Source organism: Camellia sinensis, chromosome 6 (assembly GCF_055761805.1).
Source record: "Camellia sinensis isolate YWXY chromosome 6, ASM5576180v1, whole genome shotgun sequence".
NCBI lineage: Eukaryota > Viridiplantae > Streptophyta > Magnoliopsida > Ericales > Theaceae > Camellia > Camellia sinensis.
The window spans coordinates 187,707,565-187,779,653 of NC_138966.1; the positions used below are offsets into that span (position 1 = coordinate 187,707,565).

Consider the following 72,089-nt stretch of genomic DNA (forward strand, 5'->3'; position numbering starts at 1 on the left):
GACCAAGCAGACACATGAGGGAACATACGATAACGATAATGAACAGTAATTTGATGAAAAGTACATTAGGCTTCAATTTGATGAAAGAAAAATAAAATTCTCGATTTGAGTTTGATTAAACTGTTTTGTTAGAGTAGGAAAATGAACTATTTTTCATCAAATTCAAATTTGATGGAAAGTTTGAATAATCACTTGAGATGATCTTACCAGTGCCATTGTTTTTGGTTGTTTTAAATATAAAAGTATAATTTACTGCAAATATGAATTTTTTTTAATATTATTTTCATACAATTTTATTTTTTGAAACTAAATTTAAAAAATTTTAAAATACCTTTCTAGTGTTCATTTTTGTCAAATTTGTTTGTCAAATAATTCAAAATAAGCTCTGAAGACTTAATGAAAATTAAACTTTCTTCTTTTTTTTATTATTATTTGATGTCTATTTTCATTTTCAAGAATATGATTATAAAAAATTACTTTATTTGTTTAGAAAAATAAAAAATAAAATTTGTTCTTTCCTCTTTCCATCATCTCTAGTTACTGCTCATTGCTTATCAACACCTCCAGCCATTGTTTCTCTCCGTCAACAACCACCTCTCTTTGCCTACAATTACCTTTGGCCACCACATCTTACTAGAAACTACTTCTAAACAGTATTCACAGTCAATACCTTCGTGTTCAGTGATAGATCTAAGGGGCGAAGGGGGCCAACTGCACCCCCAAAATTTTTAAAAATATCATCTATATTAGAGATTTTAAAATAATTTAAAACCATAAAGGGATATTTTAGAAAGTGAGTTAAAAATTACTTTTCAGCTTTTAACTTACTTCCTCTCTCACCAAAAAAAAAAAAAAAAGGTTAAACAAATTAAAAAGTCAATTTTTAACAATTTTCTCAAAACACCCCCCAAAGGTTTTCATTTCTAAATATACATTTTCACTATCATAATGATAATTCTGAATCCATTTCTACTCGTGCTGCCACTAACCATGGCTATAATTTTTTAGTGTAATTATGAAAATATTTTCTATGATTTTATAATTTTTTTTCTATATTATAATAACATTTTATAGTTACAAATGTTAATGAATAAATTACACTTATACCCCTTGAGATTTAGATTTAATACATATTACTCCTGACATTTAAAAAATTACACTAATCTCCCCGTCATTGTAATTATATAGATGAAATGAAAATATTGAACTCATACACTCTCTTTTTTTACTTTACTCTACTTCTTATATTTTTTTTGCCCTTTTACTTTGCTTTACATATTTAAAAAAAAAATATAATTTCCTTTGTTTTTCTATTAGAAGTTATTGCCTTTTATATAAGTAAGGAGTTTTTGAAATGAGACTATTAATTATAAAGAAAGAATGTAATTTTTTGAATATCAGAGAGTGGGGGCTTTTCCCATATTAAGCCTATTTTGTATCTTAATTCCCAAACTAGGCTTAGGGGTTGTTTGGGGTGTCATAAATAAGTGCACTTTTTGTCTTTTTGGACTAAAAAGTTGAGGGAAAAAATATGAATATTTGAGTTAACTTTTTGACTTTTTATGAAAAATGTGTAATAAAAAATATGAAAAATTGGTTTGTAGAGGAAAATTTGAATTGGGAGTTGTGCAGTCGTAATTATTGACTTTTGGTGAATAGTGTTAACTTTTTAACTTTTTGAGCAACTTTTTGACTTTTTGACTTTTTTGAGAATTTCCAAGCTTGGTCTTAGTTTGGACAGAATGCCCAAACTAAGTTAAAGCGCTATTACAAATCGCGCTTTCACTGTTTGGAGCTTAAAATGTGATGAATAATAGTGAAAGTGCTATTGCAAACCGCGCTTTTAATTAAGAAAGCGCCGTTAAAAATCACGTTTTTAACATAATTTTTTTTTTTGAAGAAAACGCTATTAGCGTTTTCACTCTGTGTTTGTTTCCTACAGAAAACGCTATTTGAAATCGTGCTTTTACTGTGCATATCTGTTTTCTTAAGAAAACGTTTAAAATATATTAAAATGTGACCAAAGTAAAACACAAATGCTTTGTATCACAAATGGTAGTGTGCTTGTCTTGCCACCACAGTGGCGTGGGTTTAATTCGTGGGAATTGCTACCTTCCAATTAAGTTCAACTCTTTTTTTTTTTTGTTTTCTTCCACTCACTCTACACTTTATATATTTATTATGTAATTTTTTTATCAAAAAAAAGTAAAATGTTTGTTTGGTTAACTACAATTTTTTTCTATAAAATACAATTTTTTTCAAAATGTCAACATGATTATTTAAAAAGTATTCAGTGTATTTGGTTTGAATTTTTTAGATTTAGTTATTTGAAAACTGAGTTTTTTTATTTTCGTATTTTTTTTGTTTTTAGTGAATATTTTTTAAATTTTAAATATTTTTTTTACTTTTTTAGATGCACCTTAGTTAGATGTATCTAAAAAGTAAAAAAATTGTAAAAAAATATTTTACAAAATTAATAAATACATAAAAATATAAAAAATGTACTGAAAAAATATTTTTGTATTTTTAGTATCTTTTCAGCAAATTATCATTTTTTTTAGCAAAATGTACTCAAAAAAATATGCACAGTGAAAGTGTATTCCAAAAATATTTTTTCGGCAAAATGTATGCTTTTAAAATGTACTAAAATATTTTAAAAGCGTACATTTTTTTTTTTGCATAAATATATAAAGTATAGAGTGAGTGAAAAAATACAAAAATACAAAAAAATGTACTAAAAAAATTAATACAAAATATTAATTTTTTCAGCAAAGTGTACTAAAAAAATGTACGCTTTTAAAATATTTTGGTACATTTTAAAAGCGTACATTTTGCTGAAAAAATATTTTTTGAGTACGCATTCATTGTGCATATTTTTTTGAGTACATTTTGCTGAAAAAAATGATAATTTGCTGAAAAGATACTAAAAATACAAAAATATTTTTTCAGTACATTTTTTGTATTTTTTATGTATTTATTAATTTTTTAAAATATTTTTTCACAATTTTTTTACTTTTTAGATACATCTAACTAAGGTGCATCTAAAAAAGTAAAAAAAAATATTTAAAATTTTAAAAATATTCACTAAAAACAAAAAAATACGAAAATAAAAAAACTCAGTTTTCAAATAACTAAATCCAAAAAATTCAAACCAAATACACTAAATACTTTTTAAATAATCATGTTGACATTTTGAAAAAAATTGTATTTTATAGAAAAAAAATTTAGTTAACCAAACAAACATTTTACTTTTTTTTTTGATAAAAAAATTACATAATAAATATATAAAGTGTAGAGTGAGTGGAAGAAAAAAAAAGAAAAAAAAAAGAAAAAGAGTTGAACTAAATTGAAAGGTAGCAATTCCTGTGGATTGAACCCACGCCACTGTGGTGCAAAACAAGCACACAAAGCATTTGTGTTTTATTTTGGTCACATTTTAATATATTTTAAACGTTTTCCTAAGAAAACACAGTGAAAGTGCTATTTCAAATAGCGTTTTTTTTCCGAATACGAATGCACAGTGAAAGCGCTATTTCGAATAGCGTTTTCTTCAAAAAAACAATTATGTTAAAAGCGTGATTTTCAACAGCGCTTTATTAATTAAAAGCGCGGTTTTTAATAGTCCTTTCACTATTCATCACATTTTGGACTCCAAACAGTGAAAACGCGATTTGTAATAGCGCTTTAGCTTAGTTTGAGAATTCCGTCCAAACTAGGCTTAGTTTGAGAATTAAGATGCAAAATAGACTTAATATGGAAAAAGCCTCCAGAGAGTGAGATGTAATTGAAGCAACTTACCATTAATTCTTCCTTTGCATGAATTTACCATAAATTAATAGAACCGTGAGCATGTTTGTGCATAAGAATTCTTCCTTTGCATGTTTGTGCAAAAGAATTGAAGCAACTGATCATCATAATTTCTTAGGGTGTAGCGTGTAGCGTAATTTATTCCTTTGCATGTTTGTGCAAAAAGAAATCTCAGGGTGTAGCATAATTTCTTAAATGTCAAGGGAAAATCTATAGGTATCGGTGTAATTTATTTTTTAAAATATTATGGGTTCAACTATTTTTTATTATTTCATGGCTGATATTTGGACAATTTTTATTGGTAGTGTCTACATTTTATCCTATGTCATTTTAGTATTTGTTATTTCAATTAGTTTAATTTTGAGTTTTAATTTTAGATTTTGTATCAATTTAGTATAATTATAACGCCGATTAAGGTTTTTGAAAAAAATAATCACTGAGTTGATTGATATTAACTTACTAAATTACACAAGTTTTTAATTTTATCTATAAAAACATGATCTATGGACTAAATTGAGACAATTACCCTTCTTTCTCTCATTCTGTCTTTCTCCCATGAGATTTCTTGTTTGAAGACGATTAATAGTTTTGAGTGTGTGTTTTTCAATTTGGAGAAGCAAAGATGGCTAATGCAAAAGTATTCCAATCGAAAATCATTGTATATGTGGTTGCTTGTTGAATTGTCGTAGCTTTTGGAGGCCTAATGTTTAGTTATGATATTGGAATTTCAGGTAATGCCCTCAACTATATTGATTTAATTCTTTGATTAGGAAATCATAGAGACATATATTTTTATTTTATTAAATGCTTTAAAATAGTAAGTCTAAAAGTTACGCACTAAATAATTGAAACGATTATTATTAAGTAATGATTCATAATGGTTTATTAATGTTTGTTGCAAAATTATTATTTGTATGTGAGTGTCAATGATCATTTTTCCTTTCTGTGTTTGGTTTCTAATTCATTCCAATAAATAATCGAATCTTATTATTTGGACTTTGACTTTGTAGATGGTATGATTGCGATGGATGATTTTTTTGATAAAATTGTTTCCAAAAGTTCACGAGAGGAAACTTCATGCAAAGGAAGGCAATTACTGCAAATATGATGATCAGTTGCTTCAATTCTTTTGCACAAACATGCAAAGGAAGAATTTATGGTAAGTTGAAATTTATGGTAAGTTGAAATCTCCGGGTGTATTAATAGAACCGTGAGCATGTTTGTGCTTGTGCAGAATCCGAAAAAACAAGCCTTTTCCCTCCGCTATCTCTCTCTCATCACTGTCAGTGTAGCTCACACGGCTGTCAGACACCAAATCTTTCTTCAATCTCTCTCGATCAAACCTATATCACTCGCAATACAATGCAAGATTTCATCGACTCAGTTCGTCGATCTCTGGTTTTCAAGCCCTCCGGCGTCTTCGGAGGCTTCTTTGGGATTTTCTCGAAGCCTCCAGTCCCTGCACTTCCACCGATTGCCAAGTCTGATGCGATCAAAGTCAAGAAAGACGACGCCCCGCCGATCCGGTGGATGAAAGGTGAGTTGCGGTGCATTTGCAAGGGTTTATATGGGACTCAATATCGATTCTGGAGTTCCTCTGGCCATCAAGCAGGTTAATTTTTATTTTTATTTTATTTTTTGTGAAATCTGTTTGGTTTTGATTTTGTTACTTTCTAATTTTTTAATATCTATGCAATGCAGGTTTCAATTGCAGCCAACAGTGCTTCAAAAGAGAAAACGCAGGTTTTGTTACTTTATTTATTGATTCTTAACCCTTGCAATGCATGAAAGAATAGATTATATATATTTTGTATGATAAATAAATCATGTTAATTTTAAATTATGTCTTAATAGCGACAAGTTATGATGTTAAATTATCTGGGTAGATGTTAACAATAATTAACTCATAAAATTTCACAATAAAGTTTGATATGCATAAAAAATTATTAATTATAAAAATTGTTGGAAATAGTAGTATCACAATCACTAAATAACATAAATAACTTGTATTAAACTAAACAAAACGTTAAAAGATAGAAATTCTATAAACTCGGAAAAATTATCATAAATTTACGTGGACTTTTAAATCAGTGGGATCAAATTTATTATTGTGGGATCAAATTATGAATAAATATCAACTTTTAATTATAATTTATAAGTAGTTTAAAAAAAATATAATTTAAGTTTGTTACGTTGCTCACAAAAAAGAACTTCTCAAACAAATCATTAATTGATCATGTTAGCAACTCTCTATCTTTGATCTCCTCTATTAATGACACATGTATATCATGTCAAAGTATAAATCCTACTCCATAGTTTAAATAATACTTGCATAGTTCCTACATCATTTTAAAAAAATTAATCAAGATAAGAATTTCGTAAGATTATAAAAATTATATAAGAAAATAGTTTTAATCCATTTTATTTGTAAAAAAAATGATGAATTTTTTTTTTAATTGTACTTGAAGAAATATAACAAATGATAGCTTTAATCATTATATACCAAAAAATTAAATTATGTTGGTTATTCAACGAAAAAATGGTTGTACTTTGAATTAAGTCATATGGGCTCTAATTGATAGTATAATCTAGCAAATCAACTAATGATAACATAGAGATATTGACAAATATTTAGTACTTCCCTATCATCTTTGTATTATATTCATTAATTTCATATATCATATGAAAGTTTTACTCGTCTCAATCCTTCAATAAAATAAAGACCAAGAAAACAATTTTGATAAGAAATTAGTTCTAAACTTTACTATTGAAAAACAATAATTTCAAAGAGAGAATTTAGAGATGGAAATTGAAGAAATACTATAACGAATGACAGCTTTAAAAAAAAAAAATAATAATAATAATAATAAAACATTACAATGATCTAATGCAAACTATTTTTAATAACTAATAGAAAGAATATCAAATTATTACCTTGGATATATAGTATTGCCTTCTCTCATGCGGCCTTCATTATTTCATTATTAATACTCTTCTCATTCAAAGTCAATAATTTTTTTTTTTTTTATAATCTTTATCACTTGGTAGATAACGAACAATAAAAATCATTAAGAGAAGGTTAAGAATTTAAGAGGAGATAAGAAGTTATAGATAAGGGCATTTCATAAAATAAAAAAGATAATATTTGATAGAAGAAGAAAAAAAATATGAGTAAACCAAAATAAAAATTTAGATATACATGTTTTTGATATATATATAGATTAACAAATCATATCTTTATCTAAATTTTATTATTTTAATTTTTTGTAAATCTATTATTTAATCTTTATCTTTATTTCTAGACCAAGAAATTAATTTTTATAAATTATTTATCAATTATATATGTTTATTTATCTATAAGTCATGAAATTAATTTTTTAAAATAATTTTTTTTAAATTTTTTTTTCTTTATCTATAGGTCATGAAATAATTTGTCATAAATTATTTATGAATTTTTATATGTTTATCTATGATGAAATTAATTAAAGCGCATAATGAAGGGGAAAAAAAAGGAATAATTTTTTTTTAAATCAATTATTTAATCTTTATCTTTATTGGTAGGCCATGAAATTAATTTTCATAAATTATTTATCAGCTTCTATATGTTTATTTATGGGAACAAATTTAAAATTATCTATAAGTTATGAAATTAATTTTTTTAAATTAATTGTTTAATTTTTTTAAATTGATTTTTTTAATTTTTATCCTTATCTGTAGACTATAAAATTAATTTTCAATTTTTATATGTTTATCTATATGGAGAAATTTTGAAATTCAAATATTTATCCATAAGCAATAAAATTAATTTTCATTTTGATTAATCAAACAAATAGAAAATGAAAAAAAATAGAAAACATGGAAGGCAATCAAAGAAAAAGATTATATGTGATAGAAAGAGGAAAAAAAAATGCGTAAATCAAGATAAAGATTTAACAAATCATATATATATATATATATATATATGTATTTGATTAGATATATAGATTAACAAATCATATCATTATCTAAATTTTATTATTTTAATTTTTTATAAATCAATTATTTAATATTTATCTTTATCTGTAGATCACGAAATTAATCTTTATAAATTATTTATCAATTTTTATATGTTTATATATCTATAAGTCATGAAATTAATTTTTTTTAAATATATATATATTTTAATTTTTATTTTTATCTTTATCTATAGGTCATGAAATAAATTTTCATAAATTATTTATGAATTTTTATATGTTTATCTATAATGAAATTAATTAAAGTACAAAATGAAGGGGAAAAAAAAAAGAGTAATTTCATTTTTTTTTAAGGAAAATTTACTCATAAATCCCATATGGGGAAATGTTATTCCATTTATTCCTAAATCTTTTTTTATGAACCATTTAGTCATGTTTATTTTTAGAAATATGAATTTATTTGATTTAGTGCCGTTTGAGTTTACGTGAATACCCTTTTTGTGATTCTTTTGTCAAAATCTTTGATTCTTTTTTGGGTAGGAATGGAAATGTAACGTGTGAAAGATACTTTGTGGGACGATGTTTGTCCTTTTATAATGTTTTGTGTGGCGACGTTTGTCCTTTTATAATGATTTGTCGATGTGTTTATTACGTTTATTGTGATTCGTCACACCAAGTTGGACAAATGTTGCGTTGTTTTTTTTTTTGGTGTGGTCTATTTTTATGTTGTTTTTCTCACGGGAACATTTGGGTCACCAGTGAAATATCACATGATGTTGATACGTCGATCACATACATTTTTTAAACGTATCATACGTGGTGTTGTGGGTTCAGTTTTTGTTATTTTGCCATGATGTTATGAATTGTGATGGCTACAAGTAGTCATAATATCTGAGAGAGAGAATTATGAGCCGGATATGGGCCGGGTTAGAGGCCGAACAAATTGGAGGCCGAATGGTACGTTGGGCCGCAATAACTTTGGATTTTCCCGGAGTTGAGGATGCTCAGAGATGGACCGAGCTACTTGGATCTGTGCATGTGATAACTGTGCAACTTGCGTTGCTCGGTCAAAGGCACGTACCATTAGCCCAGCCGAGAAGCTTGTGCCAGAATCCCGGCTGGAAGGCCTTGGGTTGACCGGTACGACCAATCTCAAGGTCGGCTTCGCCGGAATGCTGCCGAACATGGCTGGAAAGGATCTCAGTTCTTGGAGCAATTGGGCATGAAACGCAGCATGGCCTTTAACAGCCGAGAAGATTCAGCCCGGCTGCCGAGCTCCCAGTAGAGTGGGCTGGCAGTCGGGTTAGGTGATGTTCAGCAAGATCTGTGCTGACAGATGGGATAGCAGAACCACGTGTCGAGAGATCACTGGGAGTAGATTTGGGGCGCAGAAGGTATATAAGCAAGTCTGTGCCCCCCATGCTGGACACACGAACATTTGGTAAAAAAAATACTTACACTCAACTCAGTCCTCTCTCTCTCTCTCTATCCCTGTGTGTGTGTCTGACTTGATCATCGGAGGGGTTTTCCGGCCACACACCGCCGGGTAGCTCACTGCTGTTGTGCACGCAGGTGATCGGACAGAAACGGAGCTTGGAAGAAAGGAGTGCGGGCTTGCCTGAATATTTGCTCCCTGCATAATTGGCGCCGTCTGTGGGAAGCTTACAGACAAAACCTTGTCTTCCGGGCTCGTTTGATCATTGTCCATGGCGAACAACGAAGAGATTTCGCTGTCCGCTGTTGACGGAGTTATCCCGGAGTCGGGTAGACGGAGAGAAGGGCATCCCACCATCGTTCCTCCGATGGCGGACCTGGAGACTTCTCCAGGAGGACATTCAAGAGATGCGCGGGATAAGTGCGGAAGAAGTTATGGTCATTCACGGAGCCCAAACGGTCATCGGCGGCAGAGAGAATCACATGCCAGACGTCTAGAACACAAGTTAAGGGACCAGGACGCCGTTATCTGGTGAATGGCGGCGGAGATAGAGGAGTTGAAGCGTCATGTTAAAGGGAAGGGTGTAGCTGGAGTGGGCGACCACAGTGAGCGCACCCAACCACGTCGTTCAAGCAGTCAGAGCCAGTAGCGTACACCGTTCATCTTAATCACCAGAAGTTACAAGGTTGGAGATTCCGACGCGCACGAAGAGAAATCCAGCGCGCAAGATAGTACCTACTGACCCTCACGTCCGGCAACGACGTCGAGGTATTCTTATTCTGCTCATTTAGAGGATTTGCGGGCAGTTTTGAAGGAACGGGCTCGCCGGCAGGAGGCTCAAAGGGTGCCGGCGTTCTAGCGGCTATCCTATGGGGTTCATACAAGCGAGGAGGTTGGAATGCCTCTACCTCGCCCAGCCGCGCCTCTCCTTGTAGATACAGACTTGGAAAGGCTGAGTGCCACTCCATTCTCCGTGGATATTGAGACCGCACCGCTTCCGGCGGGCTTCCACCAGCCAAAGTTCACGCTCTATGACGGAAAAACTGACCCGTATATGCATGTAAGTCATTTCCGACAGGTCATGGCCGGACATAGGCGGAATGACGCTCTTATGTGCTTGATCTTCCCGTCGAGTTTGGGCGAGCTGGGTTTGAAATGGTTCGAGAGGTTGCCGGAGGGGAGCATTAAAAGGTGGCAGTAGTTGGCCGAAGCCTTTGTGACGCACTTCAAAACCAACACCAAAACACCAAAGGAAGTTGATCACCTCCTGAGTGTCAAGATGGAATCGAGCGGCACATTGAAGGCATACAACTCCAGATATTGGGAGACCTTCAACGAGATTTTGGATTGCCCGACCAACCTTGCAATCACACAATACAAGCGAGGTCTCCCGGTCGGACATAGATTGCGGGACTCGCTTACCATGCACCAGCCGATATCCATGGGCCAGCTAATGCAGCGCATCAATGAGCATATCCGAGTGGAGGATGATGCGTCAGCATCTACCGTAAAGGCAACTCCGGTTGCAACTGACAAGCGGTCAGCTGGCAAAGTGCACGCAGTTGGGCAGGAGTCCGGCCGATCCAGCGACCGCGCTGAGGAATCGGACCGTGGCACTAATCACAAGAACCGCGGTAGGGGACGTCGGAATGACCGGGATGACGTAGCCGATGCTAATAGAAGGTTGAAAGCAAGGACAGGCATCACCACGGTCTTTAAGATTCTAATCTATCGCATACTTAGTGAAATCCGTGACGAGGAGTATGTCCGGTTTCCTGCTAAGTTAGGCGACGGACAGAAGGGCTTCAACCCGCGATACCGTTGCACGTTTCACCAGGAGAGAGGCCATCGGACAGAGGATTGTTTGCCTTTGAGGCAACACTTGGAAGAGCTAGTCGCAGCCGGACACTTGGACCTTTACATTGATGGCAGCGTGAAGGCCAATTAAGCTCCGGTTGATCCGCGGGGACCGGATGACCGAGATGCACCTTCCCAAGGGGTTATTAATGTCATCCACGGCATAGTGGAACCGGCGAGTGTATGCGAGCTCCGAGGAATGATCAAGAAGGCAGAACACATGAGGAAAGTTTTGTCGGTTCAGCCTGCAATCAAAAGGGGGAAGACCGAAGAGAAAGACGTGATCAGTTTCTTCTCAAGAGACCTAGAGCACATTCAGACACCGCACAATGATGCCCTAGTAGTAACACTCTGCGTCAAAGAATTCGATGTCAAACGGATCTTGATCAATCAGGGAAGCTCGGTCGAGATCATGTACCACGACGCTTTCAAACAGCTCAAGCTCCGGGATACAGATTTGGCCTCGGCGACTTCGCCACTGGTTGGTTTCAACTCACAATCGGAGTGGCCTTTGGGAACGATTATCCTGCCGGTCAAAGTGGGATCCATTGTCAAACAAGTGGAGTTCTGGGTGTTGCAAGTGCCATCCATTTATAATTTGTTCCTTGGAAGGGGATGGTTTCACGTTTTGCAAGCTGTAGCGTCGACCTATCATCAGGTGATGAGATTCCCCTCGGATATGGGGCAATCGAGGAGATTTGGGGCGATCAAGTCATGTCAAAGCAATGCTTCATGGCGGTCAACGGGAGCCGAGCTGCCAAAGGCTTCGTTCAAATGATTGAGGGACCGGAAGACCGGGGAGTACTTGACGACGTGGGCACCAAGGCCGAGGACAAAGCTGTCGAGGAGTTAGTGGAAGTGCACATTGATATAGAGCATTCAGACAAGTTCTTCTTGCTCGGCTTAAGCCTTACAGCCTAAGAACGGACCGACATGGTTGAGTTTTTGATGGCCAACATCGAAGTTTTTGCATGGTCACCTTACGACATGCCCGGTCTCGATCCAAGTTTTATATGCCATCATCTCAATGTCTTCCCCGGCGCCAAGCCGGTCATTTAGCGAACAAGGAGATCGGCGCTGCATCATACGGAGGTGGTTACGAAGGAAGTGAAGAACCTGCTTGAGGCGCGAGCAATTCAGGAAGTGCATTACCCTAGGTGGATTTCAAACACGGTTGTGGTGCCCAAGAAGAATGGGAAGTGGCGAGTTTGCGTTGACTACAAGACCGTCAACCGAGCTTGTTCGAAAGACAGCTTCCCTCTGCCTAGAATAGACCAGCTTGTGGACTTAACGGCTGGACATAACAGGCTCAGTTTCTTGGACGCCTACCGCGGCTACCATCAGATTGCCATGCATGGGCCCGACCGAGAGATCACCTCGTTTACTACACCAAGGGGACTATTCTGCTACCGAGTCATGCCTTTTGGTTTGAAGAACACCAGGGTAACTTTTCAAAGGATATTGACTAAGATGTTCGCTCCTCTGCTAGGCCGGACAATGGAGGCCTATATTGACGATATGGTGGTTAAGAGCCAGCATCAAGCAGACCATTTGTCCGATTTGGCCGAAATGTTCACCATTCTCAAAAAGCACAGGCTACGCCTGAATGCGTCTAAGTGTGCCTTCGGCGTGGGATCTGGAAAATTTTTGGGTTTCCTTGTCACGAACCGAGGTATCGAAGCAGACCCTACACAAATCCGAGCTGTGCAAGAGTTAAAACAGCCTAGCTCGGCTAAGGATGTGCAGCATCTGGCCGGAATGGCCGCCGCGCTTAACCGATTTATAAGCCGATTATCAGATCGCTGTTGCCCTTTTTTTCAAGCCTTGAAATCGAAGTTCTCCTGGGATGAAGAGTCTGACCGGGCTTTGGCCGAGCTCAAGGAGTATTTGTCTTCAGCGTCGTTATTGGTTACACCGGAGCCCGGAGAAGAACTTTACCTTTATTGGGCCGTATCGCAGCATGCAGTCAATGTAGTGCTTGTTCGGTCAGAAGGAATCAAACATCTACCTATCTTCTACGTCAGCAAAACCTTGCTAGCGGCAGAGTCGAGATACTTGCCGCTGGAAAAACTTGCGTTAGCTTTGATGATGGCTTCAAGGAAGTTGGCATACTATTTCCGTGCCCATACCATCATCGTCTTGACCGAGTTCCTTCTCAAAGCTTTGTTCGAACGAGCAGACTTCTCCGGTCGGATTCTTAAGTGGGCGGTCGAATTGGGACAGTTTGATATGAAGTTCCAGTCGCGCACAGCCATAAAAGCCCAGACTCTGGCTGACTTCGTTGCTGAATTCTCACCTGGAACTCATCCGGTGTGCCCGGTCGATATTGCCGTGGAAGATGAAGAGGTGAATGCAAGCTCGACCGAAATACCACAGCTTGGCGGCATTGGCGACGCGGAACTTGCGCGCCCTGCCGAAGCCCCTTCAGTTAATACGGTATTACAACCTGGTGATGCGATGGTGGAGTTGGCTGTCACTGACCAACCCGCTTTGTCCGACACCATATCATCGAGGAGGGAAGAAATGGAACCGCTCAGCCCAGAGCCTGCGGCTGGCATAATACCGCAACCTGGCGATTCGCCTACGGACTTAAGCATTGTGGATCAACTTGCTGAGTTCGGCACCGAATTACCAAGGGGGGCTAAAGTGGAACCGCTTAGCCCGGGACCGGAAGCCGAACAGTCGAGCAACCGTGATCCCATCAACCTTCAAGCTTCTCAGGACCCCTCAGAGTGTTGGAAGCTCTTTGTCGGCAAAATGTGGAAACTTTTTGTTGATGGAGCCTTAAACCGTCACGGTGCCGGGCTGGGTACAGTCCTAATTTCGCCAGACGGACTGACTATTGAACATTCTATCACCCTTGGCTTCCCAGCATCCAACAATGAGGCCGAGTACGAGGCGCTATTGGCCGGTCTATCACGACCCCAAACCGCCCCTAGTAGTTTGGTGCCGTGATGGCCAGTAATCCGAGATTACCGAAGGCCAGCTTTTAAAAAAAATTTAACACAAACGGAGTATCGTATAGGGGGCTCACAGATGCGGAAGCGATAAATCAAAAATACAAGTGGTCCCTAAGAGGAGTGCATAGATCAAATGGAACGGCATACATCTTTACAAACTCGAATACAACAAAGTAAAATACGTATTACATCTTGATCAAAAGGCTTCTCAAGCCGACGTATACAAAATACAGTGAATACAAGCCAAGAAGCATAATTTTCAAGAATTGCCGACATAAAAATGACATCGCCGACGTGAATACAAAACAAAGCCGACAAAATCATGGATCCAAAACAAGCTTTCAAAAACACATCCAGGCGTTGCCGACGTCCTGCTCATCACCTACATATATATAGAGAGGGTGAGCTTGGATACTCAGTGAATGGTACTAGTAATAAAGGTTTTGCATGAATATAGCCGAAGTCTTTTCCAAACAAAACATGCCAAGACCATACGAATATTAGCCGAAATCCTTCCAGAGCAAAACACATCAAAACTTTATCAAAACAAGAGATGAACCGTATTCATATATCAAGTCTTACAAGTCTCAAAGGATGCTCACTGGCATCGGCAAAACACAAATCAAGCTTTCCGAACAAACAAGTCCACGCGGTAAACCGTCAGTGGCAAAACAAGGACTGCACGATCCGTAATCGATTAGCCAAAGGTACTGCGAAAGTTTATAGTCCTCCAGCACAAGGGACTTGTGTTACTTAAGCCCGTAGCTCTTTTTAACATGATGGTCTTGTGTTACTTAGGCCTGTAGCCCGCTTTAACATGATAGTCTTTCCAAGAAAGGACCGTATCCTTTTATACTTAGTGCTGCGAAAGTTTAGAGTCCTCCAGCACAAGTGACTTTTATACTTGGTACTGCGAAAGTTTAGAGTCCTCCAGTACAAGGGACTTCAAGAATGACATCAAAACAAAGCTTATACTTGATACATCAAAACAGAGCTATTCATTCATGCTTAACAAATACTTTCGTCAAAACAAAGCAAAGCAAGATTTATCAAAACAGTATAACATAGCTTTATTAAAAATACCACTCACATAGATCTCCTCGAGTGTAGGCTCAAAGCAAAGATCAAGGACCTACAATCACATGGCAATCACATTCTCAAACACAAGCTTTATATGCATACAAATGATCCCGGCATTCTCACCAGATCCAAGTCAATGACAAAGCAAAACATTCTGGGAGTTTAAACACTGCTACCGTCTCATGAAAACACACTGGGTACCAACCAGGTCTTTGCCGAGGTCCCACACCTCCTTGCCGAGGTGTGGTCCCGATGGCCTCATTCAAAAGCAAAGTCGGGAAAACCTGGGCTTCCCTTTGAAGAACATGAAGAACATGATGAACATGATCATGAGGAAGATGAATGGAAGATCATAACTTGTTACAAAAATCTGAGATTTCATGCCATGAGTTCAAAACATGGACCTGGGTACCCATACAAGAAGGTCATGCAAGAACAAACACAAAAACATGGTTTTTGCTCCAAACTTTCAGATCAAAACGAGACTTTCTTCAAGAACATGTGAATACTATCTTTCTCTTTCAAAACCAACTTCAGATCGATGCATGACATGCAAAACAGATTCGATCATGCAATGCAGCTAGGTGATCAATAAGAACAATAAGAGTAGGTTAAGATTCTAACCTCAAAACTCGAATCCAACGGTTCAAACCTCAAAGATCAAGCTTGGAAGATCTATTCTCACTCAAGAACCTCTCCTCCTTTCTCTAGAGCTTCTCTCTCTAAAGGCAAAGATTTGAGACAAAATGATTTGTCTCTAGGTCTGCCGGCTGTCTTAACAATCAGCTCGGACACGTGGCGCTACTGGGTTGATTCAACTCAAAAGGTGATTGATTGATAAGACAAGTCTATGACAAAGCGTATGCAGCAAGCTAAGGCAAGACACATCGGTAAGTAATGACATCGGCTAAAGTTAAAGCTTCGACAACAGAGTAACAAAGACATCGGCTAGGGAGGACGACACTTGACTAAGCTGTGCCACACCTTGGCCGGGGTGTGCCACACCTCGGTCTAGGCCATACCTGCCCAAGGACAAGGATCACTAAGTGCAAAACATCTCGGCAAACATGCCCGGGTGAAGATGGGGGTCGACCAAGTGGTTCCAAAACGGTTCTAAATACAAAGGTTCAGAGGTGAACTAAGCTCAAGATGACCTCGGCTACACACCAAGCAAGGAACAAAATCATGCAAGCAACACTTAAACAAAACAAGGCAAGGCAAAACTTGTAAAACAATATAACAAGGCAAGGCAAAACTTGCAAAACAACATAACAAGACAAGATCATGCATGAATGTATGCAAGTATGACAAGGGTAAGGTGAGGGTTGCTACACGGTCTCAAGAGCGCGCTTCAGATGCAAGCATCCGAACTAATGGTTTATAGTGATTCCCAGCTTGTGGTTAACCAAGTTTCTGGGGTTTACGAGGCAAAAGATGACAGAATGATGAAGTACCAAGCTCTGGTTAGAGACCACATCAAACGATTTCAAGCGATCAGGGTCCAACAGATTGGCCGAGAAGAAAACGGCCGAGCAGATGAGTTGGCCAGCCGTGCTTCTATGGTCGACAGCACATCTCCCAACCCTCTTTTGATTGAATTCCTTCCGAGGCCCAGCATTGAGGAAGCCGGGCAGACAGAAGTACTCTGCGCCGAGCTAGGTCCTTCCTGGATGGACCCCATAATCCTCTTTCTCAGAGAACGGACCCTTCCAGTCGACAAGAAGGACGCGCATAAAGTGCGGGTGAAGTCTGAGCGGTTTTGGCTCTCTCCATCAGGCGCTTTATACAAGAAGTCTTTCACCGGTCCCTACCTGAAGTGTGTGCACCCGAGCAGAGTGGAAGCCTTCCTTTACGAAATTCACGAAGGCATCTGTGGCAGTCATATAGGGGGCAGGTCCTTGGCCTACCGAGCTATTTCGCAAGGCTATTGGTGGCCATGCATGCAAAGCGTCGCCCAGAAATATGTTTGCAAGTGTGAGAAATGTCAGAAGTTTGCCTACCAGATCCACCAGCCGGCCAAGGAACTTCTTCCCCTCACCAGCCGTTGGCCCTTCGCGATGTGGGGGCTAGATATAGTGGGGCTGCTACCAACCGCACCAGGCAATCGGAAGTTCTTCATCGCGGCCACAGACTACTTCACCAAATGGGTTGAAGCGGAGCCTTTGGCATCAATCAAGGAGAAAGACGTGAAGCAGTTTGTCTGGTAGAATGTGGTCACGTGGTTTGGCGTCCCCAAAATTCTGATCTCTAATAACGGCCCCCAATTTGACAGCCGCCTGTTTAGGGGGTTCTGTGAAGATTTGAAGATCGAATTCTACAACTCTACTTCGGCTTACCCGCAGTCTAACAGTTAAGCCGAGGCTTCAAACAAGACCATTCTTGATGGACTGAAGAAGAGGCTTGAGAAAGCCAAAGAAAAGTGGGCTGAGGAACTCCCCAGTGTCCTTTGGGCATACCGAACAACCCCGTGGCGATCTACAGGGGAAACTTCTTTTGCTTTGGCATATGGCATGGAGGCAGTCATCCCTTTGGAAGTTGGTATGCCCACCCTCAGAAGTGAAAGTTTTGAGCCCAAGCTGAACGCTGAAGCCATGGCCTTGGAATTGGACCTAGTGGAAGAACGCCGGGAAAAGGCTCTTATCCATGTGGCCGCCTACCAACAAGAGCTTTCAAGGAAATACAACAAATCCATGCACCCCAGACCGTTCAAAGTGGGTGATTGGGTCTTGCGGAAGGTCATGGGTAATACCCTAGTGCCAGGCGAAGGCAAACTAGGGGCAAATTGGGAAGGACCCTACAAGATAATCGATCTAGCAGGCAAGGGGGCATATCACTTGGAAGACTTGGATGGTAGAGGAATACCCTGGCTATGGAATACAGCCAACCTCAAGTTGTATTTTTCTAGCTTTTGCCCTCTTTTTTGTGCAAAGAAATTTTTTGCCTTACACTTCATGTAATATTCATTTTTGTCAATATATAGAAGTGACTCATCTTTGCCTTGGCATTTTTTGTTGCTTTGAGTTTTGCGTATTCTCAACCGAGATGTTCACTCCGGTTGAAAGAGTTGATGTTTTGTTCAACTTAGGTACTCTTAACCGAGATGATTAGTCCAGTTGAAAAGTTGATGTTTTGTTCAACGCAGGTGTTCTCAACCGAGATGTTCACTCCGGTTGAAAAAGTTGATGTTTTGTTCAACTTAGGTACTCTCAACCGAATTGATTAGTCCGGTTGAAAAGTTGATGTTTTGTTCAACTTAGGTATTCCCAACCAAGATGTTCACTCCGGTTGAAAGAGTTGATGTTTTGTTCAACTTAGGTACTCTCAACCGAGATGATTAGTCCAGTTGAAAAGTTGATATTTTGTTCAACTTAGGTATTCTCAACCGAGATGTTCATCCGGTTGAAAGACTTGAAGTTTTGCTCGACTCTGGGTGTACTACCGAGATGATTTATTCTGGTTATATGAGTTAATTAATGAAATTTGTCTTACCAACATATTTTGTCCAGTTGAAGTTACTCAGCTCTAGGACCGTGCAAACACTTGGTAAAACTAGATCTTTTTCATTAATTAAAAAGAAAAGTACAAAAGGAGGGGCAGAGAGCCCGGTTACATGTGCAAAACAAAAAACAAAGAAAAAAAAAAAGAAGAGAAAACTACACAAGGGGGGAAAGATTAGTGAACTCGTCATCAGCTGCCTTCAGGTTGACCGTTGTTTGCTCTTGGACACCGGTCTCAGTTTCTCCAGGCTGCTCTTGGCTGCTTCCTTCCTCGGTATTGGCCTCGATTTCTTTGGCAAGCTCTTCCTCGGCCTTAGCTTGCAACGCGCTGAAGACGTCGTTGGCATAAGTCACGAGGTATACCGGCAGGAAGGCAGCCGGCGGAGAGGTAAATACGTCGGTCTCGGGACCTTGACTGAGCTGAGCACAGGCAGACTTCCAGCCCGCTTTGAAATAAATGTCTTAAGTTACGAAGACCTGCTTCTTGTAGCTGTCCTCGGCTTCCTTGAAGCCGGCGTTGTTGGCATCTTCGCACTCCTTCTCCCTTGACTTCTTAAGTGCGTCCAGCTCGGCCTGGAGCTCATCCCTCTTCTTCTCGGCTTCGTCAAGCTGGCCGAGCAACCTGTTGTTGTCAGCATTGGCGATTTGAAGTGAGGACTTTGCTCGACTGAGCTCGGTTTGAAGACTCTAGACTTGGTCGGCGGTGTCATTCGCCTTCTGCCGTAGTCGATGGATTCGCTCCATGACCAAGTGTTGCTTCTGGATGGCCTGCAAGTAGAAAGTCTGATCAGAAGAAGAAACCGTGCAAACACTTCGTAAAAATTTCAGTAAAAGATTGAGACTTACCCTGGCCATGGACTTAATAGACGATTTCACCAACCGGGTGTCAGGAACGTGGTCGCTGCCGACCACATCACTCGGTAGGAGAAGTGCTTTGGAAAGGTCAAAGGCGAGCAGGTGCTCTTTGTCGCCCTTGATGGAAGTGGTAGCCGGTATGTCCTTTCCCCGGTGCTTTAGCTGCGGTCGCCATGGTGGAGTTGGGTCGACAGTGACGGTGGGTTGCTCGGTGGTTAGCTCGGTAACCAGCTCGGCGGATGGGTCTGTGCGGGGCCTTTTGCCAGCCCGGCGAGCTTCTTGTCTGGGTTGCCCGGCACCTGGAGATGCCAAGGCGACCACGGGGCCGCTGGATTGTCCGGCAGCTTGAGAGTGGGTGGTGATGCTCGGCATCTCGGTTGAGGTTACTGTGAGGAGGTTCTTGATGCGGTTTTGTTTTGCCACCTCTTGTTCTTCGGTCAGCCGAATTATCAGCACGTCCGGTAAAGTTAGATTCGGAGGAGGTGTTGGAGCACGGAGAAAGTCTGTAACTTTGCTCCGGCGTGGAGTTGAGTATCTATAGGTTGGAGTGTAGCCGAGCAACTGGTTACAATCCCAGTGGCTGTAACGGAGCACGGTCCGGATGGCTTCTACGTTGGGATATTGGTAGTTGGATTGCAAGGCTTGAATTGCTACAAAAGAAACAAGAAAAATGGTTAAGTACAGAATGTTGAAGGCAGGAATTTAACCGAGCAAATTAGCGCGGTTTACATGTGGAACCGAAGTTCTTGCTGATGAACCAGAGTGGTACGTCGGCTGTTTCATAATTGCCGGACACCTAGAAGAAGTCGTTATCATGTAAGTCCTTATCCGGGGTGCCGGTAACTATTTTCTCTTTGCCCGGTCTTATTTTTAAATAATAGGCCAGGCCGTCGCCGGTATGCCCAAGGGTGTATTGTCGTAGTATCTCGGTTAAACCTAAGTTTGTTCCTAGCCGGTTGTTTAGCTCGTGCATGCCATTGATTATCCGGTAAGTATTGGTCGAAACTTGGGTGGGTGCTAGCCCGGTGCGGTGCAGAAATTTGGTCATCAAAGGGATGACCGGGAAGCGGGGGCCTCCTTCAATTACTAACAGCATAGTGAAGGGGCATTGGTCAAGCATGCCTCAAAGGGTTGTTTCCATCTCGGTGAGTTCCAAATGGACATCTGCAGGGATACCGTATTCTTCCCTGAAGGTGGCCAATGCAGCAGGTGTGTCCACAAGGAAGCAGAATTTCCCCATGTGTGGCCGACTAATTTAGCTCGACTGAGGAGGTTTGGCACAGGCTGGGAATTAATGGTTGCTCGGTCCTTGAGAGCCTCAGAATTGGTCTTTGGTTCCCTTGGACTTTGCAGGAAAACAGAGGGTAATTGTAAGTGGGAGTGCGGTCGCGCAAAACGAGCTAGACTTGAGCTCGCTCATAAATTGTGCCAAACCACCTCGGTCGTAAAGGCTAGCCAAGGAGCTCGATCGCTCGAGCGAACCAGAGATTAGTCCGGTCGAGCGGCCAAGTCCTTTTTGCTAGCTCGGTTTCTACTAAGGTTGGGACAAACAAAAGATTTGCTCAGTCTGAATGGTTTTGGGGATCGGATGAAGATCTGGAGCCCGATCCGCCCCAGATTTTCATTGTTCATCAGGGAAATTGAAGAACAACGAAGAAACTAAGGGGCATTGAAGGTTTTGGGTGGGGGAGGCCCTAAAACCTATGGATTTAGTGCCCTGATATGTGAAAATACCTACTGAAATAACAAAAACGAGGCTCGAAGAACTTACCAGGAGAGGGCAAAGTCTTTTTCTTTGAAGATGGACTCAGCAATGGCAAGCAAGCGAAGGCAGAAGCTCTGGATCGACAAGGAGGAGAGAGAGTCAGTAAGGTTGGAATAAAAGAAGGTTCAACATGTTTATAGAGATGAAGAAGACCGTCAAAAATTTGAATCTGAATGGACGTGATGTTTGGCTACTCGAGGCCAATCAACCCACGACACGCGTCCCTATTGACGGCGGCGTCAGTACTGAAAAGACAGGATGGTGAATCGAGGCATCGACTGGGCAAGTTTTGAAGACCGGTATGTCAAGTAGCCTGGTCACTGTATTGCAAACCGAGGAAGTGTTACCCCGGTCAGAATTGGTAATCCCAGTTACGCTTGCGCGGACGGAATTAAGGGGCAATTGAGAGGGAGAATTATGAGGCGGATATGGGCCCGGTTAGAGGCCGAGCAAATTGGAGGCCCAATGGTACGTTGGGCCGCGATAACTTTGAATTTGCCCGAAGTTGGGGCTGCTCAGAGATGGACCGAGGTACTTGGATCTGCGCAGGTGACAACCGTGCAACTTACGTTGCTCGGTCAAAGGCACGCACCGTTAGCCCGGCCGAGAAGCTTGCGCCAGAATCCCGGCTGGAAGGCCTTGGGTTGACCGGTACGACCAATCTCAAGGTCGGCTTCGCCGGAATGCTGCCGAGAATGGCTGGAAAGGATCTTAGTTCTTGGAGCAATTGGGCATGAAACGCAACATGGCCTTTAACAGCCGAGAAGATTCAGCCCGACTGCCGAGCTCCTAGTAGAGTGGGTTGGCAGTCGGGTTAGGTGATGTTCAGCAAGATCTGTGCTGACAGATGGGATAGCAGAACCACTTGTCGAGAGATCACTGGGAGTAGATTTGGGGCGCAGAAGGTATATAAACAAGTCTGCGCCCCCCATGCTGGACACACGAACATTTGGTAAGAAAAATACTTACACTCAACTCAGTCCTCTCTCTCTCTTTCTATCCCTGTGTGTGTGTCTAACTTGATCGTCGGAGGGGTTTTCCGGCCACACACCGCCGGGTAGCTTACTGCTGTTGTGCACGCAGGTGATCGGACAGAAACGGAGCTTGGAAGAAAGGAGTGCGGGCTTGCCTGAATATTTGCTCCCCGCACAATTGGCGCCGTCTGTGGGAATGTTAGGTTTGATGTTACGTTACATATGGAAAAAATTTTAGGATGCTTAGTCGTAATGCTTTGATGTTAAACAAATGCACATCAATCAATATAGGTTATTACATTTACTAAGTACACAATGGTGAATCTCATAACTGCCGTCAACAACAAATAACATCATGTACACATTGTATCAATGTCAACGTAACACGAATAACTATGTGCATCATTAAGCACATAAACACAATAAAAATACGATGTCACCATACCTTCATCATAAACCAATGAGAAGCTCACAATTAAATTAAATTAAAATCCAACAAACTAAACTTCCAATCAACATCATCACAACACCTACATTTCAAGAAAACCAACATCATACACAATGAATAGGATCCGAATAAACATTGTGCCATATACCACACCCAATTACAATGTTTCCTAAATGCACGGCGATTCATTTGTTCAAAATATGCAGTAAATTCCAGTAAAACCACATTTTTTTAAGCGACATCCCACCTCCCCTAATAACCAACTCATGATTATAAATTCCATGTTAACAAACCAACTCATGACTTGACAAATCCAAGCCAAAACTGGGTAATGTAATACCACGGTTGCGTTGTCAACAATGGAATAATTGAAACCCTATGATGTTAGTCGTCACATTAACACTAACATGATGACAATCATGCATGCCCCAAATCCGGCATAACATTCAAACATGGGGCACTACCAACGTACGTCAAACCCCTCAACATCGACCACGTGGACGACAACTATGTACATATACGAACAATTAAACCGTTACAACAAACATTAAACACTAGCAAACAGCGTTACAATAACATTTTCATTACCCGTATGCGAATCCTAAAGATAAATTCCATATTAAGCATCAAAACTCACACACTACGTATCTTCACGTTTCTTTGTCATGAATCTTTTACAAAAAAACCCGATGGGCACTGCTATCTAATGTAGGGTTCGGACCCCCAATTTCGTTTTTGAAATCGTCGGCACGATCAACAATCTCACGTTTGCACAGATGTTCGAAGACTGTTCAAATCACAGTCTCAGTTGATTTGAGAAGGTAGGGTTTCGACGAGGTACTGTTTTTGACCCGAATTTTGGATGCGAAATCGGCAATTTGGTGAGGTAAACACTCATTACCATTTGCAATGTTCCTGAATCCATGAAGGAAAATCAATGTTACAGAAGGGTTTCGAATCTTTTCATGTTTGTAATGTTGGATTGGTTCGTGAGGGAAGGAAAAACACAAAAAAAAAAAAAAAAAAAAAAACACTATAGTATGGATTGTCCATATGAGTAATTTCACCAAAAGGGAAAATCTATTTTTCTCCCTCACCAAAAACACACACCTATGACACTGACTGTCCTTTTAGGTAATTCTCACTTGAATAGGACCTTTTGGTTCATAAGAAAAAAGATAGGACTAAACAATTCATTAAACTACGATTTAGGATTTATTGGTGCTTCTCCCTTTTTTTAAATCAATTATTTAATATTTATCTTTATTTGTAGGCCATGAAATTAATTTTTGTAAGTTATTTATCAACTTTTATATGTTTATTTAAGGGAAGAAATTTAAAATTATCTATAAGTTATGAAATTAATTGTTTAATTTTTATCTTTATTTGTAGACTATAAAATTAATTTTCATAAATTAATTTTCAATATTTATATGTTTATCTATATGGAGGAATTTTGAGATTTAAATCTTTATCTATAAGCAATGAAATTAATTTTCAGTTTAATTAATCAAACAAATAGAAAATAAAGAAAAATAGAAAACATGAAAGGCAATCAAAGAAGGTTGCCATGTAGAAAAGAGAGAGTTTTAAAATTATGAGAATTTAGGAATAAATATTTGAAAGCTTTTGACAACACAACTACATTTGGTTATATATATAGTATAGATAGATAGATAGATTGCGTTTGTGGTACTAAATTGGTAGTTTTCTATTTTAAAGTTTAAAATTTTTTGCTTTAATTGATTGGCAAGAGTATGGTATCTGAATTTGACCTTTTTTAAATTTTTGTTAGGCCCACATTAGAGAGCTTGAAGAAGTGAACCTTCTTAAGAATCTTTTACATCCAAACATTATTGTATGTATTTGATTTGCATTCTTACTGAAGCAATGGTTGTTCATTTTAATTGTCTTGTCTGTCTATCTTTATTTTTTTGGTTGGTTTTCTGACTGTACCCATCTCTTCTTTTTCTTGAAGAGATACTTGGAAACAACTAGAGAGGAGGAATCTTTTAATATTTTGCTAGAATTTGTTCCTGGTGGATCTATCTCTTCTCTCCTAGGAAAATTTAGTTCGTTCCCCGAGTCTGTAAGTTGATTACCACTTATTCAAATTATCAATTTTTTGTTTTTGAGTATTGAAGTTTATATCAAAATGCATTGCAAGGCCTACTTATTAACACTCTGTATGCCGAGCAGGTTATAAGAATGTACACAAAACAGTTGTTGTTGGGATTGGAATACCTTTACCGGAATGGAATAATGCACAGGGACATCAAGGTATCTTCATAAAACTTCTCTCTCTCTCTCTCTCTCTATATATATATATATATGTTTGTTAAAGGTCATGCTTTTGTCAGGGAGCGAATATCCTTGTTGATAATGAGGGGTGCATAAAACTTGTAGACTTTGGTGCATCAAAGAAAGTTGTTGAGTTGGTATGAACAATGTTTCCTCTATTTCATTTTTTATTTAATTTTTCTAGTTATTTATTTTGTTTTCTTTCCAAGGTAATATTATGTCAAATTATTGTATACCCAAGTTATGTATGTTGCTAGTACAGGCTACAATGACTGGTGCAAAGTCAATGAAAGGTACTCCATATTGGATGGCTCCTGAAGTTATCCTTCAAACCGGGCATAGCTTGTGAGTACAATCACACATTTCCATGCTTATAGCTGATCTATGATATGGATAAGACAAATGCGACCATGTGTTTTCTTGCTAGCTCAACCCATGTCACCTTAGTTACATCTTCAATGTGGACAAAGTTACTCTTACTCATTGGTGTAGTAAATGCTTGCAATATTTTCATTTAAACACGTGCATATACACCATGCTTGTTGCACTCCTCATTTTGTGTTTGTTTTAGCTCATTAGTTCAATATTAAACATTCCAGCTCTGCTGATATATGGAGTGTTGGATGTACTGTTATTGAGATGGCTACAGGAAAGCCTCCTTGGAGCCAGCAGTATGAGGAGGTATTTTGAAACCATCATCTTCTATTGCTTTCCTACTGAAGTATTTATTTGTTCTATTGACTACAACTTTGGGACTCAGTAAGATGTTAGTTCATTGTTTGTGAACTAACTAATTGGTGTTTCTTTCAGGTTGCTGCTATCTTCCATATTGGGACAATTAAATCTAATCCACCCATCCCTGAGCATCTCTCTATTGAAGCAATAGATTTTTTGTTAAAATGTTTGCAGAAGTATGTTCCTCATGCCTATTATTTTTGTTTCTTGCTTCTGCTGCCCTTTGTATCCATTGCCAATTATTTTTTTTTAGGCTGATATACAAATTTACAAGAAGATAATTTATGCTTCTATTTTTAAGTTTGTTTCATTCTCTTATCCTTCTATGGCAAGGAACCAAACTTAAGGCCTGCTGCATTAGATCTGCTGCAGGTACTATTACACTGCAAGCTAATTTAACTTATCGATTCCTAATAAATTAAGCTCTAACTCATATATATATATATATATATATCTAAATCCTGGTTATCTTGTAGCAGAACATTCCTTGGTTCTGATGGAAAACACAATGTTAGATAATAAAAGTTGTCACTTTTTTTAATAATTGTTATAAAAAATGTTTTTGGCTCATCATATGCAGCATCCATTTGTTACTAAGGAGTATCAGGAATCCTATCCTGTGTTATATGATTCAGTTATGGTCAGTATAACTGCATGAAGCCTTCTTTGTTTGCATTATGCAGCTTTTCTTTTTCCATTCTTATTTATTTTACAATCATTAGGAAAATTCTGGAAAAAAGATGGCAACACCTGAGATGGAGCTTGAGAACTCGTAAGGATTTTTGTTAAATAACTTTGGGTGCTTTCAAGATATAATATTGTCTGTTATTTGTAATTATGACTCTTTGAGGTTGCATTCCTGCTTTAGCATGGACCCCACGCGATTGAAGGATGTTCATAATCGTGTGAGGTACTCAACTATATATGCCGAGAAGTTCCCAGGAAGTGTCCCATATTGGGGATCAGGCAATTGTGATGATGACATTTGTTAGCTAGATGATGAAGATGATCTTGTGATTGGAGCATCGACAAAGTTTTATTCTGCTTTACTTTCTGACGATTTTAATAAGGTAACATATTGCTTTTACATCCTCCAACAGATATAATATTTGCCAGCATAGTAACCCCTAACAACCAATGGTTTGTTGTTTTTGTTAATCTAGAGTTTTAATCCTATGTCCGAGCCCAACGATAATTGGCCATGGAAGTCTGATGACACTCCAGAGTTGGATAGTAGAGCGAACTTATTTTCTGGTCAAACAGTTAACGAGGCTGCTGACATCCCTCGAGCATTTGGTAAGGGGAAACAAAGGGCAAACAGACGCAAGGGAATTTCATGCAAATGCCTCTTTATGAGGAATCATCTCAATTCATAATATTTAATACCGACCTTTATGAAGAACTCTTTGGCAGAGGCAGGAATTGTCTTTAATCCGATGCCATTTGTAGTCAGGAAGTGCCATCTGACTTGACAAGAATGCAGAACCTTTAGTACTTCCTCAAGTTTGACACGTCTTGAATTTTTTTTTTTTTTTTTTGGTGCTATATGATATGTCTTGTAGTTTATTTCTTTAGATAGCATAACCAACTGTTATAAAATGGTAGTGTAGTATGATTTCATTCTCCCTTCATTCGTTGTTTTATTCTTATCATATAATTGATTCCCATAGATTTCTGATCATTGATATCACTAATAAATCTTCTCAACATCGAGTGAAATTTATTGAGACTTGGGAGCATATTTTCTCATCTTATATTCTTATCATACATTGTAGACACCCCATTTTTGACCGACCTTGAGACTCAGACGTCACCAGTTGAGCACTTGGTGATATTGCATAATGTGCTCGTTCAGAAGTTTCAGAGTCTTGGCTGCGAGCCCTGCCTCCGGACTTCCGAACCCTCTTCTGTGCCTTGCCTCGGTTTGCGAACCAGACTCGGTTTTCTCTGTTTCTTTTCCTGAGGGGAGGGAGAGGTCCCGTAGACCATCTCTCAGTGGCCGTGGGCTACATTTTGTGGCTGTAGGCCATTTTTCCCATTTCGGAGTCCGGTTTCCGGTTTTTCGGGATCGTTGGCCGTGTGCCTCGGTTCGGGACCGCCTAACCATCTCCGTTTGTTCTGATTTTTGGCATACCTCCTATTTACTCCCTTTTGAGGGACACTGGGGTCTGAGAAACCCACTTCGTGGCCGAATGCCACTTTCGGTGCTTAACAGCCCATTTTCGGGACCCCAAACTGCGCGTTTTGGCCCCCGAATATTTGTTTTGCAACGGTTTTCGTTCATTTTTGGCAGGTACCTCTGTTTTATCACTGGGAAGGTCGTAGAAGGGTGGGAGGCCAGTAATTGTTGCAGCAACCAGTTATATATCCTCCGACGCCCTCCGATGCCCGTTTTTCACACTTCCAGGCTAATATTGAACACCTTGGGGCCACTTTCTTGAACTTTGGACCACATATTTGTGATGTACACACTTGGGAGGATCCTAAAAGTTAGTGGCCGGCCAGTAATGTTGCTTGACCCTTTTGAACCCCTTCTTCCGGGCTAATGTTGAACAGCCTAGGCCCTTTTTCTTAAATTTTGAACCATAGGGTTGTGTTGTACACACATGGGAGGACCCTAAAAAGTGGTGGCCGGCCACTATTTCAACTTGACCCTTTTGACCCCTAGCCGGCCGGCTAGGGGAGGTGGCCGGCCGGCCACTTGAAGCTCCAAAAAGGGGCCGGCCATGTTCCTCTCAATATCCACTTTACAGCTGTATAGCTGTTTCCCCCAGAAAATATCCCAATCCGGGGGATATTTTGTGGGGGAAAACTTGCCTAATTTTCCCCCACCTTTGCCCCTCCTCTACTCCCCCTTTTTTGTCCATATAATCAGCAGGCAACATAGAGTTAAGGGGTTAGAAAATTTGCTCTTCAAGCTTGAATACAAGAATCCCTCTTCATCTCTCTCATTTCCTTGAAAAACTTCCAAGTCCTACACCACCATTCCTTCTACACCACCACTCCCCACCCTTCCATCCTCCATTCTAGAAGATTGAAGGTGTTCTCCAAGGCCTAAGGAGCCACAAACTCAAGCCAAGAGGCAACCAAAGTCAAGTCTTCAAGGGTAAGTTCATTTTCCCTCTTTTCTAGCTCATTTTTACAACATTTCTTAGCCTCTCTTTCTTGTATATTTGAGCTCCGACCAAAACTGAAAAGGTCATTTTTTTGAGCTCATTTTCATGTTTCATTAAGGGCTCAACCCTGTTTGAGCCCTCCATCTTGCACTTGCTTCAATATCTTCCTTAAATGCTATTTTCTTGCATGCTTTGGCAGCCCATTATGCTTCCATTTTTGGGCGTTTTACAGAACTAAAGATAGGTTTATTTTGAGCCCCTATTCAACATTGAAGAAGGGCTCAATACTGTTTGGGACCTCCATGTGCCACTTCATGTTATATCCCCTCTTTGGTCCCCATTTTTGCATGTTTTGGAAGCCTATCATGCTTTGGTTTTTGGTCGTTTTACAGAGCTAGAAAAAGTCTTATTTTGACCTTCTTAACATGTTTTATTAAGGGTCTTTTCTTGTTTGGTGAATTCTTTGTATACCTCATGTTATAGCCACTTTTGAGCCTCATTTTGCATTGAATTTCTAGCATGTTTGTATACTGTTTTGGGGTTTTTACAGTTCTGTAAATATGTATATTTTTGGTCCCTCTTCAATGTTGTAGAAGGGAATTTTTCAGTTTGGGTTGTGCATATACCACTTGCCTCTTTGGCCACCTTTTGGCCCATTTTCTTGCATAAGAGCTTAGCCATATCTATATTTGTTTTTAGGGTTTTTACAGTTCTGTAAATGTGCCTATTTTTGGTCCCTCTTCAATGTTGTAGAGGGAATTTTTCAGTTTGGGCTTTGCATATACCACTTGTTTCATTGCCCTCTCTTGGCCCCTACTTTTGCATGCCATTGTTGCCCTATCCTTGTTTGCTGTTTGGCCATGATTTGTACTGGTAAAATGCTTATTTTGGGGCTGCCTTGCTTCTGTATTTTCATTCCATATACCAATTATGCATGCTTTGTATAGCTGTAGTTCATTCTATGCGCCTAATTTGCATTTCGGGAGAGATTCCATGCATCGGGTGTGTTTTCGCCTCATTTCGGGGCTGTTTTCCCCCACTTTTCATTTCTGAAAATCCATTAGCATGTTTGCATATCATTTTATCCATATTGTATTGCATATACCATTGCCTCGGTTTGCGTACCCGTGTGCACGCATTTCGAGGCATTTCATTTTCATCCATCGACCTCTTATGTGAGTGTGGCTGAGGCTCTCTCATGTGAGTATAAGTCCATGTTGCATTCTATATGCCATTTCCATGCCATTGCATTGCGTATGCCATCACCTCGGTTTACGTGCCCGTGTGCACGCATTTCGAGGCACTTCATTTTCATCTATCGGCCTCTTATGTGAGTGTGTCTGAGGCTCTCTCATGTGAGTATAAGTCCATGTTGCATTCTATATGCCATTTCCATGCCATTGCATTGCGTATGCCATCGCCTCGGTTTGCGTGCCCGTGTGCACGCATTTCGAGGCACTTCATTTTCATCTATCAGCCTCTTATGTGAGTGTGGCTGAGGCTCTCTCATGTGAGTATAAGTCCATGTTGCATTCTATATGCCATTTCCATGCCATTGCATTGCGTATGCCATCGCCTCGGTTTGCGTGTCCGTGTGCACGCATTTCGAGGCACTTCATTTTCATCTATCGGCCTCTTATGTTAGTGTGGCTGAGGCTCTCTCATGTTAGTATAAGTCCATGTTGCATTCTATATGCCATTTCCATGCCATTGCATTGCATATACCATTGCCTGGGTTTGCGTGCCCGTGTGCACGCATTTCGAGGCACTTCATTTTCATCTATCGGCCTCTTACGTGAGCGTGGATGAGGCTCTCTCATGTTAGTGTAAGCCCATATCGCATTTCATATCATTTGCATTATGTATGTCATTTTCTCGGTTTGCGTGCCCGCGTGTACGCATTTCGAGGCATCTCATTTCATAACATTGTGTATGTTAGAATTGTATCGTAGTTGCATTTCATGCATGTCATGCATATTGCATCATGTTCGGAATAGGAGTTAGCCCGGGCACGGGAAACGAGGTGCATTCCGTACTCCGAGTGACGGAATGTATCTCAATTCCCTAGTCACCGACACTCCGGATTATCCATGATGGAGTTAGGTTTTAGCTGTGTTTTCATGTGCATTCATCCTATATTGAATTGTGCATTTCGACTCCTCGGCCATCATGCCTCGGTATGTGTGATTGGTGGCACAAGGATCGAGGCATGCATATATTTGTGAAAATACATTGCTATGCCCCTTTCCTGCTCTCTGTTGCAGCAAAATGAAGAATCAGCAACTTTTCAGAGCTTGGCGCGTTTTCCAAGGATAACTGCTAAACAGAGGCTAATTGGGGCATCCCGGTGGATTTCCGCGCAAGACAGCCTAAATGTACATCATTCATCAGAAGCAAGGCAATCCCGGGCTTGCACGCCGGTTTTATTTACTTTCTTAGTTAATTTGTTAATTAATTAGGAATTTGTATATTATTCGGACTGTAATATTTGGACTGTAATATTCTTTTATTCGGGACTGTATATTTATTCGGACCCTCTACGCGAGGGCATAACTGTAATAAGTGTGCGTGTGTGTGTTGTATGTCTTCCAACCCCACGTCTTTCTCCCTTTTATTTATCCGTTTATGATGGTTAGATTAGGGCATATTTTAATTAGCATACAGTATGACAGCATGTTTGCATCATTCATCTGTTTTGCATGCACCGGGCTCAGCGCATCATACTAACTGCATTGTACTTTCAATTCCAAATTGAATACATGTTAGTTGTAGCATTTCATATGCCATGTTTAGAATAGCCGAGCCTGCTATAGTTGCATTTTTGCATGTGTTGCATTAGGCATTTTTGTATACTTAGGATCATGCATGATTTCTAATGTAGTTTCTATTTTGGCTTGGAGTACTCGGTAAGTTCTATACTTTAGCATCCTTGCATGCGTGTGAGTGATTGCCATGAATAGCATGCTTACCATGAGGCTAAATGCTTATGTGATATAACTGCTTGAATGCCTGTGGGTGAAGGTTGGGTTATTTGAATTGGAATAATTCATCAAATGTTTGTTTGAAGCCCACTAGATAGTGGCAAAACCATTTTTTTTACTAAGCCCACCGAGGGTGGCAAAATCTGCATTTTAAGCCTACTTGCGGGTAGCAAACCATCTTTCAAAAAATAAACATGAAATGTTTTATTCCAATTCAGGCGACTCAGTCTATACTTGTATGCTGTGCGCACCACATAGTAACCTAGGCTAATAACCGGAATAAGGACACACAAGGTTTTCAAAAGTAGATATCATAGTTAGTAGAGGCCGATCTTTGATCGGGCGAGCGGGGGTGCTCACGAAGTGACCTTCCCCAATCGTACCCAAGTTCCCGAGCCGAGGCAACTTTGGTGATGACGGACACGTGGCCTTTGGCACCGAGTCAGGGTTTCCTAAATTTCCCATTAAAAAAAAACATTTAGGTGGCGACTCTGTATCTGGCAAAGCAGTCCATGTTTGGCACTTCTTTTCAAAAATCTGTTTCTCAAAACGATTTGCCGGATTTGGACTCTTTGGTTCAGACTTAGAACCGTGACTACAAAGATTTGAGAGTCCTGAGCTGTAGTGACCCCAAAAAGAATGGAACGGGAGCTCGTTCCTCCCAAGGCATTCGGGGACGTCTACATACATTGACTGAAAAGTGCATGTGCTTTGTATGTGAGCTTAATTCTTAGAACTTTTATACTATAGAGTATATATACAAGATTTCAAAGAAGCAACTGAATTAACCATCTTTTTATTGATTACCTTTAAATAGAAGGCAACTAAGGCATTTCTTTTTTATTCTGCAAAATCATTTTATCTTATTTGTTTCTTCCCTTGAGTAGGATTGTAAATGAGCCGAGTAATAGGTTGTTCAATCTTGGTTCGAAAACTTTACGAACTTCAAAAATGTATTTAAGCTTTATTTGTTTATCTTTCAACCAATCTAAAAAGATTTTAATTGACCCAAGCTTGAGTAGTCTGGTCTTTTATAGTTCATACAAGTTTATTCATCCAAGCTTGAGCCAAGCTAAAAAAATTAACACTCCTCCAAATGTGTTCAAACTTGGCTTGTTTACATAACGAGTTAATCTTAAATAACTTTTTAGCGAGCCAAACATGAGTCGGCCTATTTGGTGCAACTAGCTAAAAGTTGACAATCACTAAGTAGAAGTTAAAAACATTTCTCTTCCCATCTTCCCGATAATCAGTAAATTGAAATAATTTTTGCCTCATAAGTTGTACTAAATATTCTGGAACAAATTCTCAAAATAAAAAATATATAAACAGTCTCAATAATTTGTACTAAAGTTCATCATACCAAAATTTGAGTAATTACTATTGCCTTCAAATCAGCTCCTTTGGATTTTTCACTAAATGAAAGGATCTTTCCTTTACCACCTATCTTCATCATACCAAAATCTGAAGCACGACTATAATGGAAATAGAAAGAACACTAAAAAAAAAATAATAATAATAATAAAAAAAACCCCTAAAATTGCATTTATTTAAGTGTGACAGTACTGAATACCATGGTTCAGTGAAAAAAAAAAGCATTTACTTCAACTGTGTAGTATATATTGTGCTAAAAAAGCAGTGTGCTATTTTCACTACAAGAAAAGGGGCCATATAACACGGAAGCAGTTGCGACGGCATCACTTACCGCTGTAAAAAGTGATTTTTTGAGATAATACCACTTGTCGTCGCCAATAAATCGAGTTTTAGCGATGGCACCACTTTTTGTCACAAAAAAGCAAGTTTGTGCGACGACAACAACTGCAGTCGCAAATAATGCGCCTTTTTTGTGACGGTAACTCCTGTTGTCACAAATAAATCTATTTTTTGCGACGGCATGAACTGCAGTCGCAAATAAGAGAGTTTTTGAGACGGTAATAGGTGTCGTCACCCAAAAAAAAAAAAACTGCTTTGATATAATATTTTTCTTTTTATTCATTTTTTCATCTCTCTGTCTCTCTCTTTCTCGCTCATCTCTCTTCTCTTTCTCTTTCTCTCTCTCTCACCCATCACTCTTTGTCTTTCTGTTTGTGTCTTTTTCTCTCTCTCCCCACTATGTTCGCGTTGTTCACTCTCTCCCTCCCCTCTTCTCGATTTACTGATCTCCCTCTCGATTTATCGATCTTTTTTTTTCTCTCTGTCTCTCTTCCTCTCTATCTTTTTCTCTCTCATCTTTCTTCTCTTTTAACCACTCATCTCTCATTTCTCTTAATCACTTGTCAAAAGAGGAAAAAAATCAAAAAATGAAATGGGTCTCTCTCTCTCATCTCTCTCTCTCTCTCTTTATCTTTCATCACTCTTCTCCCTGGATCTCTCATCTTTCTTCGCTCTGTATCTCTCTTGATCATCTTTCTCCTTTTTTCTCTCTCTCTCTCTCTCTATATCTCTCGTTCATCTCTTTTTGTTCTCTCTCTCTATCTATTTCTTTCTCTGTCTCTCTCTCTATCTCTCTCTCTATCTATTTCTTTCTTTGTCTCTCTCTCTATCTCTCTCTCTCTCTCTCACTCATCTCTTTTCTCTCTCAATCACTCATTTCTCTGAATCACACCCATCTCTTTCTTTTAGCCCATTGTAGTTAAAAGAGGAAAAAGTCAAAAAATGGAATGGGTCTCTCTTTCTCTCTCTCGCTCATCTCTCTGTAAGATTTCTGAATAGCTTTCTGTATCTCATATATTCAATGTATCAAAGATTACAATCAGACCTTAGATTATATAGCCCTAAATCCTAAAACAAAAAGGAAAATACAAATACAATTATAATTATGTCTCTAACAGGACTCTTAACACAATCATGTCTCTAATAGGACTATAATTTGTACACAACACACAATAATATATTCTATATTCTCACACCCTCGCTCAAACTCAAGGTGTTTTAGCAGAAAACACTGAGAGTTTGCTAAGAAGAAACTGAAACCGAGCGGTAGTGTGAGTTTTGGTAAAGAAATCTGCAAGTTGTAAAGTCGAAGGGATGAAATAAAGCGAGATAGAGGTAGACTGCAGATGCTGGCGAACAAAGTAACAATCAATCTCAATATGTTTCGTCCGTTCATGAAAGACAGTATTGTGGGCAATCTGAACAGCACTGCGGTTGTCACAATAGAGAGGTGTCGGAGAGGACTGAGAGACACCTAAGTCAGTCAAGAGATAGCGAAGCCAAACAATCTCAGCAGTGGCATGAGCCATAGCACGATACTCAGCTTCGGCAGTAGAGCGAGCAACGACTGATTGTTTCTTACTTTTCCAAGAGATCAAGGAATCTCTAAGAAACATACAAAAACTAGACGTAGACTTACGATCAGTAACATCACGGGCCCAATCAGAGTTAGCATAAGCCACCAAGTCCAAAGAGGAAGTAGAGGACAATAATATGCCCTGAAAGATGGTACCCCTGAGATAGCGAAGAATGCGAACCAAAGCAACCCAATGGGTAGAGCGAGGAGCAGAAACGAACTGACTAACCACATGAACAGCATAAGCAAGATCAGGGCGAGTGACAGTCAAATAAACTAAACAACCCACAAGCTCGCAATATAAAGTGAGATCATCCAGAGGGACACCATCAACAGAGTTAAGCTTCACATTAAGCTCAATAGGTGTATCAGAAACATTAGTATCAGTAAGACCAGAACGATGAATGACTTCATTAGCATACTTAGCCTGAGACAGAAAATAGCCTTTGGGAGAAGAAGCAACCTCAATACCAAGAAAATACCGTAATGGACCCAGATCCTTCATTTCGAAGATGCGGAAGAGATGCTGCTTGACCTCAGAGATAGCAGAAGAGTCCGAGCCAGTGATGATCATATCATCCACATAGAGTAAGAGAGCAACAAAACCAGCCGATGTATGTCGCAGAAATAAAGCAGAGTCGGAAGTAGAAGGATGAAACCTGAGCTCGGTAACAGCAGTCTGAAATCGATCATACCAAGCACGAGGAGACTGCTTTAGACCATACAGAGCACGCCGAAGATGACAAACCTGACCAGAGGGATGGTGAAGGCTAGGAAGAGGACGCATGTAAACCTCCTCAATGAGATAACCATTAATAAAAGCATTCTTAACATCCATTTGATAAAGAGCCCAAGAACGAATAGCAGCGACAGAGATCAAAGTACGGACAGCAGTCATCTTGGCAACAGGGGCAAATGTTTCCTCATAATCAATATCATACTCCTGAGAGAAACCTTTGGCAACCAGACGAGCTTTGTAGCGCTCAAGAGACCCATCAGAATGAGTCTTGACTTTGTAGACCCATTTACAACCAACCAAGTTCTTACTAGCAGGCAAAGGGACTAGCTCCCAAGTACTAGTTTTCTGTAGAGCAGACAACTCATCTTCCATAGTGTGAACCCAATGAGGGTCCTGACATGCCTCTTTGTAAGACTGAGGTTCTGAAAAAGAGTGAATAACAGACAAAAAAGTATGATAGGAGGCAGGAAAACATGTATTAGACCAACCTAACTTGTTTGGAGGATGACGCGCTCGAGTAGGATATCGGTGTGTAGCAGGATCAGAGTCGGCAGCAGCAGGATGATCAGCAGTAGAGGTAGAGACAACTGGTGGAGGAGGAGCCTTGCGACGAGAATAAACTAACAACGGAGAAGGAGAACAAACTGAAGGAGGAGAAGCAGCCAGAGGCGAAGCAGGAGGAGAAGATGAAACAAGCACAGGAGGAACTGTGGAGATGTACTCATTAGACGGTACCTCAGAAGGAAATGGGTCAATGTGAACCAAATCCTCTTTGGAAATCGGAGTAGTGACAAGAGGAAGCTGAAAGTAAGGCAGACGTTCGAGAAAAGAAACATGACGGGAGACATAAAGACGACGGGAAACAGGGTCGTAACACCGATAGCCTTTCTGAGTAGGATTATAACCCAAAAAGACACAGAGGACAGACCGGGCACTAAGTTTGGTCCTATCTTTGTGGGGAATAAGGACAAAACAGGTAGACCCCAACACACGAAGGAGGGAGTAGTTAGGAAATTGGGAGAACAAAGCCTCATAAGGAGACCGACCATAAAGAATGGGAGTAGGCATGCGATTGAGAAGAAAAGCAGCAGTAAGAACTGCCTCCCCCCAGAATGGAGCCAGAACTGAGACAGAGAGAAGAAGAGACCTAGCTGTCTCAAGGAGATGACGGTGTTTACGCTCAGCGCGACCATTTTGGGCAGGTGTATCTGTGCAGGAAGTTTGGTGAATGGTACCAAAATTGACCAAATACTCACAAAACTCAGTTTTAAAATATTCCCCACCCAAGTCAGACTGTAACACTTTAATAGCAGACCCAAACTGTGTAGTAATCATAGACTGAAAGGTACGGTATATTTGATAGAAATCGGACTTATGAGTCAGAAGATAAACCCAAGTGTAACGGGTGCAGTCATCAACAAATGACACATAGTATGCAGAACCCCCTTTGGTGAGAACAGGAGAAGGGCCCCAAACATCAGTATGAACTAAAGAAAATGGTGTATCAGATATAGAAGTGCTTTTACGAAAAGGTAAGACTGTCATCTCGGTGAGTTTACACCCTTAACATTCAGTAAGTTCACTAGGAGAAACTTTTCCCAAGATACCTAATTGAGCCAAAGACCACAAGCGGTCAGCAGGCAAATGCCCTAATCTAGAATGCCATAAGTAGAAAGGATTGGACAGAGAATCTAACTGAAAAGAGGAAAAGACAGTCGGAGAGGTTGTCAAAGGCAGATGCAAGCTCTCTACTACATAGAGGTCCCCAACTCTACGACCAGTCCTAATCTGCTGCTTAGACATCCGATCCTACACAGAACAGATAGAAGAGGAAAAGATAACATCAAAACCAGAGGCGTCAAGTTGACTGATAGATAATAAACTGACAGATAATTGAGGAGCATAAAGAATAGATGGAATAGAGACAGCAGACATAGCAGACGGTAGGACAGACCCAACAGATATAACAGACATACCAGAGCCATTAATAGTATTGACAGTAATAGGAAAATGAGGAGGAGTGCAATTTTGAAGTAAAGAGAGATGGGGAGTCATATGATGAGAGGCACCAGAGTCAAAAAGCCAAACAGACGAAGAAATACTTGAAGAAGACCCAAGCAAACCTGAATGAAGAGAGGAAACAATAGAGGTAGATGGGGATGGCTGCGAGTTAGACAATATATGCCGAAGCTGACTAATCTGAGCAGTCAAGGAAGTTAAGTTAGGATTAGGAGTCGGAGCAGATGCAGTAAAATCGACAGGAGACTGAACAGACAGACATCCATTCTTGGGACAATGGTACTTCCAATGACCCCTTTGATGGCAGTAGGAACACTCATCTGAAGCAAGGAGCCCTTTCTTGGGCTTTACAGAAGCAGAAACTGTCATTATCATAATAAACTAAAAGCTAATGGGGGCATCAAAACCAATATATCCAACATCACAGTATAACGACCAAAAGAGTACGAGGTCTAAATGTAATATCATAAAATAATATGACAATAATCCAATATTAGAGGATTTCAGATGCAAAAATCCAATGGGTCGAACCAGCCTCAAACATAACCCTTTGGAGTGAGAGAAGCTGAGAGGTAACTTCACTTCGATGCAACCAACAGATGCGACGAAGCAACCAAAGAACCATACACTAGGGACAATCGCGTGGCAGAGAGCAGCGAGAAGAAGTCGTGAGTCAAAGACTTGCGAATCAGCTAGGTCGCGAAATTTGTCCAGAGAGCTTCGAACCAGATAGAGAACTAGGGGTTTCGACAGACTGAACTAGAGATGGGTCGAAGTCTTGCAAAACCAAGATGGGTTGACCACGAAGGAGAGTCAGAGAGAGAAGACGAGCTGTGAGGAGGCGATGACTAGATGGGTCGAACCGTTGGATGGGTGCGACTACCAAGTAGCACAAACAGAGAAGAAATCTAGATGGGTTGTCTGAGACAAGGCACAATCATAAGCAGATGGGTCACGAACCAGAATGAGCAGATGAGTCGACTGAGATGAGGCACAATCACACACCAAAGTCGAACCAGAATGAGCCTAGGAGAAGTAAGCACGAACACGAACAAGAGAGTAATGGAGACGGCTCTAGGGTTTCGAATCAGAGAACGGCTCTGATACCATGTAAGATTTTTGAATAGCTTTCTGTATCTCATATATTCAATGTATCAAAGATTACAATCAAACCTTAGATTATATAGCCCTAAATCCTAAACCAAAAAGGAAAATACAAATACAATTATAATTATGTCTCTAACAGGACTCTAACACAATCATGTCTCTAATAGGACTCTAATTTGTACACAACACACAATAATATATTCTATATTCTCACTCTCTCATCTCTCTTCTCTATTCTCTCTCTGTCTCTCTTGCTCATCTCTCTTCTCTCTCTTTCTATGTCTCTCTCTCTCTATATATATCTCTCTCGTTCATCTCTTTTCGCTATTTTTCTCCCTCTTTCGTTGTTTATCTCTCGTTGATCATCTCTTGTTTGTCTCTCTTTTTCTGTTTCTCTCTCTTCCTAGCTCTCATTGCGCAGCAATATGAACACGAAGTTTTTTGGGCAAAAAATGAGTTTTTTGAATTTTTTTGTGACGGCAACCCCCCGTCGCAAAAAAAAAAAAGTTAAACAACATTATTTTGTTGTTTAAATTTTCATTTGTCACAGAAACTTGACGTCGCAAAAAAAAAACAAAAACGAAAACAAAATCGGAGTAGTGTGCGACGGCGGTGAACAACAAACGACGGCGGCGAGCAAGCGAGCGATGACAGGAATGGTTCTACGTTTCTTTTGTTTTGCTACTATGTTTTTTCTTCTTTTTCTTTATTATTTGGCATCTTTTCACATGAGTATTTCACAGCTTGTTTTGCAGCTAACATTCTTTTTCTCTATTATACTAATTTATGTTAAAGAGAACGCAGATCGATCGATCGATCGATTGATTTTTAGTATATTGATTGCGAATCATGATCGAACATTCTCTATCTAGATTTGATCAATTGATTGCTTTCGTTCAGATCTGTAAGTTTAGTCCCTATGCACATATTAACATCCTCAAACCGACTCTATTTCTGACTTGTTCGTCGCGACTTACTTTTATCCCCACCACCAACCACTGGAGGTGTGAAGAAGCCTCATAGATACTGCCCTAGAACTGTTGCTCTTCTGTGAGTGTTTGATTTTTACAACGAATGTTATATATTACTGTTAGAATACCTATTTTTTTGAATTGAATTTTTTTATCATCGTTTTGTTTTGTTTTTTGTTTTTGAACATGATTTCAAAGCATTGTTGACTATGACTTCTCTGTTTGACTTTTTATTTGCCAATTTTGTTTTGGTGAAAGTAGTTTGTGGGAATTATGTGATCATTTCCTTACCTTGATTATGTGATCATTGCGGTGAAAGTAGTTTGAATTCTCTGTTAATAGCAACTTAACAACAAGTTTTTTAATTAAATTCTCCATTTTTTTACATTTTCATCTATTAAATCCCACTTTTTGACTATTTGATTCCTATATTGTACGCGACTATGTATTGATTTTCAATTGCGATTAGAGCTCTTTATGTATATATGTGTTTCATTAATCTATGGTAAAATGTATTCAAATAAAAACTTGAATAATCGTGCCTTATCTTAAACAAATTAAAGTTGGTAATTGTTAATTTTTGTCAGTGTGATTATGGTTTCATTGTCTTGTGGAATTTGAGTAGATCCTTGATGTTCAATATTGGATTTTATTTTGCAAATTTACTTTTTTGTGTTGGGCTTTTAGGATTATTTTGACTATTACCTTGGTGATATCTATGGATCAAATTTAGGATCTCACAAGTTGATGTCACATTGCCACTTCAAACTTTTGCTCGGTTATTTTGATGGTAGTCATTATGTACAATGAATTAATCCCAGCGATAGGTTATTTATTACACAAGGTTTACATAGAAAGTATAACAATATTCATTTTGTGCGGGCCAGTGAAGAAAGAACCCTTTTGGTCTATTACTTCACATATTTCCTCATATGCTAAAATTACGTTTTTATTAAGAATTTTGAGTTTAGCGACTTGGTGAAATTTACAGGGTTCATAGTTTCTTCATTTTCTGGGTGGTGGAGGTGAAGTCAATTTTGTAGTTGAAATGTGTACCTTTCTATTAAAGCAGAGGATATTTGCTCCTCTTTTGCATTTTCATTGTCTGCATCCATATTCGTGCCGGTCTGTGTTGTAAAGCTTGTTAACACCAGCTGTTGTGAACCCTCTTTCGTCTTAGTATTTAACGTATGTCTCTGTGGATGCAAAGCTTTTTTCTTAATCTATTTGGTAATTTTTGACAGGCCCATCCTGTATTAATGGTGATTGGTCTAGTACTTCTAAACGGTGAAGGTAAATACTGGTTCTTTGCTCATGACTGAGTTGTATTTATCTCAATACCAGCAGGAAAGTTCTTGACCATAGTTTGGAGAGTGCAGTGATTTATTCATATGATAAATTTGAGTATGGACTTATTGACAATGTCCAATAAAGCATCTACCCAATTGTTCCTCTTTGGCACCTATCACTCTTGGTAGAAAATACCAAATATGATTTAAATAATTTATGGTTTTTAGTTGACAAGTTTGTCTTTGAGTTTTGCCATTTTAATCTACTTTGAAATTCCGTATTCTTAAAAGGAGTAGTGTGCATTAAAGCTATTCTCCATAATTTTCTCTCTAATTTATATGAATTATGTGCAAGTTTCTCATGTCCATCATGGTTTAAGATTTTTCTTATTGCTAGCTACTTGATTTCTTTATGAAATTACTGAGAATGTTGGTTTACTTGAAATATGCATGAAAAGCCATGGATATTTGGGTTATTATAGATGGGCACGATATCTACTAGAGATGAGCTCTTCTTTTGACTCTTGTGCAGCTAGATATTTGTAACACTATTTGATATGAATCTATTTCTTGGGTTTTCTTATTGCACTTGACTATTTTAGGTACTTGCACATATTCACTACCTGATAACATGAGGTAGCGATGTCTGAATCTAGTACTGGTTATGCTATTGCCATGTAGTTGGGACGAATGTTGGTGACATTAGCATTTGGGAAGTTGGATCTCGAGAAAGGTTAGCACATAAACCCGTTAAGGTATGGGATCTCTCAGCTTGTTCAATGCCATTGCAGGTAAAAATTTCATTGGTATTAGCTACCTTTGACATGTTATCTGTGGTATCTTACCATTTTTATGTAAAAAATTTCATAATTTCTAGACAGCTTTGGTGAAAGATGCCACCATATCTATTAATCGATGCATTTGGGGCCCAGATGGATCTATACTTGGTACATCTAAATGCTTTACTTTCAAGCACTGGAGTTTTTTTTCTTTTTCTTTAAATTCCTTTTTAGGAATTGTGTTTTATTGCTTATCTTACATATTCTCTTTCATAGGTGTTGTTTTCTCAAGAACCTTGTTCAGATATTTACTTACAACCCAGCAGGAGAATTAAGACAACATTTGGAAGTAAGCTCTGTTATATGTTCATTTTTTTTTTCTAATAACGAGACCAATGTTCAAGTACTTGATGACTTTTCCCCAGTTCCACATTGATGCTCATGTTGGTGGTGTTAATGATATTGCCTTTGCTCATCCTAATAAGCAACTTTGTATTGTCACATGTGGTGATGACAAGACAATTAAGGTATAATTGTAATAAGATTTTAGGGTGTTTTAAGTGGAGTTTTCTGTTAGAATTTCCCATCTTTACCTTCACCTACTCCACTACACACTCCACTTCACCTACCTCCACTTCACCACACACTCCACTTCACCTAACCCACTATCACCTCCACTACACCTACTACCACATTTTCTTCTATATATAGATTGTATAGGAATTGTAATTAATCAATCTTGTAATACAACAAACATAAATCAATCATTAATACAATTCTCTATTTCTCTTTATACATTAAATTTCTACATGGTATCAGAGCAAGGTTAACAACCTAGTCATTCTGCTTCACCGGCGGGCGGCAGTCTCGCCTTGACCGCCCGCCGGACCTCTACACATACCTTGATCACTCTGCATGTGCTTCCTCCCCAGCTGCCGTCCTTCTATCTCTCTTTCAAGTCCCAAGCTGAGAGAGAGAGAGACCTCTCCTCTCTGCTCTCACCTTCTTCTCTCAGCATTGTTCCATAGCCTAATGACAGATGATAGTAGCAGAAGTACCACTTTCATTTCTGCTGATAATCCTTTTGGGAAGCTTCCAGATCATCTACTGATAGAAATATTCATTCGTGTTCCCATATCGGAATGGTTGCAACTATCTTGTGTGAAGAAGCAGTGGGCTAACCTGTTTCGGGAAGAATGTTTGTGGCATGCTGCCCTTCTTAGGACTTTTCCTTTGGCTGGCCATGCTACAAGGTGGCCTGGACCTATCCCTCGAGGATTGAGCAAAAGGAGGTATACTGCTTTATACATCAGTAAGCACATATTCTCACTTGATGATGAATTGGATGAGATTGTGGGGCATACTTATTTGTTTTTGAAGGAGCAGGGAGAGTCATATCCTTTTCTGGGGTGATGAATTCACAGTCCATGATGGTCCCCACAAAAACAAACATTATATATATATAAATAAGCACCAGGCACCCTCCTTCATTTTATTATTCTTCTTAGAACACCATGTGACCCATGATTCTTTTCCTTACTCTTGTTCCACACTTTCTCTTATTTTACTATATCTCTCACTTTCCAGCCCACCGTTTTGATTCCCACTTTCCTTTTCTTTTTTATTTTATTTTTTGTAATCATTTTCAACTCTTATCCCCACTCATCCACACCCCCCTTTCCTTTTCTTTATCTTATTTTATTTTTTCGTCATAAAAAAAAAAAAACAAAAACAAAAAAAAAAACAAAAAAAAAACAACAACAACAATTTATAAATTTGCACAACACCCATATTTTATTCATCTCCGGGATCAACCCCGTTCACAATTTTACACACACACACACAAAAAAAAAAAAAAAAAAAAAAAAAAAAAAAAAAAAAAAAAAAAAACAACAACAAAACAACAAAACAAAACAAACCAACACATCCACAGGCGGAATTTTTCTTCTCTACTCTGCCGCCGGTCTCTTCTTCTTGCCTCCGTCCTGGGCGGTCCTTGACGGTGTTGCCTCCGTGTTTCCTAGTCCACCGAGCACGTTCACACCCCCATGCTCCTCCACTGCAGCATATGGCGGACCTCCAAATCGGAACATCACGGTGGCCTTCCGCTTCAGCTCCTTGTTTTCTGCCCTTAGCACGCTTATCTCTGCTCGCGCATCCTTATACATGCGTTGGAGCAGAGCCAGCTGGGAGTTTAAATGCTGCACCTCATTTGTCCTACTTTGCAGCCGGTTCGACAAATTTGTGACCGCCGTCATGCTTTCCACACATGCCTTCAGAGTATACTGATTGGCCTCCACATCCGAATGCACTGCCATTCTTTGCTCCACCGACCGCATCGGAAAGTTCAACGGAGCAAACTCCGGGGCGCTTGGTTGAGTTTCCAGTGCCACCGCACCAGTTCTCTCTCTTGTTGACTCGTTGAGGTCGGGAAAGAGAGTGAGCAGACTCCGGGAAGATGAAGCCATTTTCTAGGCACCAGAGTGTTACACAGTATCTCTCTCAGAACTCTCTCTCAGCAAACAGAGTGTTACAGAATCTCTCTCCAAAATCTCTCTCAGAATTTCTCTCGCAGGTTTTTTGCCTCAGCCTCAGCCTCTGTCTTATAGCCGAGGCAGCCACGCGCATCGCGCGCCTCTTCCCACTAGCCGACAACACGGGCGCGCAAGCCAAGGCGCCCACGTGCCTCGCCATCATGTCCGGCACGTTTTTTGATAAAATTGGGCACGCCTTTTGATGGCACGCCTTTTGATAACATTGGGCACGCCTTTTGAGGGTGCAACTTTTACAACGGTCCGACATGACCCTATAAACTGTCCCGACATTTGATTCCGGTTAGCATCTACAACGGTCCGACATGACCCTATAAACTGTCCCGACATTTGATTCCGGTTAGCATCTACAACGGTCCGACATGACCCCATAAACTGTCCCGACATTTGATTCCGGTTAGCATCTCCAACGGTCCGACATGACCCTATAAACTGTCCCGACATTTGATTCCGGTTAGCATACAGTGTCCTCTACAATGTTATGACACACCCCTCCAGTGTCCTCTACCCCGTTATGACACAACCATACAGTGTCCTCTACCACGTTATGGCACCACCTTTCAGTATCTTCACCAACGGTCTGACACGACCATACAGTGTTGGTTAGTTTCTCTCCTCCTTGAGTTTGCGGGGGGCTGTTAGAATTTCCCATCTTTACCTTCACCTACTCCACTACACACTCCACTTCACCTACCTCCACTTCACCACACACTCCACTTCACCTAACCCACTATCACCTCCACTACACCTACTACCACATTTTCTTCTATATATAGATTGTATAGGAATTGTAATTAATCAATCTTGTAATACAACAAACATAAATCAATCATTAATACAATTCTCTATTTCTCTTTATACATTAAATTTCTACATTTTCTTATGCATCTCTTTGTGTAATAGGTGTGGGATGCTGTAGCTGGACGCAGACAGTATATATTTGAAGGCCATGAAGCTCTTGTATATTCTGTCTGCCTCTATTATAAGGAGAATATTCAGGTGAATAATTCTGATACTTGAGAGCCAACTGCTTTCTGTTTCCTTATCAGTTGTTTGGTGTCACAAGAATGATTTTTGTTGATGTTTTGTTGGACAATTATCTTCCATTTTCTTAGAACATTGACATTGTTCACATGATACTAACTAATGCTATTTATTTATGAGTTCAGGTGGGGTGACATAGAGTTTCCTCTTCCCTTTGGAAGAGTTCTGAGTCCTACAAAAAGCTTCATTCACTCATTGGATGAAAAGGTAAGTGCATTACTTTTTATTTATGCATAGTATAAGAAATTTTATATTTTGAGTAATCACCAATTGTTAAGTTGTAGAAATTTTCTATTTTGGTTTTGTTTTTTTTTTTTTTTAATTTTTTTTTATATAGTTAGTTGAGCCACAAAGTGTGCCTGTATATTAAGGAAATGAGCTTTTTGATTGTAGATGCATTTTTGACTCGATATTAAGGAAAGTGTGCCTGTATATAAAGTGCCCCTAAATGAACTTTTGTGTTGCTTCGTGGCTGTGCTCACAACCCAGCTGGCATTGATCTAACCCCAGAACAATGGGAAAAAATTGCTAATGTCATTCAAGAAAAGAACCATATTCCATTTTTTGATGTTGCATACCAGGTATTGCTGACTTTTATCTACTTTTTTTATTTTTATAAGTATTTAGTAGTTTGGATTGCTTAATTTGAAGCTTTTAAATTTTAGTTTATGCATTGATTTCAGTCCCCTGAAATGAAACTTTATTTATTAATATTTTTGAAGTAAAGTCTCATCCTAATCAATATATGTACATATACATATTGATCAACATCAGGCACTGTTCTGTTTATCAAAAAAAAAAAAAATCAGGGACTGTTCTGACTAGTCAGGGAAAAAAAACAAGGGTTATTTACACTTTGCCCCTTCAACTATCACCGAATATCATTTTACCCCTCTTAACTTTAAAGCCATACACTTAGACCCCTCAATGATAAAAAAAACCCATCTCATCGTGGACAAAAAAAACCCCTCAACGCGAGACTTGTGAGAGAAGATGGAACTCAAATTGGGTTCCCGGTTTGGGAGTTAGAGCCAAATTTCGCTCTAGGCAAACTAGTTCCTTAAAAAACTTAGAATTTGAGTTGTTGATGCCCCAAAATCACCAAATGGCTTTGGATTAGCACGAAACTTGGCACACACGACCGCTTTGGCATGAGAGACTTGTGGGAGAAGACGGGACTCGAATTAGGGTCCTGGTTTGGGAGGAGTTAGAGCCGGATTTCGGTCTAGGCAAACTAGTTCCTTAATAAACTTAAAATTCGAGGTGTTGATCCCCCAATATCACCAAACGACGTCGGATTAGAATGCAACTTGGCACACATGACCATCTTGGCATGAGAGACTTGTAGGAGAAGACGGGACTCAAATCGGGTTCCCGGTTTAGGAGTTAGAGCCGGATTTCGGTCTAGGCAAACTAATTCCTTAAGAAACTTGGCATTCGAGGTGTTGATGCCCCAAAATCACCAAATGGCATCGGATAAACACGAAACTCAGCACACACGACCACCTTGGCACGAGAGACTTTTGAGAGAAAACGGAACTCGAATCGGGTTCCCGGTTTGAAAGTTAAAGCCGGCTTTCGGTTTAGGCAAACTAGTTCCTTAGTAAACATAGAATTCGAGGTGTTAACCCTCCAAAAACACAAAACGGTGTTGGATTAGCACAAAACTTGGCACACACGATCGACTTGGCACGAGAGACTTGTGGGAGAAAACGAGACTCAAATCGGGTTCCCAGTTTGGGAGTTAGAGCTGAATTTCGGTCTAGGCAAACTAGTTCCCTAAGAAACTTGGCATTCAAGGTGTTGATAATCCAAAATCACCAAATGGCGTCAGATTAGCACGAAACTTGGCACACAGGACCTGCCTTGACACGAGAGATTTATAGGAGAAGACGGGACTCGAATCAGGTTCTCGATTTGGGAGTTAGAGCCAAATTTCGGTCTATGCAAACTAGTTCCTTAAGAAACTTAGAATTCGAGGTGTTGACACCCCAAAATCACCAAACGACGTCAGATTAGGATGAAACTTGGCACACACGACCGTCTTGGCATGATAGACTCTTGGGAGAAGACGGGACTCAAATTAGGTTCCCGGTTTGGGAGTTAGAGGCGGATTTCGGTCTAGGCAAACTAGTTCTTTAAGAAACTTAGCATTCGAGGTGTTGACGGCCCAAAATCACCAAACAGAGTCGAATTAGCATGAAACTTGGCACACGACCGCCTTGGCATGAGAGACTTGTGGGAGAAGATGAGACTCCAATCGAGTTCCCGATTTAGGAGTTAGAGCTGGATTTCGGTCTAGGCAAACTAGTTCCTTAAGAAACTTAGAATTCGAGGTGTTGATGCCCAAAATCACCAAACGGCGTTGGATTAGCACAAAACTTAGCACACATGACTGCCTTGACACGAGCGACTTGTGGGAGAAGACAGGACTCGAATTGGGTTCTCGGTTTGGGAGTTAGAGCCGGATTTCGGTCTAGGCAAACTAGTTCTTTAAGAAACTTAGAATTCAAGGTGTTGATGCCCCAAAATCACTAGACAGCGTCAGATTAGCACGATACTTGGCACACAAGACCACATTGGCATGAGAGACTTGTGAGAGAAGATAGGACTCGAATCGAGTTCCCGGTTTGGGAGTTAGAGCCAGATTTTGGTCTAGGCAAACTAGTTCCTCAAGAGACTTAGAATTCGAGATGTTGACGTCCTAAAATCACCAAACAGCGTCAAATTAGCACGAAACTTGGCACACACGACCGCCTAAACACGAGAGACTTGTAGGAGAATACGGGACTCGAATCGGGTTCCCGATTTGAGAGTTAGAGTCGGATTTCAGTTTAGGCAAACTAGTTCCTTAAGAAACTTAGAATTCGAGGTGTTGGTGCCCGAAAATCGCCAAACAGCGTCGGATTAGCATGAAATTTGACACACATGACCACCTTGGCACGAGAGACTTGTGAAAGAAGATGATACTCAAATCGGGTTCCCGAGAGTTAGAGCCAGATTTCAGTCTAGGCAAAATTATTTATTTAATTATCTGTGCAATTGTATAGTAGTTAGATTTTTATGTTTTTTGTAATTAACATATTAACACATAATTATATTATCATTAATTACTTTTGTTTTTTGTTGTCAGATATTTCCCGAGTAGGAGTTTGCTTTTTGTGGAATGCATGCTTGTGAAGAATGCGACTAACTTTTGTTTTTGTTATCCACGGAGAATGATGAAGAAAACTTTTGTTTTTGGTTTATGTTATTTTGAATTATGAACAACATTATGTATTTAAACATTATATATATATATTATGCAACATTATGTAGTGGGGTAATTTTGCTGATGTGTAGTTATAAATACAAGAATATTTTTATTATGGAGAAATTGTTATTTCTATATAGGATTTTTATTATTATTATTATACAATTATTGGTTTCTTTTTCAATTTTTTCCGTTTAATACAGGTAATTTGAATTTTTTTTTTCAACATCAAGACACATACATCAAAAATATATTTATTGATTATCGACTTTTTTTTTTTTGTATACTTAATTCAGCTAGCAGTGATGATTGGTTATTTACTGGGCTATCTAGCTTATCCTTATTTTATTTTTTTCAAATTCTGAGGAGTAGAGTTGCGTGGGGTTTTTACTTGTAGGAGTAGGATGTTGAAATTTCTCCTAGAACCTGTTTGCCAAGTAGGTGAAGACATTAGGAGAAATTTCATTGTTAAGAATCATTTGCAAGAAGGTGAAGATACTAGGAGAAATTTCAACATCCAAAAATGAAATTTAAGTCAATAAGTTGGCCTTGCCTCTCGACAGAGTGTAAATTCAAGTGCATTCTTATAGCCAACTTGGCAAATGCATTTTGATATAAACTTCAATACTCAAAAACGGAAAATTGATAATTTAAATAATTGGTAATCAACTTACAGACTCGGGGAATGAACCAAATTTTTTTAGAAGTGAAGAGATAGATCCACCGGGGACAATTTCCAACAAAATATTCAAAGATTCCTCCTCTCTAGTTGTTCCCAAGTATCTCTTCAAATAAAAAAAGAAAAGATAAGTAAAGTCAGAAAACCAACCAAAAAAATAAAAATAGACAGACAAGATAATAAAAATGAACAACGATTGCTTCAGGAAGAATGCAAATCAAATACTTACAACAATGTTTGGATGTGAAAGATTCTTAAGAAGGTTCACTTCTTCTTCAAGCTCTCTAATGTGGGCCTAAGAAAAATTAAAGAAAGGTCAAATTCAGATAACATACTCTTGCCAACAACTAAAGCAAAAATCTTTAAAATTTAAAATAGAAAACTACCAATTTAGTATCACAAACGCAATACTTCATAAACAAATTGTAAGAATCAATAAATAAAGTGATTAAATTGGAAATCAACAAAACCTGTGTTTTCTCTTTTGAAGCACTGTTGACTAGTGCTTTATCTCTTCAAGAAAAAGAAGAGACGAGTAAAGTCAGAAAACCAACCAAAAAAATAAAAATAGACAGACAAGACAAACCAAACCAAACCAAGCCTTAAGTGTCATCAAATAGATAATTGAAACTTGTGGCGCAACAAAAACAAGCCCTTTATCATTAAGAAACCCTAGAATTCTTATGTGAACCCTAGGGGTTTGTTCATGATTATGATTCAACCTTTGACAGTTATCCCCGACCAATTCAAGACTCTCTTTGGTTGCCTTCTTTCTCGGATTAATATATTTGCTTTGGCTCATGCATGCATACTTACACACTCTAGTGGATTTGAACTACATGATTGGTTGCTTTAGCTCTCAACTTTGTTTTGTACTTGCAAATATCAATAATTGAGTTGCGTTGAGTTGCCTCGATTTATGTTTAGGTTTAACCTAGGGAGTTAGTTTTGCTTCAATAAGTTGCACAAATAGTCATGTTTTCGTTGCAAAATTTTGAGACTATTATGGTTGACCAAATGTGGTGTCATTAGCAAGTTGATTTGCTCGTTGAACATGGGGCTTTGATTGTAGATGATATATACAGTACCACAATCATATATGCTTACATGTTTTATAAAATGCTTTATTCTGTTTATTTACTTGTTTACTTTTTGTGGGAACAAATTTTTAATCTGAAATGGGACAATTAGTGAGTTGATTTCAACTCAGGTTCATTGAACTTGGGGCTTGTGACCGGAGTTGCAAGTTCCAATTTGATTCATTTAGGTTAGTGATGCACAGCTAGAGGTTGAACGTTAAGAGTGCATAGGCTCCACTCATTTTGTTAATATAGTTGGACCCTTAATATTGCTTAGTTTCATCTACGAGGAATATTGCTTGGTCAGATGATTAGTCGTGTATGGATTGATTTTTATTTTTTTCCCAAATCATGAACTTCAACTTTTACTTAAGAAGTTAAGCTGGACCTTTGGCTTCAATTCGTGCTTGTTGCAACAACGAGCTTGGTTCTACAGTGTTTGCCAGGCTTGTTGAGCCAATGCTGAGTTGGTGAGCAGTTCTGGATGAGCACTGTAGTAATTATTTTCTTTATGGTTTTTATTTTAAGCTGTACATCTTGCCTATAGTTTTATTTTCATTTGTGAGCCTAATTTTGTCGTGCTTGTTTATTTGATATCAATACTAGTTTCTAGCAAAGAGGAGGTGGATGCTTCCGACAGCTTTTGTATTCAGCCAGTTGACTTGAAACACTTTTTTGAAGATGGAAAAATTTACGGTTACCAAAGGTTGAAGGAAATACACCTTTTTGTTAAATTGGAAAATTTGGTTAAGACTCCATTGTTGATAATTTAATGCTCTTGAAACTGTATCTTCCCATTTTGGCGTTTGTGCCCAAATTTTATTGGTGATTATTGAACTTCTGTTTTTGTTTCTATCTCCTTTTCAGTAGTTGCTTGCTCTTGTCGAGGCCTTGTGCATTCATGTCCTCAGTGTGAAGGCTATGAAAGTTGCATTCATGGATATGCATGCTTTTTATCAAGCTAAAAAAAGTTCTTTTTGTTCATAACATATAATAATATACTTTCCTCCTGCACAACCCAGATCATCATGCACAATCTCTTGCATGAAAATATGTTAAACATTAAGGCCATATTTGGGATTGTTTTCATTTTTGTTGTTTTTGGTTTTGGTGAAAATAAAAATAATGAAAAACATTGAAAGCACCTATGATTTTTATATGGTTTTCATTTTTGTCTTAATTTATTTTGAAAGATTTACAAAGCAATTCCTAAAAAAGAGGTGTATGCAGAATTTTTTTTTTTCAAAAATAGTCTACCAAACAAGCTTTTTTGTGTCAGTTTCCATTTTTTCTATTTTCTAGAATATAAAATGAAAACAATAAATGTGCCCTAGTTGTTTATTTGGAACCGTTCTTTTTTAGCTTGCAAATGTTAATTTATTTATTTGTAATTTATATTTTATCACAAATCATGCAGATCACCATCTGGGTCAACAACATATCTTTTCATGCATATGCTGAGATGTAGCACATCTGATGTAAGTATTTACACTTATCTTTAGCCTGATTCTAGCTTTGTCTTCTGATGGTTTGCTAATGATTTATATCCCTTAACTGTTATAAGGGAGGCAAAGGGATTACAGATCTGAAATCTGCTCTCCAGGTAATCATGGACCACCCATCTTAAGCTATTCCCTTGATATCCAATATCCATTTACTCATTGAGTTCTGATCTTTAAGTCATTCCTTACAGAATATTTTTGCTGAGAATATTGTTGAGAAAAAGGAGGATTTCCTTCAAACATTTTCAACTGACTGTGATTATGTTAAGTATGTTTGGTCAATGACTTACCTTTACATTTGATGCTTTCTCATTTTGTCTTATGAAATTGTGTTATCTTGGTTGTTAGATTATTGTTAAATTTGATATTGTGATTTTTGTTCTTTGTCACAGATCCATTATCTTGAAAGGGGAGATATTACAGCATAACACCACCAATGGGCACAACAGTGATTCTAACAGTTATTTGAAGACAGATTGTCCTAATTTGAAGGTGCTCTTTTAACACCTTTGATGTATTATTGTTAGTGAATACAGTGCTTGCCTGTTTTGCATTTCATGGATTTGATATAAAGACTTGCTATGATTAATGGTATTGAATGTTGGGTAGTTAATAAAAGAAATGTTTGTAAAACGACTAACTGAAATGAGAATATTGAGATAGATAGTCTTTCATACAATGGTTAAGCTTTCTTGGCATGCTATCTACTAAAGATAGGATCAAGGATTGGGGTGTGGTAGATGATATATCTTGTGTGCTTTGTAATGTTTTTTTTTTTTTTTTTTTGGATAAATAAATGGACTTTATTAGAAAAGCATCAAATGATGCAAGGAATACAAAAATCACCCACAAAGGGCCAAACCAAACTATCTAAGTAAATCCTTCACAAAATCTACAAAAACCAACACACTTGGATCAGCTGAACCCGTAATCCAACTATGCAAAACCAGCAACTATCTTGTGTGCTTTGTAATGTGGAGATGGAATCACATAATCATTTGTTTTTTGAATGTTGCTTTTCCCACTATGTTTGGAAAGAGATTTTGTTGAGTAAGCATGTGAGTAGAAAGAAACCCTATGTCCTTTGTAGCTGAGATTGATTGGGTAGTTCACAATATAGATGGAAAGTTTTTTGGCCATTCAGTACACAAAGAGATCAAGTCGATTGCACAGAAGGTATGTCCTCGAAGTTCATGAAGACTTGCAAGGCCATTCCATTGCTGTTTGGTGTCCATGAATCTGCCAAGAAAGTGAAAGCTCTGGAAGAGGTTGGAATGCATTGAGGGCTTGCCTGTAAATGAATGAGCTGTTTTCCTTAGTTCTAGAATGACCTTTAATTTGCAGTCATGTTATTTGGATTATTAGCTAGAACTCCTTCATGATTTATGAAGTGAAATCTGAAATCATGCTATTATTCTATATTTTGAGCAGGCTGTAGGTAGGTGCTATTATTAACACATACATGGAAAACAACCAACTTTTATGTTCAATTTGTTTTGGCATATTTTATTATGCTCAATTTGTTTTGGCATATTTTGTGGCGTTTAGTACGATGACATGAGACAAATGTTAACAGAAAATGTGTTTTTGTGATCAACGAACAAGTTTATTTGGGTGTGAAAAATATTTTCTACTTTTGAATTGTGAAAAACATTTTCGAATTGAAGTTTGACCAATGTCACCATACTATCACCGCCACCACCCCACCACCACTGTTGACACCACACTACCACCTCTGCATCCCAATACTACTAATACAATCTCTAGTATGTTAGTTTCAAAGTTGAACATAACTTGAAGCTCAAAGCCTTGCTCGGATCAAAGGTACGTACCAGTTAGATCCCTGGAATCCTAGTAGCACTTGACAATTCCATGAACTTTAACAGATAACTAGCTCAATCATAAATGCACATAGTAAAACCCCTAGATCTGCTTCTTGGCACAAACAGTAATTTTCTATGGAATCACTTCATTACAATACCATAAATTGTAGCCAAAAAAAGTGTTCTCTGAATATCTAAACTCTACAACTAGTTAATTCCAAGCACACATCCTCGCACAACCATCTCAAAATTGCATACATTTTGGACTACTCTTTAGACTCTACTACGCCTCACCTGTCTTTGGTTTGTTCAGGTATACAAAATAAGACATCGGTAAGATTGTAAGATGTTATAACTCATAAGGCAACGGTAATCATTGATGAGAAGGTCTGGAATGATCCGGAAAAAACAAGCACGATGCTGACAGTCTCATGATATTCACACAAGTTGCCTTAAATCTTGTGGACGCTATAACCTGCATCCTCCGCCTTCAAGTCCTCCCTCCAGTTCTGGAATTCAGATCCACCAAACACCACTTGCTTACTTCCAATGTAGCTGTCAAATGAAAAGGCAATTGGGTGAGTTTCCTTTGGCAACAACCATTTTTTTTTAAAAAATTATCTCTTTTTTTAGTTTATCTAGACTAGATGACTCTGAAAATTGAAAATAAAAAATAAAAAATTCAAGAAAAAAGCTTAGTAAAAACGGAAATAAGTCAAATTTTATCAAAAAAGCCTATAAAAATTGACCCCCTTTTTCCCTTCTATTTCTTTTTTTTTTTTTAAAAAAAAAAGGACAAAAAACAAAATATTTAGAATTGTCTAGTCTAGATGAACTTAAAAAGTATCATATTTTGACTCAAAAGTTAAAAAAAAGTTCACTAAAGCCAAAATAAAGCCTCAAACATTTGTCAACTTATCTGAAACAAGAGGCTTAACGGCAAATTCAATTGGAGATGAGGGTGTGAAAACAGCAAAAGTTGAACCAAAAATAGAAAAAGGTGATCGACCAACAAATGAGCAGAGAGCAGCATGATAGAAGGAAGCATAGCCTAGCAATTTCATATCACATTCGTATACACAAGTATACAGGAATCATGCTGCAAGAAAAATTGTGCAATCATGCTCCAGAAAACCATTAAAGTTCGTCATGAACTTTTTTCTTGGTTTTTTTGTCTTTTTTGTCTTTTTTTTTTTTTTTTTTTTTTTGGGTCTCCCTTTTCTTATACAACCGCTCAAGATTCACTTTTTGCTTTCTAGCAGGCTCAAGGCTATGTGCATGAAAACAAATGATTTTGAACTGATGAAAAAGTTAAAGAAAATATTTCCACTGAGAGAGAGAGAGAGATGGGAGCTTACTCAGAGCTTATCTGTGTTAAAGCATTTATCAAAATATCCAAGAGTAATGGCTCACCGGTACCAATATCCACCCTGTTGAAAATTTGACCAAATGCATAAGTGGAGAAAATCATTTCTTCGGTCCACAAGAATACTGCGTTAAGATAATCAACTGATATTTTGAACCAGAAGCATACCATATGCGTGCTAAGTTGTCTTGAATCTCAAGATCCCCAATGTTATAAGAATTATATTAAGCATCACAAAGTCGGAGTTATTTACTGGAACTTCAGATATATTCAGTAAACCGTTGGTAATCCTAGCACTAAACTTGGCATCCATTTATTAGCACTTTTCTATGGATTGTAGATTGAAAAACAAAATTTGGTTGAGTTTTAAAAATAAGTTTTCTGTTTAGTTTGGTTTAAAAATAAATAAATAAATAAATAAAAATTAAAAAAACACTCATCATTTTCATATGATCCTCTTTTTTGGGGCACATATAATTTTTGAAAATTTAAAAATATGTTTTTGGTGCTTACTTTTGTCAAATTAGTTTCTATTTTTTGAACACAGAAACAGAAAATAGATTCTAAAAACTCAACCAAAGATGGTGGTATATATATGCTATTATTAAGTGAAGGCTTAAATTAATTTAGTAAAGCATTATTTTTCTCATGTCACGTGGCAACTTTATATATACTAAAATAAAAAAAAATATATATTATATAGAGCATAAAGCAAGTTTTGAATCCAAGACCTTGGATTTCATTGAGAACATGCTTATTACTTAAGTAGCATACATATTATAATATTAAATTCTTTATTATTTATTTTTATTATTAATTATCTGAATTGCATACACATCATGTATGTCACTCGTCAGTGGACTATAAAAGCAACTTACTTGCATATTCATTGAATTGCATCCAACTAGACGTCCAACAATGTGCTATGACCGAATTGTCTACATATAAGCACGATCAACCGAGTAATGGAGAATCACTTGCAAATAAAGTTAGGATGAAAGAGAAGTTTTTACTTACATTGCAAATTAAGGTAACATCTTTCTCCAGTGGAATGTGTAGAATTCAAACCATATATACGAGTTTGAAAACTCAAAACTGATAATGTCAAACATGGATAATAAGTAAAGAAAAATAGATACATATTATAAACTTTTAAATAAAAGGAAATGAAGCACACTACAACAAAATGTACCTTTGACTATCAAAATTGGCGACTAAAAAAAATTTAGTCGCCAACAGCAACCAAAAAATTTTTTAATCGGCAACAATATTTAACTACTAATTTTTTTTAGTTGAGGTATGTTGATTATTGGCGACTTAAAAAAAAATTAGTCACTAAAAATACTAGAATTGGTGACCAAAAAAAAATTTAGTCGCCTAACATTGAGTTTTGGCTACTAAAACCATTTAGTTGCCGAATAGAAAATAAAAAATTATTTTTTATCTTTGGCGACCAAACATTTGGTCAAAAACATATGTTCAACGACAAAAAATATTGAGTTTTGGCGACTAAACCATTTAGTCGCCGAATGAAAAATAATAATTATTATTTTTTTTAATCTTTGGTAACCAATCTTCAGCGACTAAAATTTAGTTGGCAAATGTGTTCAAAATTTTAGTGGGAAATATTTCATATTGGCACCTAAAATTTTGCCCAAATCTCTTAGGCTCCGTTTGTTTTCAGAAGTAGAATGGAGGAGATTGATAGTGAGGGGATTAATAGTGGGGGGATTGTTAGTGATGAGATTGATAGTGAGCAAATTAAATAAAATTGTGTTTGTTTTGATGATAGTTGTTAGTGTGGGGATTGTTAAATTATTTTTATATAAAATAAATATAAAATAATAAAACAAATAAAAAAAATACAAAAACATTAAACATTAATGTTTTAAAAAAAATGCCCAACATGTAAAAACTTTCAAAAAAATAAAAATAAAATAAAAAATTTTCAAAAAAAATAAAATAAATAAAATAATGATTTTTACTTAACAAAAAATACAAAAAATTAAACATTAATGTTCAAAAAAAAATGTCCGACATGTAAAAAAAAAAAAAAAAAAAAAAAAAAAAAATTTAGTCCGCCGAACTATTTTTCTAATACCAAGTTCTACAGGCCTATCCTAATTCCCGAGATTCATAGTCCGGAGGGGATTACGAATCCCCTCTCCATCTCTCAAAACAAACATGATATCAGTGGGTTCTACTCACTATGAATCCCAATCCCCTCCCTATAACCCAAAACAAACCGGGCCTTAGTATTTACACGGTTCTTTCTCTCTCTTGCTCTCTCTCTCTCTCTCTCTCTCTCTCTCTCACACACACACACACACACACACACAGAGAATCAATTACCACCGCCTCTCATCTCAACATCGCACACGACCACACTGTCCGTCAATCTTCCACCGTCAAACATTGCCACCGCAGTTCACTATTGCCTCGCCTCCCATCGACATTCAGGTTATTTTCTGCCCTTTTCCGATTAAAGCTTTTGACTGATTTCGATACATGTAGATATAGTTATGTATATATATATATATATATATATATCGTAATCTTCGTTCAATTTTCTATAGATTTCTTTGACATTGTGCTTGCTTTCTTTACCGATTGAAGTTTTTGACTGATTTCAATTCATATAGTTATGTATCTGGAGGCAACAGAGCCTTTTCCACTTTGATTTTGGGATATATTTTGAAGTTTTGTTAAATGCTGGTCAAGCTCTGCCTTATCTATTTTCTAGGCCCTAATGTGCTTTCCCCTTATCTATTTTCGAAGAACATTTTTAGAAAATTTACTTGCTTTTATTTTATTATTTTCATTTTTCGTTTATCTATTTATTCTTTTGACTTTAGAAATCCCAACAAACAGAGCTATGTTGTTTCTAATGACAGCTTTTGTTGTTCTTCCAATGATTTCATTCAAGTAAGTAGTTGTTCATATTCTTTTTGGCAAAAATTTACATGCTCATTTCTTAACTGTTCGTATGTGATGATCAGATTGACCTTGCTTTACATGGTGTTCTGTTCTTGTGCAATGTGTACAAAGGGTGTTCAGGCAAGGAAATGAAGCATGCTACTGGCTTTGGCAATGGTAAGCCTGTTACTGCTGAATGCTTCATCTGTTTTTTATTTTTATTTATTTTTCAAGTTGCTCAATGGATGTCGTCACCATTTCTTGTCAGCTTTACCCATTTTCTATGCTCTTGGTAGGAGTTGTGGTGTGGTATGTAACCTCTATTTTTATACTTGGCATTGTGAGCTTTTTGCTATTCATACGAAATCTTAGATGTTTGTTTAAAGGTGAAGGAAATGAAGTACAATAAAATTAAATTGAACAAATACAATTGGGTTGGTTCTATTATTTGGGACACTTTTTGCAGAAAGTAAACCCAAGAATTTGTAACTGAAGTGCATTGCACCACAATATTTGGGACACTTTTTGCATCTGTTAATAATGTTATCTAATGTGCCTCTGTCTACTTATTTTTCATTGTCTTCCTGCTGCTTTGGACATCCAAATGGATGAAGTTTAAATTTCTGTACGAAAGATGCTACATATAAGCATTTAAAAAAACCAAAGAAAAAAATACATCAGTGATTGCTAAAAATTTTGTTAGCAATTATATTTTCTTCTAACCTTGTCCTGTTGTTTGTTTATTGTGTTTGATTTGTTACGTTTCATGTTTTCCCAATGTGCCCTTGTGCAGATTTATATAAATTCGAGTATGCAAAACTAATGATTTATTTGAAAATATTAATTATATTCGAGTTTTATATGTTTTTTTTTTATAATTTTAAATATGCCAATATTTAGTTAATATCATCCCAGAAGTCAGTCTCCTTTTCTAATACTAGTGAGTCAATTTACTTTGAAATGTGACTAGAAGAACGGTGCCTGCTTATTGGGGCCAATTTTCATGTATTTTAGGAGACTAAGAATTTTATATACCAAATACCAATTTTTAATTTTTCTATTTTACTTTTCTTTTATTTTTTTGTTCTTTTATTTTTATATGTGTAAGTGTAACTCTGTAGGAACCATCCCAATGATGAACTTTTCTAGTTCCTATTTTATTCATATATGCATCTTTCTTGATATTCGGATTGTTTTTATACAAGCTAATGGTGCATGTTTTGGTAAATTTGTCTGATAGATGCTAGATCGTTCGCATAAACTTCTGGATCTCATTGTAGACTGTATAATATATGATGGTTTGATCTTGCAAGATTAAATTTTTGTGGGTTGTTGGTTGAGGCTAATTTTGTTTCTTGAGAATGTAAGGGATGAAATTCTGATTAAATGACAATGGAATGGGAATTTGGGAAATTGCTTTATGCCATATAACTTGCGATGACTTCTTCTGATGTAGAACCATAGGGTGTGGAATTAAATCTTGTATTATATCTGTTATAGTGTCTGGTTTATGTGCTAGCTTGTAATTTAGATTTGGAATATAATCAATCGTATAATGCTCTGGATCTCCTTATGGATTATAATATAATGTGATTTATCTTATCAGTTTAATATTTTATGAAATGTTGAGGGAAGTTCCTTTTGTTTCTTAAAGGTTGAAAGTATTAAAATGATGATATAAAGAAATTTGCATGGCATGGCATGAGAATCAGGGAATCTGTGACATAATATTCATAAAAAAAAATTAAAAAAAATCATTTTTTGAAAGAGAATTGAACTTCAACTTATGTTTAGTTGAGATAGATTGTCATCGGAACTACAATTAGATTTTTCTTCATTGTTAGATTCTTGTGGATTGCCTTTTCTACTTTCCAAAGCCATCCAAGATATTGATCATTGTAGCTTGTAATTATAAAAATACAACTATCATGTCATTCTAAATGAGTTTTATATATAAAAATTATATTTATTTAGATATTGTCTGGAATAAATCCCAGCCAAGCTATGGAACTGTCATGTCCTTTGAGAACTGGAGTTTTTTAATTCTTTACATTCCCCTTTCTCTGTCTCCATCTCTCCATTTTTCTTCTCCTTTTTTTTTTTATTTTTCTTCTTCTAACGTGTTTTGTAATTATGTGGTTTAGGGAAACTTGTCGAAGAGATCACTCCACAGTAATGCAGAGAGTTTGAATTTCAAGCTGAGGTGTCTTGGCTTATGAACATCATTATCAACTCACTTTACAGCAATAAAGATACACTACAGGCAATCGCATTTTTGGCAACTAAAAATTTGGTCAGCAAAAGTCCATTTTTAGTTGGCAAAAGCTATTAGCGACCAATTTTTTTGGTCGCCACCTTGGTCGCCAATTGAGGGTCGGCAAAAGTAATTAGCAACCAAAACTTTTGTTAGTCAGGAAAAAATTGGATTTGCCGACTAAATCTTTGGTCGCTAAATATATCATTATTGCGACTAATCCATTTAGTCGTTAAAACACTTTAGTCGCGAAAAGTGGCATGTTCCCGACCAAACATGTTTGTCGCTAATTGTCACATTCCACGATCAAAAAAATTGATCTCCAATTATCACATTCCACAACCAAAAAGTTTGGTCCCCAATTGTAACATTCCACGACCAAAAGGTTTGCTTCCCAATTGTGACATTCCACGACTAAAAAATTTGGTCGCCAATTGTGACATTCTAGGACCTCTTAGTTTGGTCGCCAATTGTCACATTCCACGACCAAAAAGTTTGGTTACCAAAAGGAATGTTTGCACCAACATGCAACAAAATAAACCTATAATTCATAATAATTTATCCAATCTATTCAATACAATCTATAATTCACAATAATCAATCAAACCAACAATTCACTTGAATCATGAACATTCAACAAAATATATAAATTATTAATTTTATTATACAATTTTGAAAGCCTATTCCACATTGGTGGCATTTTTCGCACTTATTTCCAAGGAAGGAATCCCAATTTCATCTGCAAATGCCTGCACAAAATAAAAACAAAGTCTCATTAAAATCCAGAGTCCCTGTATGAGTAATAGAGATCTACTATCAATGAACAAAAAAACAAGAAAGATGAGAGTTGTTAGCAAGAAAATAGTTTATAGGAAAACAGGGGACACCATGTTGAAGAAAACATCACAATAAATTTTGACTAAAAACAAAATTGTCATATAATTAACATTTAATTTCAAGAGTGTGAATTCTCTAGATTTCATTTCGAATAAAGCTATCCTTCAATTTTTTACAGAATTTAAGCATACTTTTATGCAAAATTTCCATCATACAGAAAAGAAATGTTTATATGGCATTCCTTATTTACACAGATTCCCAATCAAACACTAAATCAAAGCTAAAACTAAAATTTACAGCTTTCATAGGGAGAACAAACTAATAACGCACTTAAAACTTTCAATCTGGAGTTTAATGGTTTTCCCATCCTGCTCAACTGTGCGGATTTTCTGCAGAAGAGAAGATAATAATAATTTACATCTTTACAATCTATGTTAAGGTAATCAGCAACCCAACCAAGGGAAATAAAAAAGATTGCTTACGAAGTCAACTCCAATAGTGCTAATGTAACTTTCCGGATATGAATCATCCTTATTACAAAAATAATAAAAATGGTTAATGAACTTGGCATCTGTCTGGAGGCCACTTTTGTCTAGAGACCAGAAAACATTGAAAAATAACACAATCACATCAAAACAACATGGCTAATTAAAGCAATCTTGAAAAAGAAAGAAGGAAACAAAAATGGAGGGGGAAAAGAAGAAGAAGAAGCTGTGTAAAAGAGAGAGAACTTACAGCAAACCTCAAAAGGAGACATGATTTGCCAACACCCGAATCTCCAATGAGCAAAAGCTTAAACAGGTAGTCGCTGCAAATAAGAAAAAAAAAAGAGAAAAAGAAAAAAAAAAAGTGGAAATAATGTCTGTATCAAAATGTTGGAAAGTACACAGGAAGAGAAAATAGTTTCTTATAATTTCTCCACAAAAAATAAAAATCAATGTGCAAGACCACCCTGTTCCCACAAGTGAATAAAGTAAATTGAAAGCTTAAGAGACTTATAAAATTATTCATAAATGATAATACACACACACAAGCATTTTGTGCTTTTGGTCATAAATATTACTACCTCTAAAAGTACAAAAGGGTTTCCAATCATTACAACTCTACAGCATTATCTATGCTCATGCAGAAAGGTTGAATAATTAATCAGTTAACAATTTAGAAAGGAAATTGATAAAAGAATAATCCGCCACACTTGCTTGCATGCATAATGAGACAACAGATATTCTAGCCTAAACAAGTCAAGCTTCCCAAGCTTCTAATGAACTCATTAGATGCAGAGCAAGGTACCAAGTTAATGCAGAGAAAATTTACATCTTTTGATTAAGTACCTGATCTAGAAGGCCTTTTTCTTGGCACTTAAATGAAAGCTATGAGCCTGCTTGGAGACTGCTCGGAGACTGCCTGACTAGGTGATTTTAACTCTTTTTTGTTGAATTGATTCAGGCACCACACCACATGATTTTAACTCTTTTTTGTTGAATTGATTCAGGCACCACACCATGCTACGCCACGCCTCATAGAGGATTCTTGTAAGCCCTTCAAGAAAAAGCTGCTACTTTTTGTTTAAGCGACTTCATTAATTTCAGAAGCTATCTCATGGAGTCTGCTCAGAACTGGAACTACAAAACATTGGTTAGTCACTAACAAATTATGCCTAGTCTTGAGGGTCTTTTTGGGCAAAATGAAACCTCAAACTGTTTGGTAATGATTTTGTTTTCTATTTTAATTTTCCAAGAAAATGCAGGCGACTTGTTTGGCAAAATGTTTTCAAAAACTGCTCTTAGAAACAACCCACTAACCAGGAAAACAACCCAAACAGTTGTTTTCGGATTTTTGAAAACTGTTTTCGCACACTGTTTTCTAACATACCCAATTTATGAGCTATATTCATTGTTTTGCTTTTTGAATCTATGAAGTTTTGATGTGTTTTCTGTTTGGTTGTTTGTGATTTTCACCAGTTGGAGACAGAGAACCAAACTCACACACAGATTCTTGGAAGCCAATTAGACTCTGGTTTTGTTTAGTTTGGATAGTTGTAGAAAGAACTAAGCCATCCAATCCAACCCATTCAAAGATCTAATAACGAAAGTAATAACATAAGCAAGCTAACACACCTAATCAATTGACAAATAACAATCAATTAACCACATAAAACCAAATAATTAAATCTTTAAGACTACTTTCTGAAATGCAACTCAGAATTGAGAACTATGTAAAGAATTTGGGGGAAATGAACACAAAAAGAAAATCACAACACTAGAAACTAGTCCACAAAATATATTTTGAGTACACAGATTAAATTGGAAAAGAAGAAAAGAAGCCCCATGTGCTTGCAAAACCAGATTTGCAAATATCTACTCATCACAAGATTTTGTTCTCTTAGGCTACTCTGACTATATCAGATCGGACGAAACACCTAAAGTTATCGCAAAAAGATTTAGTTCTTGTAATCCAATGTTATAAGCACAATATTAAGTCACTTCTTCATCCATTTATTTTTGTCTTTTTTTATCACATATTTTTGCTTATACTAGGCTACTCTGACTCTGTTTACCTCTTTGCTTATATCACCTAAAGTTCTGTTTACCTCTTTGTTACAAGCACAAGATTTGGTTTTCTTAGGCTGCTCTGACTCTGTTTACCTCTTTGTTTATATCACCTATACTTTAAAATTGTGCGTAAAAAATATAGTATTAAGTAGTCACTTTCAGGTTAAAAACAAACAAGCCAAAAAAAAATCATAAGAACGTATTAATAAATAAGAAATGAATAAAACAAAAACACTCACCAATATATTAACATGTTTCAACTTATTTTGTTATTTATTTCAGAATAGGTGAAAAAATTATTATACAATAATGGTTAGGTAAGGTTTGCTCCATTCTATCATCACCATTTATTATTTAATTACAAAATTTCTGTCAAATAGATGGGATTCATGCATTTAATGAGTTATGTTTGATTCATTGATTTATTTAATTTAAAATTTTCCTATTATTATGTTCATATAGCATTAATGGTAATCAAGATAACAGTTAATATGATCACGTTATTTATTATTTTTTTATAAATATTTTTATTTTCTATTTTATAGGTAACAGATGATCTCTAAAAGAAAAGAAAATGGCCAAATACAATAATGGTTTCTTTCTAGGGCCAACATAATAGTGGTGATTAAATAGTCCCTTTTTTGACAGGAAGGTTTGGTCATTGACCCATCATTGAGAGCATCATACCAGCATCAACAATTCTACTTACCCCCAAAAAATATTCAATGTGCGTGTGGCCACACAATTTATCGCAAAATTGGACACAGCTTTTTTAAATTGAACAATTTTTGAAATTTATAGAATAATTCTAAGTCCACACAATTTTATCACAGAATTGGACACAACTTTTTCATATGAGATGTAACCATTAAATGTGTGAGTCCCACCTCCATATGAAAGAAGTTGTGTTTGATTATGTGATCGGACTATGTGCACGTAAAATAATTGATCAGAATGAGAACTCACTAGTAGGGTCCGCATTGACTGAACTAATGAGCTGCAAAGAGACTTTTTGTCCTAGGAGCTCATGAACATTATCAAGAGTGGAAGGATTGAAGTCATTGAAATCCAAAACATTATTTTTCTGTAAGGATGCCCAGGCCAAGTTCCCTAATAACCTGTTCTTCCAAAAATAGTCTTCACTTTAATGTTGAGGCATTTCAATCTATTCTTCAATTCTTCCAAATCTCTGCAATAAAATAAAAATGTATACTCAAAGATTTGTCTTGGTCACCAGGTAATTAAAGAGAGTATTCAAGATGTCAAACTATAACTATTAGGCTAAATGGGAAAGAGAAAACAGAGGGGAAGAAAAAGTTTTTTATTAGGATCATTGTAGAACTAAAACCCCTTACCATGAAGATTCAAGAAACTACTAAAATGTTATTTTAAATTCATCACGACAAAGTTCTCAAAAAAAGGCTTGAAATCCATTTGTAAACTATGAAACCTAAATTTGAACTAGTTCCTTGAATAAATAGTGCCAAATCATTTAATTTCCTATCCATTAAATTCAAACACAACTTATTCCAAATGCCACGAAAACCAAAAAGGCATTCTTTCCAAACGCTATGAAAATCACACCAGTCATCCATACACAAAAGTTGCATTTCCAAATTCTCCTAATTGTTACCAACAAAATTCACATTAGATCAACAGCTATATCTATGGTGATAGAGAAGGTCAGATTTGAAGAAATATGCATACCTTGTAGATTTCAACTAGCACGTTGTCAAGAGATTCCTGAGATTGAAGGGAGCATAGATAGCAGAAAGATGGAAAATTGAGCTTTCATTTATCATTTTTAGAAAATATGCATAAAATTCAAACAATATCAATGCCCAAATCTTTAACCCACGATAGTACAATCAAGGTTTGGCTTAAAGCCATTCTCCTAGAAAACTGATCTTTAACCCACCATTTATTAATTTATCATATAAAATTAACCAAATTTATGTTGGTTCAGAATGGGAAGAAACAAGTAGATATCAGCAAATATCAACAATCAATCTAATCTATTAATAGTTCTTCTCCCTCTTCCAAAATCCTATGAGCTTGTTTTCTAAATTTTTGATTTGATTATAGGAATAGCTAATGGCATTCATGAAGTACCATCAGCAATGTAATTTTTTCAAAGGGGTTTCAAACCTCTTCACTACAACAAGGATTGCCATGTCCAATTTTAGCAATCCATCACTAGCATTTGAACCCTTGAACTGAGGTGCATGGGGTCATACTCAAGAGAAACAGGCTCAAGGAGGGCTAGTATGGATTCGTATGTCCAAACTGCAATAAATAGGATTGTTCATTCAAATTCAATAGTTCACTGATGGTTATAACTGTGCTCATAATAATAAGAACAAGGACAAGAAGAAAATACCATTACAATGTGAAACTGTTAAGCATCATCAACCCCAGAAATTGAATAGCAATTGCTTTGCCTCAAGTATTTATATTCATTTGCACTTTTCAAATTCAACATCTCTGTGTTACAAAGCAACAAAGTGTAAAAGAATAATAAATACATAAAAAACAAAAAAGGGGAAAAGGTGTAACATAGAGTGTAATATAAAGGTTGAAAAACTAGGCTAGCATGTGACCTTGTTATGCACATATGCACAAATCTGACACAAACTAGGATATATCAGAGATTACAAATGCACAAATCTGCATTCGTAACATGCATGTTCCAAACATGTACCAAAAGGCTCAAAGCATAACAAGGATATATCAGAGATTACAAATGCAGTACCCTCTAGGCCACAACAACCGAACCCATTTCAAACCATCACATTATTACAAATCAGTCAGTCTTCTTTTGGGGTGTACCTTCTATTTTTCTTTCTTCGTGATATGATTAATAGATAAAATAAACAACATTGAATTATTTGGTGAAATGGGAACACCTGAATTGGTAATGGAATGTAATTCCTGATTTGTCCATATATATACGTACCCCTCCCCCATTCTCAATCCTAATTTCTAACTGTTGTGTCATCGTGTAGTGCTTATGAAACTGCAATAATAAGGAGAACATTTATGATCGTACGACTTACATGATCCAATCACAATCACATGCACACTCAACTCAACTCACATATGCTAACTGAGATCATATGATAGATTAATATGTATATATGTATTATAGATGGGAATGTGTAAAATAATTATTAAAAAAAAAAACAAAAAACAACCACCAAGGAATAAAAACCAGATATAACAGCACCCTCTCATATAGGATGGGTTTCATAGTGTGTGAGCTAACACCCATATGATTTTTTTTCCCCCTTTTTAACGGATTATAGGACTCCCTCATTTATAAATAAATGGATGATTGAGTATACAACTCTTCCAAGAACGGTAGATAGAGTCTATTGATTGAGCATACTCCCCCATCTCTTCTCCCTCTATACCACACATAACAAGGATATATCAGAGATTACAAATGCAGCACCCTCTAGGCCACAACAACCGAACCCATTTCAAACCATCACATTATTACGAATCATAACAAAGCCCTGAGAAATCAAACCAAGACAACTGAACCCATTTCACAAATCAACACGAAATTAAACAGAATCAAGCATATAAAACCCTAGAGCAACAGTCAGAAAGGGGAAAATAAAGGAAGGGGGAGAGAGAGAGAGATCGAGAGCGAGTGAGGGAGAGTGAGAGGAGAGAGACAAACAGACAAACAGACCAAGAGCGAGAGAGCAAGTGAGAGAGAGAGAGAGAGAGAGAGAGAGAGAAAACCTGTGATCTGCGGCGGCAGCGATGTGCGACGTACGGTGAGCGACGGTGGCCTGTGGTGAAAAGAGTTGGGGTGATGTTTGGTCGAGAAGGAGCATCTGTGTGAGAGAATACAAATACATTTTTGTCTAAACAGAGACTAGTCTGTTTTGTCTAAAATTTTCACACTTTGGCGACCAACTTGGTTTTTTCTTTTTGTTTTGTTGGAAAATGTTAATTAATTTTGTTAGTCCCTCTAAAATTTAAAATATCTCCCTCTAAATATTTTAGTTCTTTGGCGACCAAAATAATTTTAGTTGCTGAAAATTAATTTTTGGCATCAAATTTTATGTCGCCAAAGATAAAAAGTAATTTTTTATTTTTTATTTGGTGACTAAATAATTTTAGTAGCCAAAACTAACTTTTTTAGTCGCTGGAAATATATTTTGGGTGACTAAATTTTCGGTCGCCAACAATAAAAAATAATTTTTTATTTTACATTCGGCGACTAAATGGCTTTAGTAGCCAAAACTAAATATACGGCGACTAAAATATTTTTAGTCGTTGAAAATAACTTTTTGGCGACGAAAATTTTGGTTGCCAAATGATAAAAAATTATTTTTTATTTTCCATTCGGCAACTAAATTGTTTTAGTAGCCAAAACTCAATATACGGCGACTAAAAATTTTTTTTGTCACTAAAAATAAGTTTTTGGCAACAACTTTTGATCGCTAATTCCACAACCAACTTATTTTGATTTTTCGCGACCAACTTAATTTTTGGTAGCCAAAAGGTGACCTTCCGCGACCAAATTTGAAGCTGGTCACCAAAAGCATACCATTTTTTGCGACCAACTTTAATTTAGGTCGCCAAAATATGACCTTCTGCGACCAACTCATATTTGGTCGCCAAAAACAATGAACATTCACGACTAACTCATATTTGGTAGCCAAAATGTAACTTTTAGCGACCAACTTTTATATTGGTGGCGAAAAACGGTCGCTAAAAGTGCAGATTCTTGTAGTGATATCTTCTTTAGGGAATATATTTGGCATGGTAGTGAATATATTTGTGTACGGAGGACATGTTTTAGAATGATTCTTTGTTTTGTATGGAATAATTGCTTGCTTGTTTTCATTTTTCAGAAAATACTTTTAAGAAAATTATACTTTCTTATTTTTCGTGTTTTTTTGTTTTTACTGAATTTTTTTAATATTTTAAGCAATTTTTTTTTTTACTTTTTAGACACACCTAACATAAATACACCTAAAAAGTAAAAAAAAAAAATTGTAAAAAAAATCTTTTAAAAATTCACCAAATACCAAAAATATAAAAAAATACAAAAATTCAGTATATTTTTTGTATTTTTATGTATTTATTAATTTTTTAAAATATTTTTTCACAAACTTTTTACTTTTTAGATACAGCTAACAAAGGTGCATCTAAAAAAGTAAAAAAAATGTTTAAAATTTAAAAAATATTCACTAAAAACAAAAGAATACGAAAACCAAAAAACTCAATTTTCAAAAAACTTAATCCAGAAAACTCAAACCAAACACACTAATTAGTATTTTAGGTTGGAATGTACTTAATTTGTATGAAATTTGACATTAAAAGTTATTCCTTTTTGGATGGTTGAAAGTGAAATGAATGCAAATTGCGGAATAATTGATAATAGATATATTGTTTTATTTATATATATGTTCCAGGTTGCATGAAATACATACATGTTGTAGACAAATTAATTAAAAAATAAAATAAAATTATGTTTATGGCGACTAAACAATTAATAGCCAAAAATGAAGTAAATATTTTTAGCGACTAAATAGTTAGTAGCTAAAAATAAAATGGAAAAAAAAAACTTTTGGCTACTAAATATTTAGTGGCTAAAATAAAAGCAGACTTTAGGCGACTAAGAATTTAATAGCTAAAAAAATAAGATTAAAAAAAATCCTTTGGCGACTAAAATTTTGGTCGCTGTAGATACTTCAAGTTTTGGTGACTAAAGTTTTAGTAAAGGAAAATGAGATTTTTGGCAACTAAAAATATTAGTCGCTATTTATAGGACTTTTGGCGACTAAATATTTTTTAGTCACCAATACCTTCCTCGACAACCTTCCAGCGACCCTTCCAGCGACCAAAATATTTAGTCAGGCAAAATTTTCGGTGACTAAAATCGTACTTTCGGCGACTTAAAATTTAGTCGCCAAAGTTAAATTTCTTGTAGTGTATGCATGAAACAGAATGAACCAAGACAAAACAGGATTTCTAATATATTAAACATCATTGAAACTCTTTTACTTGGTTTAGCTTCTATAGAAGCATGATTTCAAATTCTTTGGAAATTACCAAGTTTACATTTTTGCTGAATTGTTCCATGATGATTGTGTTGACGCTTCTCACACTGAACTTGCTATGAGAAACAAAACTTAGACACCAAGAGGCCCAATTCTATTTCTTTAATCTGCAAATCTGATGGACTTGCATTAGATAATGTTAGAGATTCATTAGTCAAATTCTCAAAGAGTACAGAAACTTCCCTAAGTGTGGGGATATATTTCTGAGTACCAACACGTGGCAAGGTGACGTCGACGTGTCAGCCGAGGTGCCACGTGTCCTGGTTGTGACGCCGAGGTTATCTCGGCAAGGCCGAGGTTATCTCCGAAGATATCGGAATCCGAGATAAGAGGATAAAAGATAAGGGACAAGAGTCCTAGAATAAATAGAAGACTTAGTCAAGATGAGGATAAAGCTCTTAGGGAGTTTATCTTTATCTCTTGAAGAGTCCAAAGTAAGTATTGAGTTGGAATCCATAGAAGTCAGGCTTCTAGTGGGACTAGGACTGAGTTAACTATAAAAGAGAGGCACCCCCGTGGGTCTAAGGTATGCAATTTTATGCTTTGAATAGTGAGTTTAGCACTTGATTATCTTTGGCAGATATACTGACTTGATTGTCGGAGTGCCCCCGGGTGGAAGAGCCACCGCCAGAGCCTTTTCTTTCTGTTACAGGTTAGCTGAAACCATCTATTCTACCAGTGCTCTCTAGCTGATTACTAAACGGGCAGTGTGATCAAAAAATTACTCACACAATTTGGCGCCGTCTGTGGGAAATTAGAAGAATAGATGGCCAGTAATGCACAGAAGGAAAAGATAGGGGACGACACTCCTGCTGGGAGTGGCAGACTTATAGACCTTGATGTCGAAGGAGACAACTGCAATGCAGAAACTCGTGACCAGGGCCACGGAGAGAAAGACGTCGGCCAAGAGGGCGACACTTCGAAGAAGACAGACCAAAGCAGGTACTATAACGAAGATAACCTCCAGGTATGGAGGGATAGGTGCCTACGAAGGGATGAAAAAGTAAAAGAATTAGCAAACAAGTTGGCAGACCTGCAGTCGGTCATCAACTTCATGATGCAAAACAATGTCATCCAGCCACCGTACCTGTTGCAGGATACGCCGATGCCAACAACTAATACCCAGAAGGGAGGAAGAAGAACAATCCCCAAAGCCCCTTAGCACACTAGGAGCGGAAGGCACTCTCACTAACCTTCCAGGGAAGTCGGACGAGAGAAGTCGAGACGAGAGGAGTCCCGAAGAACGTATCACACGAAGGACCCAGAGCCCAAAGAACATCGACATGTTCAAGGGCAGGCGCTCTACTTTGACACAACCCATGGAGAGAGATCAAAACGGGTCCACCACGAGGCCGAAAGTAGTGTGCCGAGGAGATTGAAGTCCAAAGATAGCCGAGCTCCAGGGAGGAGTAAATAAGACTTGAGAGATTATCTCAAGAGGAAGCAACAGAATGCTGAAGCCGAGGTAACTTCCCCGGTTAAGCCGAGGACACCATTCTCGGTGGAACTGGACAAATTTGAAGCACCAAAGAGATTCAGTATGCTGAGGTTCCAAATATATGACGGTAAGTCAGATCCCAACTTTCACGTTGGACTATACCTGAATTCAATGGCATTATATAGTGGGAATGAGTCGTTGCTCTGCAAAGTATTCCCCTCATCCTTTGGGGAGATTGCATCAGATTGGTTCCATAAACTACCAAAGGGAAGCGTAAAGACTTGGGAAGGCCTGGCCAAGATGTTTGTGGCCAGGTTTGTGACGAACAAACTACAGCCCCTGAGGGTCGATGCACTGATGGCTTTAAAAATCTCCAAGGATGAAGGCCTTAGGGCCTACGCAAAAAGGTACTACGAGGTGTTCAATCGAATACCCGAATGCAACCAAGAGGTGGCGGTCGTGTCTTTCAAGAACGGCCTGAAAGATGACTGTCCACTACGGAAGTCTTTGGCAAAGACATTGCCAAAAAGCATGGAAGAACTCATGGCGAGAATCGAGAAGTACGCCAGAGCTGAGGAGGATGCGTTGGGAAACAAAGAGACAAAGCAAGAGAAAGGAAACGGCTTGCCGAAGCGAAGCCGAAGTAACAATGGATCGATCAAACAAGAAATGGAATTGAGGGCTAAACAGGCAGTGACGACTGTGTTCCGAATCTCGGTCCAAAAAGTCCTGGATCAAATACGAAACCAAC

At 37.6% G+C, this 72,089-nt stretch overlaps 2 protein-coding genes, 1 long non-coding RNA gene and 1 pseudogene across 27 annotated transcripts; 3 read left to right on the forward strand and 1 right to left on the reverse strand.

Moving 5' to 3' along the window:
- The first annotated feature begins 5,169 nt into the window (after positions 1-5,169).
- LOC114316220 (mitogen-activated protein kinase kinase kinase NPK1-like) lies at positions 5,170-27,043 on the forward strand (annotated as a pseudogene).
- Positions 27,044-39,330: 12,287 nt separating this feature from the next.
- On the forward strand, positions 39,331-53,585 carry LOC114316186 (histone acetyltransferase type B catalytic subunit). Of its 9 annotated transcripts, none has more exons than XM_082872849.1 (13): positions 39,331-39,577; positions 41,134-41,182; positions 41,860-41,969; positions 42,056-42,125; positions 42,234-42,306; positions 45,413-45,508; positions 45,679-45,760; positions 45,947-46,134; positions 51,982-52,042; positions 52,129-52,167; positions 52,258-52,334; positions 52,459-52,558; positions 53,187-53,443. In XM_082872849.1, the coding sequence occupies exons 8-13, from the start codon at positions 46,085-46,087 to the stop codon at positions 53,301-53,303; spliced, it is 444 nt and encodes a 147-aa protein (XP_082728975.1). In that variant the 5' UTR covers positions 39,331-39,577; positions 41,134-41,182; positions 41,860-41,969; positions 42,056-42,125; positions 42,234-42,306; positions 45,413-45,508; positions 45,679-45,760; positions 45,947-46,084; the 3' UTR covers positions 53,304-53,443. The 9 variants fall into 9 exon arrangements, 7 of the variants coding, with proteins under 7 accessions (XP_082728975.1, XP_082728974.1, XP_082728976.1 ...); XM_082872848.1 differs by having other exon boundaries at positions 39,462-39,577; positions 41,781-41,969; positions 53,187-53,585; XM_082872850.1 differs by lacking the exon at positions 39,331-39,577 and adding an exon at positions 39,836-39,968.
- A 4,637-nt stretch (positions 53,586-58,222) lies between these two features.
- Positions 58,223-61,871, forward strand: LOC145792165 (uncharacterized). The gene is made up of 2 exons (XR_014331365.1): positions 58,223-58,348; positions 60,316-61,871. It is a non-coding gene; the product is annotated as an uncharacterized LOC145792165 (long non-coding RNA).
- On the reverse strand, positions 60,952-67,775 carry LOC114316189 (uncharacterized). 17 transcript variants are annotated; one of them, XR_014331362.1, is made up of 9 exons: positions 67,568-67,775; positions 66,195-66,298; positions 65,522-65,557; positions 64,781-65,003; positions 62,594-62,884; positions 61,998-62,070; positions 61,745-61,792; positions 61,593-61,651; positions 60,952-61,174 (listed from the first exon to the last, which is right to left on the reverse strand). XR_014331362.1 is itself a non-coding variant. In XM_082872863.1 (9 exons), exons 6-9 carry the CDS (start codon positions 62,017-62,019, stop codon positions 61,135-61,137), a joined length of 231 nt encoding a protein of 76 aa, XP_082728989.1. In that variant the 5' UTR covers positions 62,020-62,070; positions 62,594-62,878; positions 64,781-65,003; positions 65,522-65,557; positions 66,195-66,298; positions 67,568-67,775; the 3' UTR covers positions 60,952-61,134. The 17 variants fall into 17 exon arrangements, 14 of the variants coding, with proteins under 14 accessions (XP_082728989.1, XP_082728985.1, XP_082728991.1 ...); XR_014331363.1 differs by lacking the exon at positions 65,522-65,557 and adding an exon at positions 65,927-66,100; XM_082872863.1 differs by having other exon boundaries at positions 61,745-61,854; positions 62,594-62,878.
- Between the last annotated feature and the right edge of the window lie 4,314 nt (positions 67,776-72,089).

Coding starts and splice junctions, on each gene's coding strand:
- LOC114316189 (XM_082872867.1), bottom strand. CDS start 62,019: ATGTCTCCTTTTGAGGTTTGCT. Junction 61,855..61,997: donor GTCTCCTTTTGAGGTTTGCT/GTAAGTTCTCTC, acceptor TCTGGTCTCTAG/ACAAAAGTGGCCTCCAGACA. Junction 61,175..61,592: donor CTCCAGATTGAAAGTTTTAA/GTGCGTTATTAG, acceptor TATTTTGTGCAG/GCATTTGCAGATGAAATTGG.
- LOC114316186 (XM_082872849.1), top strand. CDS start 46,085: ATGTCATTCAAGAAAAGAACCATATTCCATTTTTTGATGTTGCATACC. Junction 46,135..51,981: donor TTTTTGATGTTGCATACCAG/GTATTGCTGACT, acceptor CAAATCATGCAG/ATCACCATCTGGGTCAACAA. Junction 52,168..52,257: donor ATCTGAAATCTGCTCTCCAG/GTAATCATGGAC, acceptor CATTCCTTACAG/AATATTTTTGCTGAGAATAT.